This window comes from Leptopilina heterotoma, unplaced genomic scaffold (genome assembly GCF_015476425.1).
Source record: "Leptopilina heterotoma isolate Lh14 unplaced genomic scaffold, ASM1547642v1 Lhet_99, whole genome shotgun sequence".
NCBI lineage: Eukaryota > Metazoa > Arthropoda > Insecta > Hymenoptera > Figitidae > Leptopilina > Leptopilina heterotoma.
Genome location: NW_025111206.1, coordinates 1744028 through 1816116, shown reverse-complemented (window position 1 = coordinate 1816116; position 72089 = coordinate 1744028). Strand labels below are relative to the sequence as shown.

The following is a 72089-nucleotide window of genomic DNA, read 5'->3' as shown; positions in this document are numbered from 1 at the left end:
TTCTTTTAGCCGAATTTTAATTGACAGAATTTTTATAGTCGAATTTTATGGGATAGATTTTTCTTTTAACCGAATTTTAATTGATAGAATCTGTACAGCCGAATTTTATGTGATTAAATTTTTCTTTTAGCCGAATTTGATGTAATAGATTTTTTTTAAGCCGAACTTTAAAATGATAGAATTTTCTTTCAGCCGAATTTTAATTGATGGAATTTCTTTAACTGAATTTTATGTGATAAGTTTTTATTTTAGCCGAATTTTAATTGACAGAATTTTTTTACCTTAATTTTATGGTTATATATTATCTTTTAAGCCGAATTTTAATTGATAAGTTTTCTTTTTAGCCGAAAACTAGTGATTTTCATCGAATATTCATCCATCCCGTTTTGAGTCATCATAAGTATACAAGACTCGTCCCCAAGAATATTTTTACCGATAAATTTCAGTACACACAGCAATTTATTTTCCTAAAACAAACTTGATGTTTGTTCAAAGAAGAAAAATGAACAAGTAAAACAACAATATTTCAGATAATAATTATTCATTATAAATATTGTAAATACTTTGGAGTGTTTAGAAGTCAAATATGGTCGCTCCTATGCTTCGACGCTAGTTAAACAACCACATAGACAGTAGATCCTGTAATTTACGATCGAGACTGTGGCTTAGGTACAAATGTTCGTGTGCACATCGTAAACATTCGGAATACAAGCTGGTGCTAACAATTTCTCCAATGACATTCTCACTGTAGGACATTGGACCGAATTCTAAAAGGAAATCGTCGACGATACTGTAGTTGAAAATCCGTTGCCGCATGCTGTTCACAAGGACTCTCATGGGCTGTTAAGTGATTACGTGGGCGTATAATCACGCTTAAGTTAAGGCACTTTACGCGCGTGTTCATTCATACATATCCCTCTCCTTCATTCATTAGCGTACAACCACCCAACATTGTCACTAACAAAGTCAAGTATCCAATAAAATCAAAGCTTCAAATTCCATTGTAATTGCCACTTCTTACTCTTTAATTAAATCTACTTCACATTTTTTCAAAATATTTTTAAGTATTTCCAATTTTTCAAAATTAAAAGGGTTCGAACCAGTGAAAGTGTATTTCAAAATACGGACTTTACGGACCAAAAATGAAAAATTACGGACCAATTACTGAACAGTCAGAGTCAAGAAAAAGAACAGTTTACTTAAAACTATTTAGTAGAAATAACTATTTATTAGTAAAGTTTACTAGATCAAAAGCAAAAAATCAGAAATTTTCCCACTTCTTCAAATTCTTTAAAACTCATTCTAAATCATAGTTACTCTCAAATTCAGATTCAGAGAGTAAAGTTAGAAAAATTCAACAACTTCAATTTTTTTTTTAGAGTAATGTTTCAAAAATATAATCTTCAATTTTAAACATTTTAGTTTCTATAGGTGCCACCTTTTTTTTGCAACTTTTTAAAAACATTTTTTAAAAAAAGTATCCAATTTCAAAAAGGACAGGTCATTTTTTTCTCTATCCAATGTAAAAAGTAAAGTCGAGACAAAAAATATGGTGTAAAATGTTTTCTAAACAATTTCACTTTATTCTTTGTCACCTGTGCTTTCACGATACGAGAGGAAAAGAAAGTTTTGAAATAATTTACACGCGTGGCAAATTAATTTCACTCTTCATATACTAAAATATTTAAACAGAAAACAACTTTTGTAACTGCATTACATTTTTTAGAAATGTCAACATATAAATTATTACAAAATATTCCACAAATAGTTTCTCATTATGATGAGAATGCAAAAAAAAAAGAAGTACAGAAGTACACGAAACTAACGACGATTAAATTAACTCTCCGAGATAATTACATATATTTATATTAAATTAATTAAAAACTTTTCAAAAATTCTGTAGACTTTGTGTCGCAAAATATGAAAATTATGAGAAGTATTTCTAAACGTTAAATGTTAAAACATACTCCCTTTGCGTAACAAATATTTTTAAAATAATGATGCACAATTAATTGAAAATATACGAACTACTATATTAATAATTACTTTTTCACTTTCATTTGAAATTGCAATTAAATTAAAAGAAATATGCTCTCTAAAACTGAAATAGTAAAAATCGTTCCCAATTTTAAATTAATTAAAATTGTTACAATATCTCAAATGACAGATTTTTCCTTTAGCCGAATTGTAATTTAGAAAATTTTTTTAGCTACATTTTATTTGATACAATTTTTTTAATCAAATTTTAATCGTTAGAATTTTTCTGCCGAATTTTAAGTGATAAATATTTCTTTTAGTCGAATTTTAATTAAAAGTAAGTTTTTAGCCAAATTTTATTAGACAGATTTTGATTTAGCCGAATTTTAATTGATAGAATTTTGTTTTAGCCGAATTTTAATTCACAGAATTTTAATTTTAGCCGAACTTTAAATAATAGAATTTTGATTTAGCCAAATTTTAATTGATAGAATTTTGTTTTAGCTGAATTTTATTAAACAGATTTTAACTTTAGCCGAAGTTTAAATAATAGAAGTTTGTTTTAGCCTAATTTTAATTAATACAATTTTGCTTTAGCCGAATTTTAATTCACAGAATTTTTTTAGCTTAATTTTAATTGATAACATAGTTTTTTATCTAAATTTTATTAAAAGATTTTAATTTTAGCTGTACTATAAATGATAGAATTTTATTTTAGCCGAATATTAATTGATAGAATATTCTTTAAGTTAAATTTTGATTAATAAAAAATTTTTAGCCGAATTTTAAGTAAAAATTATTTCTTTTTGCCGAATTTTAATTATTGAAATTTTATTTTATCCGTTTTTTATGTCAAAGATTATTCTATTAACCGAATTTTGTGAGATTGATTTCTCTTTTCGCCGAATTGTAATTGATAAAATCTTTCTAGCCTAATTTTATGTGATAGATTATTGTTCTAACCGAATTTTAATTGATATAATCTTTTTAGCCGAAATTTAATGTTATAGATTTTTTATTTAGCCTAATTTTAATTGATGAAATTTTGTTTTAGCCGAATTTGAAGTGATAAATATTTCATTAAGCTGAATTTTATTTCATAGATTTTCTTTTCAGCCGAATTTTAATTGATAAAATGTGTACAAAATAAATTTTTATATTAGAAAAAGTAATATTTTTTAAAAATATCTGAGTAATAAAATATAAATAAAAAAAAAATAACGAAAATAACTCATTCGAATATTCAAAAATTGAAGGAAAATATGTACCATGAAAAAATTTTTTTTACATCTACAATTTTGCAACAAACCAAAAAATATCCCCCAAAAAAGTACGACGAATGTAAATTCTGAGTTACAAGTGGGATTTAGTCGATTTTATTGATCGGATTGTTTGAATTCCCATTTAAGTTTTCCATTTTACCAGATTTTTAATGGTTTTTAAAAGCAATAATAGTTCTTTTTTTTCCAATGAAAAACTCGATTTGCATATATCAGAAATGCCAACAATTTCACGAATTTTCTATCAGGGATAGAATATATAGATAGTATATAAATCCCTCTCTTTATTTCAGTCTATTTCTATCTTTCTCTCTCAAACAGTGTCTTTCTCTCTTTCTATTTTTTTTTCCTTTTTTTTTTGTCGTTTTAACTTTTCTCTATCGTTTTACTAATTCACTGCATCACTGCTACTTCTATTCTCTTCCCTTACCATCCTCTCTAACACAGCAAACGCACTCTTCATTCCATTCTCGAACGACATTTCTCGTCCTCGTTTTACCCTCAAACACGTCCCGGCGCACTCCTGATCCAATTCTAGTTTCTCAAGATATGCGGAGAATGCGCATTGCCACATGAAAATTCCCAGAAGACGGTTTTCTGACAAATTTATAATCGTCTAATTCGCGATAAACGCCCAACAAACGACATTTACGATTCTGATTACATTAGTAAAGAATTGTGAATTCAAATAAATTTTCTCCAATTTTCCCTCATACAGTAAAATTAACAAAGAAATTAATATGAAAACTAACAAAACCAAATTTTAATTATTAACCGCAAATATCTACATGAGAAATAAAAAATTTACCCTAAACAAAATTTAATTAAATTTTTGTAGTATTTTTTCCAGTAGGGTACAAATTGTCAGAATTGAAAAAATAGGTGTTCTCGAATAAATATAAAAAAACAAATTAATAAAAAATCAAAAAATTTATTTTACATATTATTTAAAAATAGAAAAAAGAAAATCGCGAATGATGAGCATTTAAAATTCTAATTCTCAATTTTGGAAGTTAGTGCAGCACATATATGAATTTGGAGTTTAGAATTCATTGACTAGAGCAATCTATTCAGCATAAATTTGAATTAAATTCACAAGTGCAATTTATGACTTTTAACAAAAAAAAAAAAAAAAATAACTGAAATATATGTGAATTTCAAAAACAAGTTAGAAAAAGAAAAGTAAAATTCTCAACATTAAATGTCAGAAATTATATAAAAATAAAACGTTATTAAAATGAGCGATAATAAATTTTGCGAGTTTTAACCTTTTGCATTCACGTAAATTTATCATTCATGCCAGAAATGGCTTTTAAAACGAACACATATTATTTTAATGTGTCTTTAATGCTTACAGATGATGTCAACCCGTATAACTTCCTCTATATTCTCCCCCACCAACACTTTTCCTCAACATTATTTTTAAACGCTTCTTAAAATAAATAGAATAAAAAAAATTCCTATACCCTTTCAAACAAAAATACAAAAAAAAAAAAATTTTTTTGTATACACAAAATTTGTAGACGTAGTATTATACAAAAGTTTTCTTCTAAAACAGACTTTCAATTTCAACTTCGTCTTAAAGAAAAAATTTATTTTCCCACGCACAATTTTCTGCCGGATGTTAAAATTTTGAAAATAAAACAAATCTCTGGAAATGCGATTGAAACGAAAACTATATAGTAAACGGTGCAAATTTGTACCAAAACTTGAAATACTGGCTTGAAATTCCCCCTCGTTACGAATCACCATAGGAAACCGTGTGTGTTAAACGAGACCACACGTGTCGCAAATGCGTTCCCAGTAACCACTCATAAATAAACCAAAGAATTAACAATCGTCTGTAAATATTCTTTAAAAAAAATTTCTTTCTACTAATTTAACTTCTGAAGACTATTTCCAAATAGTTCATTTTCAATATTATATAATTATAAATTATTATATTATATTTTTTTACCAATTCAATCAGTACATTCAGTTTTAACTAATAAATCAATAAATTTTTGCCGAATTAATTAGACGAATTTTAATAGACAGATTTTTATTTTAGACAAATTTTAAATGATAGAATTTTATTTTAGCCGAACTTTAAATAACAGAATTTTCTTTCAAACAAATTTTATGTGAAAGATATTTCTTTTAGCCGAATTTTAAGTTAATCTTTTTAGTCGAATTTTACATGATAGGATTTTCTTTTAGCTGAATTTTAAATAATAGAAATTTTTTTCGCCGAATTTTAAATGATAAATATTTCTTTTAGTCGAATTTCAATTAAAAAAATGTTTTTAGCCGAATTTTATTAATTTATTTTATGTGAAATAAATTTATGAATTTTATGTGATAGATTTTTATTTTAGCCGAATTTTAATTGATAGAATTTTGTTTTCGCCGAATTGTATTTGATGAAATTTTGTTTTAGCCGAATTTTAAGTGATAAATATTTCTTTCAGTCAAATTTTAATTAATAGAATGTTTTTAGCCAAATTTTATCAGACAGATTTTAATTTTAGCCGAACCTTAAATGACAGAATTTTATTTTAGCCGAATATTAATTGAAAAAACCTTTTTGCCGAATTTTATTAGACAGATTTTAATTTCAGCCGAACTTTAAATGATAGTATTTTGTTTTAGCCGAATTTTAATTGATGGAATTCTGTTTTAGCCGAATTTTAATTCACAGAATTTTTTTAGCCCAACTTTATTAGACAGATTTTAATTTTAGCCGAACTTTAAATGATAGCATTTTATTTTAGCCAAATTTTAATTAATAAAATTTGGTTTTAACCGAATTTTAATTGATTGAATTTTGTTTTAGCCGAATTTTAATTGTTATATATTTCTTTTATTTGAATTTTAATTAATAGAATGTTTCTCATGAATTTTATTGGACAGATTTTAATTTTAGCCGAACTTTAAATGATAGAATTTTGTTTTAGCCGAATTTTAATTGATGGAATCTTTTTAGCCGAATATTATGTAATAGATTTTTATTTTAGCCGAATTTTAATTGACAGAATTTTGTTTTAGCCGAATTTTAAGTGATAAATATTTCTTTTAGCCGAATTTTAATTAATACATCTTTCTTTCAACCGAATTCTATTTAAGACCATTTTTTAGCCGAATTTTTTTTTGAATAACAATTAAAATAGTAATTAAATTTAAAAAAATCTAGTGTAATAAAACACTTATTATAAATTTGTGATAGAATATTGATTGTTTTATACATATTCATTAGGCATCATCGATAGTTTCCTTTTGAATTTAATTAATTCCAATTTTTCCGAGTTTCATTCAAAAATATAATTGTAACAATTTATAGTCATGAAGTTATTCGTGCGAGATTTAATTTAAAGAAGAGGTTTCAGTGAAATGCATAGACAAATATATACATATATCAATTCTAACACTTCCCTTTTTCTCTCTCTCACTCTTTCTCTCTCCCTTTCTATTTTGCATTTTTCAATTTACGCACGAATCCAGGCGATGAAATTGTTTTCCAAGAGATGGCGACTTTTAGTAATTATTTTCGTTAACGACAATCTGGTTGGGAAAATTGCAAATAAAAGGACACACAGAAAATTCATAATGAAACTGTCCATCTATCGAGGCTATTCATTGAGTCGCTCAGCGAGAAATATAATTTAAGGGTATATAACTGCACTGCGTGGGGCGGGGGAGGGGGGGGGGGGTGAGTGGTGTATTAAATTTTCATTATTATCATATTGCCCTGACAAGTCCAGATGTTAATTAAGTTTGGGGAAATTCAAACAAACCTCAAGGGTGAAATTTTACAAATAATTGACTGTCAATCAATGTATATATACAAACTAATTAATTTTTTCTATTTTTTTTTTCTTTATTGCAACTATTATTTTATATTCATTCTTGTTTATTTATCAGAAAATGTAAAATGCTTTGTAAATTTATTGCTATCAGAAATTTATTAGCATTTATAATCAATCACCCGCGTTCGGAAATTATTCAATTTAAAATAATATATAATATTTCTAACAATATTTCAATTTTTATTTCCTTATTTTAAATATTTAACAATTGAAAATAATTTTTTTTGAGGGGGGGGGGAGTGAGTAGTCAAAATTAATATTAAATGAATAGTTCAATAGTTAATATAATTCTAAATAGTCAATGTCAATTTAATATTAATGTTAATTTCAATATTAATTTTAAAAAATACGTAAAGCTTTTTTTATGTTGCCCCCCCCCCTTATGTAACACACTGTTGCATTAGCGCCATTTTTACTGCTGACCGCAGCAAATAGCTGAACCACCCCCCCCCTCTCACCCCCTGTAGGCGCTGTGTATTTTTGAATTACCCCTCATATTAAAAATATTATAATTTGTTAATTTATAGGTAATTTTAATAGTTTTAGAAGACATAATTAATTAGTCAAAATTTTTGCTAATTTTTGTGTAGAATTTAATTACTTCATTTAGTTGTAGTTGAAAATTTTTTTTATTAAAATTTTAGTGTCAAATGACTAAAAATATTAGTGAAACACTCATATTAATAAAAATGTTTACTAATTTAAATTAGTGACTGACTTCTTTCTTTTGAATTAGTAAATTTTACTAATAAATAGTAATTTCTATTAAATTATTAGTAAATTGTACTAATTCAATGGCAAAAATCCACTAATTCAAATTACTAAACACTTTTACAAATTCAAATTTAGAGAGTAAATCAATTTCGTGAAATAGTAAAATAAAATTTTTATTTGAATAAAATAAAATTTATTTAAATCAAGTAAATAATTTAATAGACACTGAGTCAAATATATCTTTCTTGTGAGTGTGACTGTTTAAATAACGTTTTAGGTTATGTCAACTTCGTTAAACTATTTTACTAATTTATTGAAATTATAATTAATTTTATCCTCTTTATTTTTAATTAATTAAAATACTGTCTCGATATAAAATAACAAAAATATTTAATTAATTAAACTTTAAAAAAATGGTAGCCGACACTTTACTTATTAGTTTACAACTAATACCACTAACAATAATAATGATGATAATAATAATATTAAAATAAACAAATAATTAACAATATTAATAAAAAATAAAAAATGATTAAAAACACTTTTAATCAATTTAAAAAATTACTCTAAAATTGCAAATAAAATCTGAATTAAAAAACTAATTTTCTTTAGCAAAATAGGGATAACAACAAAGAAATCAAGTAAAAAAATAAAAGGCCTAAAAAATCCACTAATATTTAAAACCTATCTATACTTAATTACACTGTAAAAAATTTAGGGAGTTAACGGACTCGGGAGTGAAATTTTTCGAGTTAAAAATCAACTCCAAAAGAGAGTTAATTTCTAACAAACTTCATTCAACACCCGCGCGAGTTATTTTTTCCTTGGGGAGTTAGCATTTGGGTGTTAAATTTTAACTCTTTTTATTTAACTCCCCTGGCATTAACTCCCCAATGGGTGCGACTTTTATAGACCCCCCGGGGGAGTTAAAATTTAACTCCCTTTTTTTTACAGTGTACAAGTTTTCTAAACTAATTACCAGCTAATACGACAATTTAGCCTAATAAAAATTCTCAATAATAAATCAAACTAATCATCAATTAATCGATGTGTTTTTAACACATTTTCATATAAATACATTCAGAATAATTATTCAAATCCACCAAATGGATAATTAATCAAATCTGACTAATTTACTATATTTTCCCAACAATTAGTCAGTTTAAATTAATTATCAGAATGAAAAGTCAGCCATAATTTAGCAAGTAATTAGTTAGTTTTGACAAATTCAGAATTCGAGAGGTACATATATAAATATACAGATATACATATATATACATACATACATATATACATATATGTACATATACAAGTTGATATAGATATATACCCACATAAAAGTAAACAAAAGGCGCGAGCAATGGAATTTTTCTTACCTAGGCAACATATTGAGTCATTCCTTCGATATTACAGATGTTTACAATAAAACTACTTTTCAAAAAAAAAAACCAAAAAATCTTGCACTTCTAAAGTTTACAAATACACACCATATATATATATATATATATTCATCAAACTGACATATATATAAAAAAAGTAAAAATAGAATCATCAAAGTGTTTCTAAAATTTACCACAAAATCTTCACAATTTATTACAAAATCCTCTCTTTCTTTCTCTCTTTACTTCGCGACTCACCAACTATTAAAGATACTAAAATATAATAAAAAAATTCTCCCGCGCTAAGAACGATCTCCCCTCTCCATTTTTCTTGACATTCAATTTGATTCAGAGCAATTCTCTCCTTTCTCTCTCTCACACGCGTTTATTCGCCGCTTCAACTCTCTGGTGTGAAAAAAAAAAATTTCATTACTACCGCGTATTAAAAAAAAAAATAATCACTAATAGACACAATTGTATTACACGTGTAGAGTCGACAACTCCCTCAAACTTCCTGTACCGGCTTCTCTTTACATCAGAGAGGTCCTTGGTCCTGCGATCCGCAGGTGGCGCCTATTTCCAAGGTCAAACCCCCCAATGTCATCCCACAACCCCCCACGCCACGCGACGCAGAATTCAAAAACGTTTTCTTTCTCTAATTTCAAAATTCATATATATTTCAAATTTTTCCCATATAATAAAGTAATGAAGATATAAGAAACAGTTTACAAAAAAAGAACAAAAAAAAAACCGTCACTTCCGCACGTCACTTTATGATGAGAGATAAGAGAAAGAGAGAAATGAAACAAAAAAGAAAAAGAATTGAGATGTGCACTCTCAAAGGACTCAAGGATTTATTTCTTAATGTCTGATTCTTAAATGACGGGGACCCTCGTTGGTGGGCCTTTTTTTTGAAGGGCCTTTTCTTAATCGTTTATTTTTAATCCTTTTCTATTTTTTTGTTTTGGAAGCGATTGACTTTTTATTATTTCTCTTGCAATAATGCCTTGTTGTCACGAAATTGAAGATTGCTTCTTTTTTTTTTTTTTTGTTTTCGTATAATCTTTGGAGAACGAGCCTGCGTCGGCTCGCGTGGCAATCGTCCACGGCGGTGGATTCAAAATTCATTCGCACGTGGCGACGACCGTGTCGCGCTAGCGACTGCCGGCGACCCGACGCCCGGCACCGGGTCGGGCGTCTCCATCTCGCGGTTGTCCCACCAACTCTCTATATTCCCGACGATCACGACGACGATGGGATCCGGGATCCGGCTTAAAGAAATCTCTTAGGTGAAAACCAGCTCCAGGAATCACTGGTGCATATCAGTGGCGGAAATCTCCAGTCCAGAGAGAGAGAAAGAGAAAACGAAAGAGAGAGAGAGAGAGAGAAAGAGGAATAGAGGAGAATGAGAGATGAGACCATAGCTTCTGGCTAAAAGAGAGACGTTTAAGTTGCGGTCTTAAGGGTCTTTAGGAGATTTAAGGATGTGGGGGTGGCACGTAAATCAGAAGAAGGCCCAAGGGGCCTTTTGTTTCTCATGCTTTCAAACGTATGTTTAATTTGAAAAGAAAAAGGCAAATTTCATGAGAAATTCAGAACACACAGTTGTAAAAAAAGCTATATTTTCATTTTTGTATTTATGATTTATTTATAGCTGAAAAATGTATATTATTGGAATTTCAAACGCAACAGGTATAAAAGAAAAAGTTGTAGAAAGATCGAGAAGATAATTGCCACTTCTACATTTTCTGGGTGAATAAATTTCTAAATGAGAACTAATGAATGAAAAAAAAGGAGATTTAGTGAATCAGAAAATTTAATCTATACATGAAAGACCCCTGATACATCTAAATAAAAACTACATTCTTTAATTTCGTTATCTGAACTGCAAAAAAACATCTTTTTACAGTCCACTTTTGACAAAAAATATGCAAAATATCGAAACGTATTTTTAACTAAACTTAAGTCTTGAGAGTATGATTTGAAGTCTTATTTTAATCTATAGTTGTAAGATTCCAAATAAAATCCAGTCAAAAATGGTTCTAATGTAAACGCTCTTAGTCAAGTAAACATTTATTTGATAATAGTAATCGGTTATTTGAGTCAAATACGATTTAATAATAGCGATCGAGATCTAAAAATTGCCCAAAAACGAATAAAACAAAAAATTTAATTCGTACAGCCAAAGGGTCAATTAAGGGAGAGAGAGAGAGAGGATACAAAAAACTGTCGCTAAAAAGAGTGCATTATCGTTTTCTTGTCACATTCCAAAAGTTTTATCGCGATGACCATGTTAATGAATTAATTAACTGGAAATAAAACGGAAGATGCTAGATCGTACAATCAAAAGCGGATGTGAGCCGTTTGTTATGACGATGATGATAATAGTATAAGCCAATTACGCTCTTGTCTTTCTCAATACTACGTAATTCATAATTAGATTAAAGTTTGCAAATTTATATTTATTTACCAATTTTAAAATAATTGATCTAAAATTATCAACTAATTGCTTTCTATAAACTACTAACTATTAAATTTCACTTGCAAACGAGAATAAATAATTCTATTTGCGAACAATGAGTCTGCTATACGATTTCTAAAGAAACGATAAGAAACTATCTCAACAATACTTTATAAACACACTGATTAGAAAAAAATCACAACAACCATTAATATCTCTTCTCATTATAACAATGACACTATCAAACTTGGATGCTGTATCAAAATATGCTAACATTCTCCAATGTAAAAAGAAACAAAAAAATATGCCCTTGTTTGTTAATTTTAGGTCTCTTAATTTTATGTTATACCTTTTACATTCTCTGACTAAATTTAGCAATAAAAAAATAAATAAATGCCACAATTACTGCGGACAAAACTATAACCAGTCCAAGTCAAAAAAGAAAACATTTTACTTAAAAGTATAAATGAAATTTTTCATAACTATAAAACATGAAGATATCATTAAGATATTTCTTCATGTTTTATAATAATTAAAGATGCCCGAGTCATAAAATTATTATCAATTCAAGAATTTTTAACTAAAATTCTTTTTTAAATCGATTATTTTGAATAATAAAATAAAAACTTAAAATAATCTTTTTTTTTATCTCTATTTTTTTAGAGCAAATAGAACAAAATAAAGGAAACAAATAGAGCAATTTCAAACCGTCAATAATTGACAAATTTATGAAATTTTAATTAATCTCCGAAATACTAGGATGTAAATAACTTGAATATTGAAATAGCCTACATAATTTTCAAACAATGCTCTGAATCAAAACACTAGAGAGAAGCATGTCTATATATAAATCTAAATCTTTGCAATAATTATAACCGACTCTATTTACCATTAAATATTTAATTCAACAAATTTAAAAATTTCCTCCATTCCTTTTTGTACACATTTTTCTAAACAAAAAGAGAGCGGATGCAATTTAGGATAAAAAACAATCTGAACAAAAAGTACATAAATAAATCCTCGACTGATATAAAAACATCAGTTAATTAAAGAAGAATACAATAGATTTACAACAAAAAATATTTCCACCTTCAGCATTTTTTTAACTATTATTTTAACAAGGGATCATGTACGCAAAAAAAAAAAAATATTTCTCTATACTCTAACCGAATGATTTACGTTTGAATGGTTTGAATAATATCTTATTCAGATTTATAATAACTGGTTCAATTAGTATTCTTTCAACAAGTTAATTAAAAACATTAATAAAACTAATTTTCTCCACGTATCCGCGAATACTAAAGAATTAAAAATTATATAGCAATTAACACGATATGCACTTATTTTAAATGAGAAACGCTACTGAAGCAGGAGGAAAACATAAAATTGACTTCTACCTTTGATTCTATTTTTGTTTTCTTTTGAATTATGAATAAATATAAAAATTATATGCATATATATAGAAGAGCAGAACGATTTTCTTGAGATGTAAATCAGTGGCTAATTAAACAGGGGGGACCCTTTTAAAAACCAGTTTTCTCTGTTGGGACATAGTTACATTTAGACACCGCGGACTGTCGACCATGTGCACACAGCCTTCATTAGTGCCGGCTTATATTAGCTCTACGTGCGGTAACATTTAACAGTGACAAGAGGAAATTAAATGTAATTACAAAATCATACCTTTGAATGAAATTCCACGTCTTGGGCGAAATGGAATTTAAAACCGTTCTCTCGACGATGTCCCTCCATTTAAAGAATGCTTTGTGTTATCCTGAAAAAGAAAAACATTCAAAAATATTAGATATTTACTATTATCATCATCTTTCTTTAATATTTCTTTCTTTCCTTTTTTGTATAATAAAAAAAAAAACATTTTCATCACTAAAATATATTTTCAAGATAAAATATGCAAACTGATCATCTACTCAACATTTTATTATCCTTCAAAAAGAACGAAATGATTTTTTTATATCAATTACATGTTCAAATTAAAAGAAACCGGATTTAAAAATAAAATATTTATCATCCCATAATTTACATATTTAACCATTAATTAAATTTGTTTTTAAAAAAGTTAACGAAACACATTTTTATATCATTTTTTATCATTCTGTTTGAATATAAATATAAAATAATACTAGAGATGAAAAATTTCGAGAAAGAGTTTTCTCTTGTAACAATTGTATGACAAGCGTATATATGATTTTTTTTTTTTTTTGCACAGAATTGGTATTTTTACGGTGCAAGTTGCGAATAGAAGGGGGGGGGGGGCTTTTCATGTTATAGTGTGAAGAAACATCGGTGGAGAATGTCGACTTTAATTGAAATTGTAGAATGGCCAAGCGAATACCTGCAACGTACAACGGTTGCTGTTCGCGAGTTTACGTCCCCCCGGTAATTTAACTTTGCGTTAAGCGAAGCGACAAAATGTTTGTTGTTTTGTGTTGCCATCGCGAGAACCTTCTGTGCAAGCTCATAAATGACGCCATCACGAATTCAGATGAACTACGGAATTCGTAACTTCACAAAATTCCAAATTCTATAGAAATGAGTATACACCCCCCCCCCTTCCCCCTCTCCCATCCCCTCTTTTTCGCACATCCATATACAAAACAATTTTCACTCTCATATAAAATATATCTTTTCAAGACAAAGTAATAATAACTATACCCCTTTTGCATCAAAAAAATTTATCAAAATATTTTTAAAAACTAAAAGTTTTTTAAGTCTAGAATATTTTATAGACCATAAATTATTTAAATTAGCTCAGGGTTGCTATAAGTCAAAAAACTGGTCAATAAATTTTATCAAAAGTTAAAAAAATTAAAAACATCAGCAATTTCCAAATACAATTAAGTTACAAAAAATAAAAAAGAATTCATTGCGTTTTTATATTTCAAAAAAGAAACAATTCCCGCAATTATACTCCTACAGAAAATTTTATCAAGTTTCGTCACAGATTAGCACCGTACAGATTGAATAATAAAACGGAAATAAATTCTTGTAAAAGAATATTTCTTAGAAGACGGGATAGTAACATTTTCTTTCTTTTTTTTTTGTACAAATAAAATTAGTCACGAATATAATTCAAACTCATGTACATATGCGATATCTTAAACACGTTCATAAGAACATATTTATAGAGTAATTTTTTTAATCTATTATTACATTATTGTATTCAAGTTGAATGCAAAGGCAAACAATGACAAATTGACTCCTTCATTGAGAAAATTATATATGTAAGAATTTAATAGGTCTAGGTCATTCAATGAATTTTTAACCATTTATTTGTTCCTATTTCTGACACTTATGTATATGAATATATAAATAATACCTCTCATGAATACTTCAAGGGATTATTATAAACAAAAACGATTCATGGAATATATTACGAATACAAAATAACATATAAATATATATGTGTAATGTGTGTTTATTATTAAAGTACAATCACTTTTCTAAGGTTAGAAGGTTATCTAACAGTGAGAACAATTTTTTTGACCTATATCAAATAGACCTTTGATGCAGACAACATTTTTCTTCACACTAAATAGATATGAACATTGAAAACGCGATTATTTTTAACACAAGCATTAATAATTTTATAATAAAAAAAGACGTATTTATGTTCCAATCGAATATTCTACAAATGTGAATACTTTAAAATAATGAAAAAAACAATTGTTGTCTATTATCAAATAAATATTTACTTGAAGCAAATAATTAAATCTGAATCAGTGAAATTCCACTGAAAATCAGTGAAATTTGACTGAGAATCAGTGACTCTATTCTCGCGATTTGAATCAGTGAAATTTCACAATCAGTTAAAAATAACTGAAATGTCAGTCTTTTATGGCATTTAGCTTCACTATTTTTGGGCTCTTCAAAAACACTTTACTTATTTAATAGTCTCCACTCTTTGGCAAAAAAATTAAATTTATTAAAAATTATCAAAATTTCGTAAAACCGAATTTCTTAAAATTCAACATTTTTTCCTCTCTTTTATGGCATTTAGCTTCACTATTTTTGGGCTCTTCAAAAACACTTTACTTATTTAATAGTCTCCACTCTTTGGTAAAAAATCAAAAATTATCGAAAATTATCAAAAATTCAAAAATCCAAATTTCTTAAAATTCAATATTTTTCCCTCTCTTTTATGGGATTTAGCTTCATTATTTTTGTGCTTTTGGAAAATATTTTACTTATTTAATAGTCTCGACTCTTTGGTAAAAAATCAAAAATTATCGAAAATTATCAAAAATTCAAAAATCCAAATTTCTTAAAATTCAATATTTTTTCCTCTCTTTTATGGGATTCAGCTTTATTATTTTTGTGCCTTTGGAAAATATTTTACTTATTTAATAGTCTCGACTCTTTGGTAAAAAATAAAAAATTATCGAAAATTATCAAAAATTCAAAAATACAAATTTCTTAAAATTCAATATTTTTTCCTCTCTTTTATGGGATTTAGCTTTATTATTTTTGTGCTTTTGGAAAATATTTTACTTATTTAATAGTCTCGACTCTTTGGTAAAAAATCAAAAATTATCGAAAATTATCAAAAATTCAAAAATCCAAATTTCTTAAAATTCAATATTTTTTCCTCTCTTTTATGGGATTTAGCTTCATTATTTTTGTGCTTTTGGAAAATATTTTACTTATTTAACAGTCTCGACTCTTTGGTAAAAAATCAAAAATTATCGAAAATTATCAAAATATTCAAAAATCCAAATTTCTTAAAATTCAATATTTTTTCCTCTCTTTTATGGGATTTAGCTTTATTATTTTTGTGCTTTTGGAAAATACTTTACTTATTTAATAGTCTCGACTCTTTGGTAAAAAATCAAAAATTATCGAAAATTATCAAAAATTCAAAAATCCGAATTTCTTAAAATTCAACATTTTTTCCTTTCTTTTATAGGATTTAGCTTCATTATTTTTGTGCTTTTGGAAAATACTTTACTTATTTAATAGTCTCCACCCTTTGGTTAAAAATTTTATTTTATTAAAAATTATCAAAATTTCGATAAACCGAATTTCTTAAAATTCAACATTTTTTCCCCTCTTTTATGGGATTTAGCCTCATTATTTTTGTGCTCTTTAAAAACACTTTACTTATTTAAAAGTCTCTAGCCTTTGGTTAAAAATTTTATTTTATTAAAAATTATCAAAAATTATCAAAACCCAATTTCTTAAAATTCAACATTTTTCCTTCTCTTTCATGGCATTTTTGAAAAAGTTCTTTAAGAATTTTCAAATTTATTTGTTAACAATTCAATTTTACAAAATTTCAATTATTTGTAAATTCTTTAATTAAATATAAATTAGAAAATAAAAACTTTAAATAATTTGAAAAAAAATCCACAATTATAGTTTCTCAAAAAAATTAATTCCACAGAATTGTTAGTTAAAAATATGAAAAATTCAAATTTTTAAAGATTTTAATCTGAAACTTTTTCAAAATTCAATTATTTCTAAAAATATACGCTCTAATGCTTTTAAAATTAAATTATAATCTAAAATTTTTACTGAAATTCATTTTTAAATTAATGTTTATTGAAAAATTTTACTAGAATTTAATTGTTTAAATACAAAAAATAACAATTTATTGAATAATTGCATGTTTCTTAAAAATGAATTCTCATAAAGAATTTTATTTATAAATTTTTAAATAACTGAATTCTTTTGACAAATATTTTTTCAAGGAATTCTATAAAAATTGTATTAAAAATAATTGAAATTCTGCAATGTGTTTTATTATTTATCAAAATAATTGAATTCTTAAGAAAAAATTTATTATTTACGAAAATAATTGAATCCCCGTAAAAATTTTATTATTTATGAAAATAATTGAATCCCCGTAAAAATTTTATTATTTATGAAAATAATTGAATGATTGCGAAATAATTTATAAAAAAAATGTGTGAATAATTAAATTCCTGTGAAATTTTTATTATTTTTTAAAAATAATTAAAAGTTTGTGTAGAATTTTATTAAATTTTTTTTTGAATAATTGAATTCTTTTTGAAAATTTTATTAAAATAGTAGATATTAAAAATCATTGAATTGGGAAAAATTTTTGAAAATAATTGAATTTCGGAGAAGAATTTAATTATTTCTAAAGATAATTGAAATGTTTATGAGAATTTTTAAATATTTTTGAACTTAATAACAACACATTTGAGTTATTTTTCATTTAATATCAACACTTTTTACAGATTAGTATTAATATTAAAATAAGGTAGAATATACATATTATTGCTCATTTTTCAAAAATAATATAAAAAAAATCAGACAATTCAAATATATGAACAATTTGCGAAATGTAAACATGCATGTCACAGAAGCGCTATGTATTTATAAAGATCTCATGATGAAGATATCCACCTTCATTATTTTCTTGGGATGAAGTAAGGTCTTATTTAGTAAAGAGAAATCAATTTAGATTGTGTTTGTAACACTCAGAAAGATTTAGTGTTCTTTGTAAAACATTGAGGTGCGGTTTTAATGCATTCAAAGTGTTTATTCATCGCTTTGTGTTCACATTAAACAAGATTTGTCTCAGGCAGAATTACTTGTTTGCTTATTAAATATTTATTCACCATGGAAATTATCTTTTATTATTTTCATGATTACTTTATGTCTATGTATATTAAGTTGTATTAACTTGTTTGTTAATTACTTTCAAATATGTAATTATTTTCCTTTCATTTAGAATCATTTTGTAAATAATGATTTTGATTGTTAGTTATTCATTTTGTTATTTAATTGTTAGTTGTTCATTTAATTCTAATCTGTAATTTTTTAAAAAAAGAAAATTTTTCCTTCATAAAAAATTCTCTTTTTTCTCTAATATTTTCTTCAAAAATAATATTTAATTTAATAAAATTTTTCCAAAGTTTGCAAAAAGTCAACAATTTTTTCTTTAAGCAAAATTAAAAGTTTTTCTAATTTACAGCAAATTACAATAAATTATTTTTTAGTTTTTCTTTAAAATGATAAGGGGAAAAAGGGAGAAAACATTTGATTTTAGATGTTTTAGGAAATTTTATAAAAAGGGGAAAAAGACTAACTGTGATCCCTGACAGACTTTTAGTAAAATTTTTGCTAACTTTTTACCTCGCAAAAATTCTTTCTTCTGTTCAAATTCACAAACATTTAAAATATAATGCGCATTCTAACGGACTTTCAACAAAGTTTGTTGACAAAAACTATTAATTAAAAGAGAACTGCAATATCGACTTCAATGTCTCCTCGCAACGAAAATCGAATAATTTTAACAAGAAATCTACTTCACCAGTAGTTGTTAACTCAAAAATAAATAAATATTTCGTTCAAACTTTTAGTATACAAAATATCTGAAATTTTACTTCTGTACTTAGTAAAACTTCATGTATACAATAAAAAGAATTTATACTTTAAAATAAACTCTAAATTACATGAATTAGAAAAAAAAATCATTTTCAGAAACTGGAACATTTTTTAAAAGAATTGCAACATTTTTAAACATACAGAAATAAATTATTTAAACAAAAATTAAAATGAAGTTTACACTAAAAAAAATTAATTTTATTCAAACAACCGATTAATTAATCGGTTACATTTAATCGGTTACCATTATCAAATAAATATTTACTTGAATTAAATATTATTTTGACACAAACAAATAAATTGTATTTGAACCAATAATTTCAGTATTTGAAGCAAATAAAATTCAATTGATTTAAAAAAATTATTTGATTCAAGTAAATATTTATTTGATAACAAACAAGGAATCGATCATTTGAATCAAGTAAATTTTTTTTCAGTGTAATATTTCATTTAATAGTTTTAAAAAAAATTAATTAATTTAAAAAAAATATTTAGAAATAGATTTAATAGATATATAGATATAGATTACTGAAAAAATAATTTTATTCTATAAATTACTGCTGTTCCCTTCTAATTTAATATAAATTTTTTATTTTAATATTTTAAAAATTAGTTCAATTTTTTCAAATATTAGTTTTATATTAGTGTATTCATTAGTTTTATAAATTGAAAATTCGTTGTGTGACAGGAAAGTAACAATACATTTGTTAATGGTTCAGTAATTAATATTGTGCGACATTTTTTTATAAAAAGGAGATTGCGGTCTAATACTACTCAATATATGTGTCGATAAGCCATTTCGTATTCTATCTTCCTGATTTCTCAGTAGAGCTCTCGTATGTGGATAATCAGTCAAAAAAAGTTCTCCACGTCCGTAAAGAAACATTACTGCTCGTTTCGCTTGTTCACCAGTTAAAAGATAAGGATCAGGATATTCTGAAAGTAAAAAAAAATAATTGTATTAGGGTCAAAATAAGTGAAACCGGCCACTTGAAAAATTTTTGTCCCCGAATTGAAAGTTATCTATGGTTTTTGATAGATATATGAGTAAACTTTTACCCGCTAAAATATTTTTCAAAAATTTTATTTATTTTGAAAGTTATCAGGTGTTAAACTTTTAGGTTACTTTTTATTCTTTTCATTATTACTCCGAAACGAATGAAGATAATTTCAATTTTTTTTTTGGAAATTAAAGCTAAAAGTCTGTAGTTTAAAGTGCAACTGAAAAAATTGCTGTATAATAAAAATTTTTAATTGTTATTAACAATTATTTTAAACAATTGCGATTTAAAGTATGTTCTCAATGTCGGAAAAAAATCAAACTATACTCATGTGATGCGCAAAACTCTAACGAGTAAATTAAAAAAAAAAAAAGTGAGTAACCTCTAAAATTACAGAAGTTATGCATATTTTTCTGACGACGCGCGGGAATTAACTGATTCGCAAACTCTCGAGCGCGCGGGAATACGCCCGCGCCCGCGCCCGCCGCACTGCTCACACTTGTGTTTTCAAACAATTTATGTTTACAGAGAAGGAGAAGTAATTAAAATATTATTTTCTTACTGAATAGTTTATTAATATTTTTACTTTTGGAGTAATTATATACATAAAAACCATTTTGTATGTACTCATAAACTGCTTTGCAGTTTTTATGCTTTGATAAAAAACTTTTTTCGTGGGTCTGATATTCTTGAATCGTACAAAAATCGAAATCGATATTGTTTGTGTAGAATTTCATCAAAAAATTTTTTAAATAATTGGATTTCTAAATAAAATAATTGAATCATTTGTCACTTCTCCAAAATTCAATTTTTATTAGTGTTTTAACTGAAATTTCTTCTATAAATTCGCTATTTTTAATAATTTATTATTTCTTAAAATTGTATTCCCATAAAGAATTTTATTAACAAATTTTTAAATAATTGAATTCTTTGAACGAGTTTTAATAAAATGTTTAAGAATAATTATTATTCTTAAACATTTTATTTATTTATTTATTATTATTATTATTATTATTATTATTATTATTTATTATTATTATTTTTTTTTATTTATTATTTTATTTATTTATTTATTTTTTATTTTTATTTTTTGTTTTATTTTTTTTTAATAATAATTATTCTTAAACATTTTATTAAAACTCGTTCAAAGAATTCAATTATTTAAAAATTTGTTAATAAAATTCTTTATGGGAATACAGTTTTAAGAAATAATAAATTATTAAAAATAGCGAATTTATAGAAGAAATTTCAGTTAAAACACTAATAAAAATTGAATTTTGGAGAAGTGACAAATGATTCAATTATTTTATTTAGAAATCCAATTATTTAAAAAATTTTTTGATGAAATTCTACACAAACAATATCGATTTCGATTTTTGTACGATTCAAGAATATCAGACCCACGAAAAAAGTTTTTTATCAAAGCATAAAAACTGCAAAGCAGTTTATGAGTACATACAAAATGGTTTTTATGTATATAATTACTCCAAAAGTAAAAATATTAATAAACTATTCAGTAAGAAAATAATATTTTAATTACTTCTCCTTCTCTGTAAACATAAATTGTTTGAAAACACAAGTGTGAGCAGTGCGGCGGGCGCGGGCGCGGGCGTATTCCCGCGCGCTCGAGAGTTTGCGAATCAGTTAATTCCCGCGCGTCGTCAGAAAAATATGCATAACTTCTGTAATTTTAGAGGTTACTCACTTTTTTTTTTTTAATTTACTCGTTAGAGTTTTGCGCATCACATGAGTATAGTTTGATTTTTTTCCGACATTGAGAACATACTTTAAATCGCAATTGTTTAAAATAATTGTTAATAACAATTAAAAATTTTTATTATACAGCAATTTTTTCAGTTGCACTTTAAACTACAGACTTTTAGCTTTAATTTCCAAAAAAAAAATTGAAATTATCTTCATTCGTTTCGGAGTAATAATGAAAAGAATAAAAAGTAACCTAAAAGTTTAACACCTGATAACTTTCAAAATAAATAAAATTTTTGAAAAATATTTTAGCGGGTAAAAGTTTACTCATATATCTATCAAAAACCATAGATAACTTTCAATTCGGGGACAAAAATTTTTCAAGTGGCCGGTTTCACTTATTTTGACCCATTAAATACTTTTTTCGTTACTATTTAAATAATTTAGTAGTGCAAAAATATTTTTAAAATATTTAATAATTTTAATATTAATAATAAATCTATTAGAAATAAAAATAATTACGAGTTCCATCTGAGAAATCAGGCGTTCTATGTCCAGACTCTTGTGAACTGTATCCAAGATCATTTATATTAGTTGGAGCTTGAAAAACTCCTTGTGGCCACAAAAATTCAGCACTCTCGGGTTTTATATTATTGGGACGTTCTTCCACATAAAGACGATTGCTGTGTATTCCATTAGTTTGAATTCGTTCTCCTAAAAATGTGAAATATTTTACTACAGTACCGGCCAAAATATTGTCAGTCCACTCATTTTTGAAGGAATGAAAAAAAGTTTTTTATAAAAAATTTATGAAAACTCAAATTTTTTTTGTTTTATATTTTGAAAGACGATAAAATTTTGAAAAGAATAAGACTTCACAGAAGTCATTTGGCCAAAAATTGTAGAATATTATTCTTAAAAATCGTCATTTTCAATGTTTTACAAAAATTTGAATAACTTCTAAAATAATGAACGCTTTTTAATAATCTTAGGCTTATTTTAAAGGTCATTTTCTACGGAATAAGAATTACTTATAGGCATTAACCTGTAATTTTTTATTTGGAATAAGCATGACGTCAAAGTTAGACAAAAATATTCAAAAAATTTGAAATAATATTATTAAAAGAAAAATAATTTTTGAAATTCAAACATATTTTTTTATTAAATTTTCTTGAAAAATCTACACCATATCATGTTTTATATATGTTCTAGAGTAGTTTTTAGTACAAAAAATTTATTTCAAATTTTTCCAATATTTTTGTCCAACTTTGACGTCATGCTTATTCCAAATAAAAAATTACAGGTTAATGCCTATAAGTAATTTTTATTCCGTAGAAAATGACCTTTAAAATAAGCCTAAGATTATTAAAAAGCGTTCATATATTAAAAAGCGTTCATTAGAAGTTATTCAAATTTTTGTAAAACATTGAAAATGACGATTTTTAAGAATATATTCTACAAATTTTGGCCAAATGACTTCTGTGAGGTCTTATTCTTTTCAAAATTTTATCGTCTTTCAAAATATAAACCAAAAAAAATTTGAGTTTTCATAAATTTTATGTTAAAAAATTTTTTTCATTCCTTCAAAAATGGGTGGACTGACAATTTTGGCCGGTACTGTATTTGCCATTTTTTTCTGCTAATTATTACATAAATAAATAATTTTGTTTTTGCAAATTATTCTACTCTTTTTTCAAATTACAATCGAGCCTGTCGGAATGAAACTCTATTTTAAAAATTTTATTTGTATTCAAAAATATCCAATAACAATTATTTTCACTTAGATTCAGAATATTGTAAAAATATTACAAAGTTAAATTATAAAACAATTTTTTAAGGATTGTTTACAGTAATAAAATTTAAGAAATCGAGTTTCATTCCGACAGGTTTCACTGTATTATAAATGGATATTTTTTTTGCAAATTATCGTAAATGAATAATTTACCATATTCTAATCAATCAATGATTCTAATTTCTCATTTTAATTAATCAATCTAATTATGGAATTTACAAAAAATATATAAATTAGTTCAAACCGAATTTTCTTGGACTTCTTCTGCCAATCGATAGAAATGACTTTTGCATTAAGGTGGTTCCTCCTAAAAACAAAATTAAGCAATTTATTCGTCTTTTTATAAATTTAAAAAATAACGATTCTTAGTAATTATTGGATAATTTTTGTATAAGTAGAACATACCGTCAGTTACATATCCATGTTCAAATGTGTGAGGAGGTGAGACAAATTTTAAGTGAACACTTGCGAGTGAAGCTGCATTAATGGCTGTTATTGTCAAAATAAGTATTGTTAGCCTTAGCTGCAAAATATTATAAATTAGAACATTTTTTATATAATATTATAGTACTGTAAAATTTCATATTAAATACTAAATACCAATTACTAATTAATATTAAATACTAATTGCTAATTGCTTTTAAGTACTAATTACTAATTAATATTAAACACTGACTACTAATTAATATTAAGTACTAATTACTAATTGATTTTAAGTACTAATTAATGTTAAGTACTATTTGATATTAAATACTAATTACTAATTAATATTAAATTCTAATTACTAATTAGAACTAATTCATATAAAATACTAATCACTATTTAATGCTAACTACTTAAAAAATAGTGTTCGATCAAATTGAAGTTTATTCGTTTTAAAAAAAATTGTTACATGTACTTTAAAAATGTATTTAATATTGTTTCTTTCTATTTAAATTGCGGTCGATTTTTTACTCGATTAATTTATTTAGATTAGATTTGAAGAGATAAACTCTTTTTGCTTCAGTTTTTTTTAAATCTAGGTGAAGGTGGACACAATATGCATAAACTTAACCCTTTATCTAAAAAAACGTATCTTAAACTATTAAGATCCGGTTGTCGCAGTGACTCTACATTTTAAAAACAATCAAAAAAATTTAGCTGAGAAATCTGACAAGGTTAAAGGTAAATTTGACTGTCATTGTATTTTTAAAAGCAACTAAAAAAAGTGAAAGTATTAAAAAAATACAATTTGCTACGTTTATTTCCATAATTAACATTTATATATTTCTTTATGTATTTATTTAATTGAATTGAATTTTAATAATTACACTCTAGATGTAAATCAGACAAAAATTTAGTTACTAATTATTAAACTGTAATTAAACATAGCCTTTTATTATTATTATTATTATTATTATTATTATTAATAATTTTCTATAATTAATAATTAAATATTAATAATAATAATTAAGTAATAATAATAATAATTAGTGCAAAATCTCACTAATTCTTATTAATCTCATTAATTAAAATTTATAGAAAATTATGAATAATTTAGGCAGAATGATTGAATAGAAAACAATTGAGAAAACTATTCTTTACTCCATTCATCTACATTCTATATCCATAATGTAAACAAAATGCTCATATAACTTAGTTTCCATTTCGAAATATACAAAACTCCCTTTATACGAGTGGTGTACTTGTATATCGTAAGTGAAAATAACAGCAACACTGATTTAAGATAAAAGTTAAACAGTAAATTTCTCTCAAGGTGTAAAGCATTGAGTAGGTTATAAAAAGCGACAATAATTGTCCGCAAAAACTTTATTGTTAAACATTTTATAGTTTCACACTTTTATTATTATTATTGAAAGTGCCAATAAACTAATTCAACATTTAATAAAAAATAAATAAAATAAAAACTATAATATATTTTTTTAAGAATATAAATTAACTCTCTAAATTTTAATCAGTCAAAAATAACTGATTTGGAAGCAACAAGTAAGTCACTAAATCGAATAGTAATATTTCTACTAACAATTAGTTAAAAATAACTAATGTTTCAGTAAATTTTTTTTTTGACTGATTCAATTATTAGTCAAGTTTGACTAATTTTTCAGTTATTTTTGACTGAAAATCAGTTATTTTTAACTGATTCAGAAGCAAAAAGTCAGTCACTGATTGTCAGTTAAAACCATGATTTTTAAGTGATTCAAATTAAGAGAGAGAATTTTTTTAAATAATTCTTTTCTCCACAATTTTAATAATAATTCTAAAATATTGTATTTAAAAAAAATGGAATCTAATTATTTGCTGCAGATATTCAAAAAATTATAAAATTATATTCAAAAAATTCTAGGAATTACTCTTTTAAAAGATATTGTAACTTTTGAGAGCAAATTTTCAAAAATTTATATTTTCAAATTTTCATTTGAAGATTTCTCCTTGAAATTTTTAAGAAATTAATTATTTTTTTAAAATCTCTTATTAAAATTATTCAAAATTTTAATTTCAAAAATTTCAGTAAAATTTCTCAAATCTCAAATGAAATTCTTTAACAAATATAATTTTTTTCAATTCCATTTCACAAAACTTTAATTAATTTGATAATTAATTGATAAAATTTGTTTTAAAAATTGGAATATTTTTAAAAATTGAATTAAAATTTCTTAAAAAAATAATCTATTGCAGACTTTTAAATAAAATTATTTAAAACTTAAATAATTTTAAACATAAAAATTTAATTATATGCTATTAATTTCTTCGCAGAAATTAAAATCTTAAAAAATTTTAGTTTAAAACCTTTCGAAATTCAATTATTTTTAAAAATTGTAACAGTTTTCAACTAAAATTCTTTATTATACATAAAAATCAAATTTACACGAATTAAAATTATTAAAAGTTTTAGTTTAAAACTTTTTGAAATTCAATTATTTCTGAAAATTGCAACATTTTATAACTAAAATCTTTTCTAAGTTAATTATAATTCATAAATTTATAAAAAGTTATTTTAGAATTTAATTGTAACGATCCCCAGAAAGGTATTTAAGAAGCAAACGAATTATAGGTTATATTTCTGCCAGATTTATCTTTGATTACAAGTTTCTTTTTAATTATATGAATTTTAAACCAAGTCTTTATTAAATATTTTATATGTAATGAAGTCTGGAAGTTCAATAATTTTTAATAATAATTGATTCTCTTTCTGTATTTTTAATTCGAAAATTATAAACATAACCTCAAATTTTTTTCTTAAGTATCTTTCTTTGGAGCGCGTCACAGTTATTTAAAATAACTTTAATTATTTACAAAAATAAGAAAAATATAGGTATTACTATTTTCAAATTAATTGTGATTCAAAAGTTTTTAAGTTGAAAAAAAATTTAACGAGAATTCAAGGTTTTTAAGTTTTTTAAAACTGATTTTAAACAACAAAAACTAGAATTATTATAGAATTTCCTGAAATTTGATATTTTTTCCAAGTATTTTTTACAAAATTCCCTGACATTTTCCTGACCAATTTTATTATCCCTGACTATATTGTTATTTTTCACTCTATAAAAATCGGAAAAGTTGCATTTTAAACCAAAAAAGTGGTATTTTCTTCCAAAGAAAATAAAAAAGAAGAAAAGTCGGAAAACTCTTATTCTTTGAAAATAAGTAAAAAAAATCGCCTTTTTTTAAAATAGACGGAAAAAGTCCCACTATCCAAAGCCTGTTATTCTTTCACGAAAAGCAAATAAAAGAAAATCAGAATTGTCGAAATTAATAAATTCGTTTAAATAAATGTATAATTTTCACGAATAAAAAGGGTTGAAACGAATGGCGTAAAGAAAGAAAGAAAGAAAGAAAAAAACTGCCTCAACGGTCAATGAACCATGAAATGGAGTGATTTTTTCTAATTGAGTCATTGATATAGAATCCAACGTTCCAACACGAGAGAGATATATATCTATATATACACATATACACAGAAAAACAAACAAAAGCTCTCGTTAGATTGAGCTCTTGGAAGTATAATGAAGATAAATAGGATTTTACATGCGTGCCCATAAACTGGAGTCCCGTGGGTAAAATTGGATCACATGAACTGTGTGTGGATCGAAGTGGTTTGTGCTCCAAAGCAAAACTAAATTCTAGTGCTGCTAGAGGTCTTGTTTTGTATATGTATATACACGCGATTTTCTGTCCAGGTTGCACCAACACGCTGTGTATAAATTTATTGAAGTTAGAAGTGAGGCAACAGAGTCACGGGTTTTAAACTGACTATAAACCGCACAAGAATCATGTGACTGCATCTCCCCATCGTGAAACTCGATCATACATATGAGGACGTGTGCACATAAAACTAATGTCGTACTTCAAACAACACATGCAAATGCAAAAACCAACTTTCATTCGTACATACAATATTGAGTTTAATTTATACTCAACTTCTCTCTTGTTCAAATGTGCGTTGTCAATTTATTAAAAGCTTTCATTTATCTCACACCTCCGAATCACAATCAGTCGTCTGATTATTGATCAATTTCCCATTGCGAATAAATTGCTAAATACATTTTCAAAAATTAAACCAAAATAAAAAATTTTTAATCGAAATATGTATAACGAGAAGAATAGAAAAAGAAGAATTAAAGAACACATTGACTAAACAATTGCTAAATCTATCTTGATATATATAATTAATATAACGATTTAATAAATCTCCACGATGTATTCTTTTGGGAATAAAGTTAAATTCTGTATTTCAAACTGATTTCATAATGATTCGTCCGTAATAACCGCAAATGCATTTCATAACTAACAAATCACTCCCTTCATGGCAACGAGTACAAAATGATGAAATAATTGCATTAAATGTTAAAAAAAAAGAAAATTAAGTGACGATGTGGATTTTCTAACTCCTACTCACACTCTATTTCCTCTTTTATTCGCCAATTTAAAGCAAACACTTATCCTTAGTTAGCACACACAATAAGTAAATATATATATCTTATGCTTTTCTCCCAGCGAATCTGGATTATCATCAAGTCCAGTTAGAGTATATACACATACAAATACTCATCGTATTCTTGAGTATCTGATTGCATATATATGCGAGCAAACAGTTTACCAAACGCTTTCATCATCCTTAACGATATCGAAAATAATTTTAAATAATTGCCAAAATTACGAAATTTTTTAAATTTCCAAAATTATTAAAATTACTAAAATTATCAAAATTACTAAAATTATCAAATTTACAAAAAATACACGGAAAAAACCTGGAAAAAATCACCTAGAATAGCGTTAGTTTCTCTGGAATAGCTAAAGTCTTAACTGAAACAACTAAAAATAAAATTATTCGGAAGAAAAAAATTATTTTTATAAATAACAAAATTCTTTGAAGAATTTCAATTATTTTCAAAAATTGGAAACAAATTCTTAGCAAAAATTTAATTGAAAGATAAAAAGTCTTTGGAAAAATTTAATTATTTAAAAATTTGCAAGAATTCAATTATTTTCAATACAATTTTAATAAAATTTTTCACAAGAATTCAATTATTTTCATAAATTGTAAATCCTTCGCAGAAATTCAATGATTTTCAAAAATCTTAATAAAATCTTTAGCTTAAAAAATCCAATTACAAATTTTCAAAATTTTTAATGAAAGTTTCGCTAAAATTTAATTATCTTCACAAAATTTTTCTAAAATTATTGTCAAGAATCCGATTATATTCGAATTTTCGTCAGAAATTCAATTTTCTTTTTTAAAATTGTAACCAAATTCTTATCAAAAATTAAATTTTTGATAAGAATTTGTAATCAAAGTCTAAGCAAGAATTCAATTATCTTTATAAATAAGAAAATTCTTCGCAAAAATTGAATTATAAAAAAATTCTAAAATTTGAATAAAATTCTTCTATAAAGAATTCAATTATTCTCAAAAATCTTAATAAAATCCTTCACAAAAAATGAATTATCTTCAAAAATTTTTTAAAAATTCTTGTCAAGTATTCTGTTATAATCGAATTTTCTTCAGAAATTCAATTATTTTCAAAAATTGTAATCAAATTCTTAGCAAAAATCCAATTATATTTATAAATAATAAAATTCTTCGCAGAAATTCAATTATTTAATGAATTTTAATAAAATTATTTCCAAGAAGTTTATTCTTCCTACATTCAATACACAGTTTGAATAAAATTTCTCTAAAGAATTCAATTTTTTTTTATAAATAACAAAATTCTTCGCAGAAATTAAATCATTTTTAGAATTGGTAATCAAAGTCTTAGCAAGAATTCAATTATCTTCATAAATAAAAAAATTCTTCGCGAAAATTGAATTATTTTCTAAAATTTGAATAGAATACTTCTAAAGAATTCAATTATTCTCAAAAATCTTAATAAAATCCTTTGCAAAAAATGAATTATCTTCAAAAATTTTAATAAAATTCTTGACAAAAATTCAATTATTTTCCAAAGTCTTAATAAAATCTTTCTCAAAAATTTTAATAAAATTCTTCGCACGAATTCAATTATTTTCAAAACTTTTAATAACATTCTTGTTTAGAACTCAATTATGTCAATTCAAGTAAATATTTAATTGATAGTAGTAAAGTAATCGGTTATTTTAATCATATATACATTTTTTTTCAGTATCAATTGATTTGGAAATTAATTAAAATTTATATTGTTTTAAGTTTGGAAAAATTGTAATTCAGATCAACTGAATTGGAGCTTAATTAAAAATAAGATGAATTACAGAGTTCAAAAGATTGAAAATTTTGACGATTTAAATTCAGAGTTAATTAAGATTTTAATCGACGAAACTTTCAACTATTTTTGATTGAAAATATTATAAGTGACGAATGAGTTTGTAATCTCCGTATATAATTACGAAAAAGTAATACGACTATATTCATAACTTTTTCTCAACAGTTTTGTTCCCTAAACAAAAAATCAGTCGAGAATATAAAAAACATTTCCCCTAGGGATTTAAAATCAAAAAAGTAAAAGAGCCAATAATATAATTTTCCCAACATTGCAAACTCACAAAAGGGAAATATTTTTCCAAGAACAAAATTACTGCACATAGAAGTATTTGGCAATAGAAATTTTACGATTGACATTAAGGAATAATGCGAGGAGAATATATACATTACACCAAACAGATAACATGCGTGTCATATAATTTTCATACAAGTGTTATAAAAAAAGTTCAAGGGTCAAATTGCCCATTTTATACTTGGCACTCTATACCTCGACATTTTCTCGACACAAAGAACTTCTTTTATTGCGTACAATGAAAATGCATTCATGCTCGTGATGTTCACATTTATACACTCAGGAATGCATTTATTACATGTATCAACCTTACAAGTGTATATGTAACTCCTCAAGATTAAGTATGTAATACCTTTCTTTTCAACTCGACACAGTAATTTATCTGACAACAACAAAGTAAAACCAAAGTGGAAAATATCTTTTTCAAATATCTAAATCAATTATTTACTTTCAATTCACTAATTCAACTAGAGTCGAATAAATATCGATGGCAAATAAAACGCAAAACTGAAGAAACACTCTCTAAATTTGAATTAGTAACAATGTTTACTAATTTGAACTAGTGGCTCACTTTTTGCTATGAATTAGTAAATTTTACTAATAAATAGTAATTTCTACTAATTTATTAGTAACTTTCACTAACTCAAAAGCAAATCGTCACTAATTGAAATTAGTAAACATTTTTACTCTCTAAATCTGAATTAGTACAATTCTACTAATAGTAAAATTTTACTAATTGTTAGTAGTTTTCATGGACTTTTCACCTTTTCTTAGAAAGATTTTTTTTCTTAAACTTAGAATATTACTAATTGGTAATAAAATTTTAATAATTTTTTTAGTAGAATTTCAATAATTGCTAGTCATCTATTTCACTAAGAATTAGTGCGAAAATATTTTATCGACTATTAATAAAACAATTCTACTAACAAATAGTCAATTTCGCTAATTGTTAGTAAAATTATTACTAAATCCTTTTTTCGTCATTTCATTAGTAACTTTTTACTAATTCAGGTTTAGAGAATACTAATACAAAAGAGAACAATACTGAAAACTAAAAACAATACTAAAAGTACTAAAAACACCGAAAAACGAAAAACAATAATAAAACTACATAGCTGCCACAAAAATTTAATTTTTTTCCCTAACATTAGAATTTTTAATCAAAATCATTAAAAATTCAACTTTTCCAAAATATCAATCTGATTTCTTCTGAAATTTCATAATTTATGCAAAAACTACTACTGTCAAAAGCAAAAAAAAATTAAATGGAAATTTTTCTCGAAGCAAAAAGAGAATAAATATAAAAACTAGAATAGAGAATCGAAAACATTTCGATAAATTCATAAATAATTTTGTAAAGCGACACAATTGGACAAATTTAATATAACATTTTCATATAAAGCAACAAACTGATTATAATATTTTGACAGTTTTGTTTCAATGGGATAATTTATATTTTCATTCGATTAATACCTATTCGCGTGGAACGTGAATCTCCCGATTGTAACAGATATTTATGGTTCACTACTCTCGTTTGTCTGCGATTAGCTAATTGCTCCAGAGGAAGATTACTGATGGCATTCCTGTACTGTTATTATAGTTCGTTTATAAATATGCAACTTTACAAGTAAATTATCCAAGATATTAATTTCATAAATAATTAACAACATCAGTGAAAAAATCAACTATACTCAAAATTAAACATCAGAAACATTTTCCTAAACAATTTAATAATATTGTATTAATAAATTTAAATATAAAACTACTTTTTTACTAGCAAGAATATAATTATGATATTGTAAAAATAAAATTAAAATCTAAAATAAAAATAAAAAATTTTAATTTTTATCGTTTTTTATTTTTAATTTTTTATGTTTAAAATAGAATTAAAATTAATAAAAGAATCGATGAAAATCAGTTTAAAAAGTAGAGAAAGCAATACTGAAATAGTATATTCACTATACTGAAAATGTTTTCTTTTTTTGTTGCAAATTGATAATATGACATTGTTTGGAGTGTATTTTAAAACTTTTATCACAGTTCTTAAAACACTAGTTTGGACTTTTATGAGGTGAAGCTTTAAGAAGATATTACCCTCGGTACTTTCGTCACGAACAACTACCAGCGAAATGCACGACAAAGTAAGCGTTCAGAAGCGAAAGGACTTAATGCAAGTACTATGCGGCAGTGATCTATAAATCTCACGTGCTTCTGACATAACGTGTGCCATGTCGGCTGTCGTTTATTTCGTGATGCTTCTAATTAGCCTTTTCCAATTTTGTTTCAAATTTCACAATATTTTAGGGCAATTTTTTTCTTTTTATGAAAAGAATCCTTCAAAATGATTAGAAAATTTATAACTCGAAAAATTTCCAAACTTTAAATCATTTCTTTCCTTCTTTGGGTATATCATAGAAAAAAAAATGTAATACAAGTTAATATTTATCACACAGAAAAATAATTTTACCTAAAACAGCGATAATTTTCTCTAGAATAACGAAAGTCTTAATTGAAGCAACTAAAAATTTCGCTTATATAGTAAAATATGTAGTTGTTTCAGGTGAAATATTTTTTCCAAGCACTAAATTAATATTACACTCTCAAAATTTGAATTAATAAAAATGTTTACTAATTCGAATTAGTGACTGACTTTTCCCTTTTAAATTAGTGAGTTTTACTAATAAATTAGTAGAAATGACTATTTATTAGTAAAATTTACTAATTTAAACTCAAAAACTCAGTCACTAATTCGAATTTAGAGAGTAACTGTTATTATTTTAAATTATTAAAATTATTATAATTATTATAATTACAATTATTATAATAACAATTATTATTATAATAAAAATAAAGAAATAAAAAATAATAAGTATTATTGTAATTATAATTATTAGATATACGAATTATTATAATTATTAATTATCAATTATTATCAATTATTACTATTATTATTATAAATTCATTTAAATTTTAATAATAAATTTTGTAACTTTTTGAAACCTTTTTATCGACATCAAAATACTAAAAGTAAATTAAAAATTACTAAAGATAATTTTCTTTTTCCCATGAAAATTACGCAAAAAAAAAAAATTTATGAATAAAACAAGACATCGGTATGATTAAGGATTACATATGAAATTCATTGCTTTGTTGCAAGACAGAAACTAGAATTAGTGGGAGTAGTTAAATGTTGCAAATATTGTATATTCTTTGGTCATTTCTCTCTCATTCCCTTCACCATATTATATATCCTTCTAATTGTATCATTTCAATTCAAGTAATTTTTTATATGGATCAAATTACTTCTAGAAGGGACAATAATTTAAAAGTTCACTATATAATTTCACTTTCAAAAAGTTTATCGACAAAATTTAATGTGTGAAAAGAGAACATTCAAAAAGAAATTTAATATACCTAAACAATAATAATAATAAAAATATAATAAGAATAATAATAATGAGAATAGTAATTATAATAAAAATGATAATAATTAGAATATTTGCTTTTTGTTAGAACCGTTTTTTGTAATTACTTTGTAATAATAATTATAAAATCATAATAATAATAATAAAAATAATGATAATGATAATAGTAATAAGAATAAAAAAAATAATAATAATAATAATAATAATAATAATAATAATAATAATAATAATAAATTTTCCAATGAGGCACAATTAATTATAAGACAAAAATATAAACTACATTCCACAAAGTCCTATCTTTTTCACGATTTCATTGTTTCTATATAGTAAAATCGCAATGAAATTTATTTAATTCCAATATCTTAGGAAACAATTTATAATTGAGAAATCGATTAATTAAGAATGAAAATTAGTTCATTGTTGATTATGATTCTAAATGAGTGAATAAATTAAAAAAAAAATTTTAACCAATTTACGCGAATATATATAAAGATAGAATATAAAGAAAATTATAAATAATTACATAGATAAAGTTCATACGATATAAACTATATATACAAAACGTTCTAAATTTATACGATTAATAACTAAAATGAGCAATAAGTAGTAAATCATTAAGCGAATATCCAACGCCAATTAGCTACTCTTGCGCATCTTATAATAATCGCGTGTCGATTAACGGTGTAATTATATCTAATTTCTCAATGCATTATTACTGACACAAAAAATAAGCAATATTGGAATTCCACAAATACGCTTCAATCAAAAAGATATCTGATCAAATTGTCTCAAAATAGAAGAAAATTTTCGTTACACAATTACACACGACTTTTTTTTAGATTTATGGAAAAAAAAGAAAACTAATTATAACAAATTATCTTTAGTATTCAATTAAGAATAATTAATTTACTAATTTTTTTTGGAAGAAATTAATTAATATAATTAATTTGGTAATTAATGTAATTTAAGTTTCTTTAAAAGAAAATGAAAAAATAAAAAAATTATACATAATGTTACGAAATAATTGATTTAATTTGAATTAGATTTATATTAATTAATTAATTAATTTGCAAATTAATTTTGTTACAGTATTGTACCGTATTAAATTTCTTTGAAAGTTATTTTTCATTTTTTCTCTTAATTATGGCTTTTTTAAATCAGATTTTTTTGTTAAATTTTTTCTGTTTATTTTTTTTTATCTTTTTCAGTAGTCTCTAATTTTTATAAATTTTGAATCAAAATTTTTCTTACAAACTCTATTTTTGTTTTAAAATTTCATAAATTTTACTATATCTGAAGTAAAATGCAGTAAAAAATTAATAAAATTTACCTCGAACTCGGTAAAATTTCCTTCAAAAATAATAAAATTTAATATTAAAGTTATTTCCAGAACAACTTTTACTATTTTTAAAGACAATTTTTTATTAAAATTAATAAAAATTTACTTCAGAAATAGTAAAATTTAGTTTAAGAATAAGAATTTTTAATAGCTAAGTTTACTATGTTAAAAGAAAATTTGAATAATTTTTATACAAAAATTAACATTAAAAACAGTAAATTTGGCTTTTAAAATTCTTTATTTCCAGAGTAAATTTTATAATATCAGTAAATTTTATTGAAAAAAGAGAAGTTCTTACTGTGATTATTAATTAGAGTTATAATATTATTAATAATTATTAAATTATTAAATTATTAAAAATTATTAATTAATTAGAGTAATTACTAAATTAATTATAGACAGAAAAAAAATTTATTTGATTCAAATGCACCCAGAGAAAAATTTTATTTTTAAACCAAATATAATATATTTGAATTAAATAAAATTATATTTGTCTCAGAGCAAATCTAGGTTATTTACTTGTTTCAAATAAAATTTATTTTAAAATAAATAAAACTACTATTTTAACTAAATATAATTTATTTAAACAAAATAAAATTTATTTGAAATAAAGAAAACTTACTGGAAACAAATAAAAAGTCAAGTTGGCCATTTAATTAATTTAATTAAAAATTATTTGATTCAAGTAAATACATAATTGATAATAGACAAGTAATTAGTTGTTTGAATCGAATACATTTTTTCAAATGTGTTAATTAATTTCTCACAAAGAAAATTACTTAATTAAATAATAAATTTACTAATTAGCATAATTAGACTAGTAATTAATTGGCCAATAAAATTAATTTAGCAATTAATTAATTACTAGAAATTTAATTCAAATGAAATAAATTATTTCGTAATTTCATGTACATACATGATTCTTTTTTTTTCATTTTCTTTTGAAGAAACTTAAATGATATTATTTACAACAAGTTTTTCCTGAGAAACTAGGATCTGAAGTAACATATCACGAGTTTATTGTCTGAACCTGAGGGTAAATGAGTACTGCATTTAGTGTAACGATAAAGTATAGATCACCACGCATGTATTACGGGGCTGAGCCGATGAGAATTATATTGTAATACCTAACTTGCTATCGGGCAATTGTACCGAGACGATCAATCACTGAGTGAAAGTACATAAAGTCACGAGGTACATCAGTATTTACTGATATGTTTACGAATGAATGAGCAATTAATAATTAGGTTAATTTCCAATCATTTCTTAATGAATATACTCGTGATGTTTATAATATTTTCAAATTCATAATTGTTATTCAATGTACTATTGTAAAAAAATATTTTATTATGTTCACTTTTACTTTTAATTAACGTAAAAAATTAAATCGTAAAATTTGTAAAAAATAATTTAAATAAATAAACAAATAAATAATAATGTAATGTAAATAAATAATAATCAATAATAAAAACATTGTATTTATTATAATTATTATTAATAATATTAAAATATTATGCAAATAAAAAATTATAAATTAATTTTTTAGAATTTAGTTTTTATTAATATAAATAATTCTAAATTCAAATAAAAGATATTAAAAATAATCAACAAGTAAATATACTTGTATTATGTATATAAATTTAAAAAATTAATTTTTATTTGAAAATATTTAAAATTTAATTAATTTATTATTTTTTTAATTTGTTTACTTAAAGTATACTTCATGTAACTCAGTTCTTGATTCTTAAATTATTTTTAAGAAATTTTAACTCTTTTTTAACTGTTAAAACAGAATTTAAAATTTCGAAAATTGATAATAAAATTTATGAGACGAATAAACTTCATTGAACCAAACACGACTTGCATAATTAAAAAAAAATTATTATTTTTATACTCCTAAATACATTTTAACGTTTCTCTATTGTACTTACAATATTTTAATATTCTTAACCTCATCATGTTAAATGTTTACTTACCATAAACATTCTGGAGTCTTAAAATCTCTGGGCAATTTTGGCACATACACACTTTGCTTTTGTGATAAATCCAGTCACGTGATTAAAATATTTTTTACTCCATGGCAAAGAAAAAAAAAACTTCAACTTATTTTAAATATTATATTTGAATTTTAACCGATGAGGTTCAGTCTCGAAAGGGATCTGATCTAGTTAGGATGTCTTAGGAGAATGTCATGATGCATGGGACCTAACAACTCCCTTCTTAAAGTACCCCACTTGAATCTTTCAAAACTTCAAGGAGGTTTCAAGGAGAATTTGGCAAAAAAATACCTTTCTTCCGGAAGTAGGGAAAAATTAGTGTTCAAGTAAATTTTTCTTCTTTCAATTAAATCTCAAAAAATTGAGAATTATGCATTGATAGAAAAAAAAAATATTTGCTGTAAACAATTTCAATTAAATTGAAATAATTTAGGTTTGTAATTTAAAAAATTGAATTACCAAGGCAGTGTTGCTCTTGGTAAAAAAATATTCGCATCGAGATATAATTATTTTTTGAAATATATAAAAAAAAACCTTGACTCAATACTGTAAATTGAATCATTAATTTAAATATTGTGATTGCTATTTTAATTTTTTGAGTGACTCTTGCAAACTTCAACTACTTGTCAAATTTTTTTTAAGTCAAAATTAACTAAAATATAAGCGAAGTATTTTGTTATTATTATTAATTAATTAATTAATATTATTAACTTTTGTTGTTTTTTATAAGTAGAAGTTTTCTAATTATTCAATAACTATTTCCTAATCTATTTAAAAATTAATTGAATGATTTATCCAAACTTCAACTGTCAAATTTTTTCTAACAAGTCAAAAATAATCTAAAAATTCAGCAAAGTATTTTATACTTTTTAGTTCGAATATTTAGTAGAATTAATTATTAAATTATTTCAATTTAATTAATTAATCTTAATTAGTATAATTTTTCTAGTTATTACTAAATAACTAGAAAAATTCTACTAATTAAAATTAATTAATTAAAGTGAAATAATTTAATAATTAATTCTACTAAATATGAATAACTAGAAAAATTCTACTAATTAAAATTAATTAATTAAATTGAAATAATTTAATAATTAATTCAACTAAATATTCGAACTAAAAAGTATAAAATACTTTGCTGAATTTTTTTTTATAGATTTCGTAATCTATAATAAAATTGTATTCAATAATTTATCCAAATTGTAACAACCTGTAAAATTTTTTCTAATAAGTCAAAAATAACCTAAAAATTAGGCAAAGTATTTTATATTTTTCTAACTGGAATTTTTACTAGAATTAATTAATTTTAATTAGTAAAATTTTTCTAGTTATTCAATAATTTTTTCGTAATCTATTAAAAAATAAATTCAATGATTTATCCAAACTTTAAACTACCTGTCAAATTTTTTTCTAATAAGTCAAAAACAACCTAAAAAAATTAGGCAAAATTTATCATAATTTTGTTACTTTACCAATAAAATTTCTCTAATTATTTCGTAATCTATTTCAAAATTAATTGAAAGATTTATCCAAACTTCAACTTCCTGTCAAATTTTTTCTTATAAGTCAAAAATAACCTAAAAATAATGATGCGTTTCATACTTTTGTTACTTTTCAAGTAACATTTTTCTAATTATTTTGTAATCTTTTTAAAAAAATTAATCTTATGTTTCAAGAGGAATTAATATTTGACTCAGAATTTAATTATACTATTCGTAATTTTAATAATGTAAACAAAACTTGTTTAAATTTCGTTTGAATTATTTTCAATATTTTTTAAATTTATAGCTAAATTTTATTAGCAATCACAAAATTTAAATTTCTCGACGTTATTTATTCATCGTCTCTAGTAAAGAATAATAAATTTTACCTTTTTTTACCCTGGGTCAATGGAATTTTGGTCGAAAATTGATTGGAAAAACACCACACTCAACAACCCTTTGAATTTCTCACAAAGAAGGCACTTTTTCCAAATCGCTGTTTGTCTGGAAAAAAACAAAAAATGATATCTTTTCTAGTCTTATTCACCCATTTTTAATGATTGCTACGTTTATAATTAAATTAGACTCAAAAATATTTGCAAAATTTTCTGTTTTCTATTTTAGGTAAACATAACCTAAAAACAAATTATATTTTTCTACTTAAATTATTACTTATTCTGAAAAAAAATTAAGTAATTCAAGTAAAAAATAGCTCAAAAAATGTTTGAAACAGAATTACTTTGTAAACAAACAAAAAAATTGCAACATCATTCAAGTCATTTTTCAAGCTGCATTTAAATGGAAATTTCTATCAGCAACCAAGAAAAATATTTATTCAGAGTATAATTTATTCATTATTCTAGTAGAAACTACTAAAATATACCTTTTTTTGATGAAAACGGAGTAGATGTGAGGAGATTTACTGCAGAAAACACTGAATCGTAAACACAAGTGTCAATGACAAGAAAACAAAATGGCGGACGCTGACTTTTGTGGACAAAGTTCATCCTTCTGCCGCTAGATGGCACTGGTTTCAAATTTGTTAAAAACCTGCAAATGTAAAATTTACAAAAAATAACATTTTTTTACTCAAAATAGTAATATTTTTGTAAAATAATAAATATTGCTAACTAATTTGCATAAATAGTTAACTCAAATAGTATTTTTAATAAAATTAGAATGCAGATGGCAAAATGTCGGAACATTGTTGACGTGATTTTTCACATTGCATATTTGTATAAATTCTGGTTTGAAATCAAGAAATATTTGCATTTTAACATTAGAAATTAGTAGAATTCATATAAAAATAACAATTTATACCATTTTTAGCCATATTCTACATGGATGTCAGCGGATGCAGTAAAAAAACACGGAGCTCCAAACGACAAGCGACACTGACGTCAGAATCTATGATTCAAAATGGCGGACGTCGCTTTTGTGGACAAGCTTCCACATATCCCCGCTAGATGGCGCTGCCTTCGATTTTCTAAGTTGTAAATGTAAAATAACAAAAATTAATTATTTTTACTCAAATTAAGTAACATTTTAGTAAAATAATAAATTATTACTAACTAATTTACATAAATAGTTAGCTGAAATGATATTTTTAATGGAATTATAAATGCAATGTCAAAATGTCGCAACATTGTTGGCGTAATTTTTCACATTGCATATTTGCCTAAATTATGGTTCGAAATCAAGAAATATTTGCTTTTTAACATTATAAATTATTAGAATTCATATAAAAATAACAATTTATACCATTTTTAGCCATATTCTACACGGATGTCAGCAGATTCAATGAAGAAATACGGAGCTGCAAACGACAAGCGTCACTGACGTCAGCATCTATGATTCAAAATGGCGGACGTCGTTTTTGTGGACAAGTTTCCACTTTTTACCACCAGATGGCAGTGGAAAAAATTTACTGAAAAATTAATAAATATACATTAAAAGTTATAAAATAAATTAACTAAATCTTTCTTTCTTTATTTTTTTGAATAAAAATTTGCTATTGTTTTTTAAATAACTGAATATATTATTTTCTATTAATACCGGTAAACATAACCTTCAAATGTATTGTTCACAGAATAAACCTTTTTCACTTCTATTATGCTAATATTTTAGAGAAATAGTCAAAAATTAATTAATTAAAAATAAAAGTAAATAATAGTATATAATTTTTTTAGTAAAATTATAATCAAAACACAAATGACAAGCAATTCTATTATTGTTGACATTTACGACGTTTGTATCATAAAAATGCAAATTCTGATTATCTAACTTAAACTTTCTTTATTTTCACAATATTTATTCGTCGTATTTAATAAAAATTCAAAAACTATACCTGTTTTAGCAGGATAATCACCCAATGAATGTTAATTAACAAAACAGCACTCCACTACAAACAATAACAAACGAATGCTGTTTACGGCGACAAGAGCGACAGGATAATAAAGTTTAGCGCCAAAAAAGTTGAAATATTTTGAAATTTCCATTACATAGTTGCACTTCCGTCCAACAGGTACCACTAGTGACTTCCGTACCGCTCAACCTGGGTTCCACGACCAAAGTTCGCGGGCGTACAAGTTTGTTTATAATTGTTATTATATAAATTACGATTGAAATATTATTTTATACAATAAATCCCTACTTAATTAAACATCGTTTTTTACAAGTATTTGGATATAAATAATGTAACACGTGACTGACACATGGCGTTTCGTTAAACAAGATTGATTTGCCGTCAAAGAAAATGGCGAATTTAGAATGTAAAATAATATTTACGTATTGAATTTGCAATATTAAATCTATACAGGTCAGTAAACAATTTATAATTAATAATTTCTTTCTGTTTAATTAAAAGATTTATAATACTCAAATAATAAACTTGGCTTTGTTTTGTTTTAAACCGAAATGAAAACTAACCTTAAAATGTGTTTTTATATCAATTCCGTATTGTTATTAAAATTGAAAGACAGAGCTTAGAGACTAATTTAGACTTATTTTATACATAAATTTACTATTTAATTGTTCTAGATAGAACCTAGGTATATTATATTGATAAATTTGCTATATTAGATTAAATAATTTCGTTAGAATTTTACACTCAATTGCGACAATAATTAACAAGATATATTTTTCGAATATCGAAATTAACTAATTTTAAATATTTTTACAGCAATAAAAATTATGTCATCACTTATCAATACGAAATCAGTAGATAATCTAAGGGTTAAACAAGGCGATTTTACTCTTTTACAAGGATTAGAGGTATGTTTTTATTTTTTCCACATATTTTTAAAACACAATGATTTTTTAAAAATAAATGCTGAGCAATTGTCAAATAAAAATATGTTAATTTAATTCTAAATTACAAGTTTGTCTTTAAACTTAAATTTTTTTTATTAAGGAATTTCCTGGCGACTCTTTGGAATGTTTTTCAGTCTTTGTCAGCGAAGATAGTTCTAATAATGCCGATGTTCAAGAATTGGTACTTGGAGATCAAATTTTGGGAACCACATTAACTTCTATAACATTACCCGATGGAAGTCAGGCATTCATTGCTGAAAATCTTCAAGAAAATGGTATTAACAAAAGCAAAATACTTTTTTGGTTACTTTTTTTCTATTACACGGAAAAAAAATCATTACCTGGAACAATGGAAAGAACATTACCTGGAGAAATTTTTAGTTGTTTCAATAAATACTTTCGCTATTCTAGAGAAACTTATCGCTGTTCCAGGGGAAATTTTTTTCCGTGTAATATTTGCAAAAACTGAAATTATACAATAAAATGTTATAAGGATTATTGTTATTTAAGAACTCGATTTACTTTACAGAATCCGAATCGAAAGATTCGCAAGAAGCGGAGACAAGAGGGGCTATTTATCTAAAAGATGGAGAATTGTTGCAAGTACAAGTGGATCCAATGACATATCTTCAAACCCAGACGGATAATACGAAAGAATCATATCCTCAGGTTCAAGTAATTAATGGCGCAACCTATGTGCTCGCTAGTCAATTTGATGAAGAAGTTTGGCAAATTGAAGATGGAAAATTGACAAAAAAAGACGAAGTTCTTTTAAATAAACGCGTAGTTCATAAATTTAGAGCGCAACATCCTTGTCCTAGGGAAGGATGCACCAAAGTCTACAGTACTCTTCATCATTTAAAGGTATCTTCAATTTTTGGTCCATTTCATTTAAATATTAAAAAAATTCTTCTTATCGAATATCTATTCATTTTCGTTGGAAAATTCTTTTTCGACCCTTTATTTCACGTTTAATTTAATTTCTCTGCTTCTAAATATAAAATCTTTTTCGCAGGTCCACGAACGCTCACACACTGGATACAAGCCGTATAGATGTAATTATTCAAAGTGTTCAAAGACTTTTTCGACTGGTTACAGTCTAAAGGCTCACATACGAACACACACTGGGGAGAAACCCTACGTTTGTGGATTTGATTCTTGTAACAAGAAATTTAAAACATCGGGCGATTTATTAAAACACGGAAGGACTCATACTGGCGAACGTCCATTCGTCTGTCCTGTTGAAGGTTGCGGAAGGTCTTTTACTACCAGCAATATTCGTAAGGTGAGAAAAATCCAATTTATTTCAGAGGAAAATTTTTTTTTTAAAAGGTATTTTATTTTGAAAAAAAAATGTTGTAATTAATTAGTTAATTAATTAATTAATTATCTAATTAATCTTTTACAGGTACACGTGAGAACACACACTGGCGAACGTCCGTACAAATGTCCTGAACCCGAGTGCGATAAAGCTTTCGCAAGTGCCACAAATTACAAGAATCATTTACGCATTCATTCTGGAGAGAAACCCTACGTTTGTTCAATGAAAGATTGCGGAAGACGTTTTACGGAGTATTCTAGTCTTTATAAACATCATTTGGTAAGACTTTGGGATAAAATCATTTCCTTACAATTTTTCTCTTGCTATTTAAATATCTTTAAATATTTTGTTAAATATAAAATTCTTTGAATATTTTTGAATATTAAACAATATTTTCAAATGTTAAAATAAATAAATATTTTCTTAAATATTAATTTTGATTCATCTTTTCTTCAGGTTCATACACAACAGAGGCCTTTCGAATGTAAAATTTGCTACAGAAGATATCGTCAAAATAGCACTTTAATTATGCATAAAAGAACTGCTCACTCGTTAGTAGAAACTGAGAATGGAACCGATATTTATTTAGAAACTACCTCAGACTTGAATGATTCCACAAAGCAAAGTGTAAGTTTTTTAAATATTTAAAATCTTACCTTAAAACCTTCCAGAAAAAAGTTACATTTCAAATCTTAATTTCAATTTTTCAATTTTAATCAAAAAGAAAAAATAATTTTTTCAAATGATTATCAGAATCTGATGTTAAGCAAAGCCGGACAATTTCAATATTCAGACGATTCCTCAGACAATGAGACACAAATTCTTTTTGTTGGAGATCCAACGCAAATCGCTGCCTTACAGGTACAAAAACAATAATTTAAGTTAAAAGAGATTAAAATAGAAAGAAGAAGCTTTATAATAACTTTAAATAATTATAAATTATAGCAAATGGGAATGGAAGGGGGCTTCGGTGATTCTTCCATCGATACTTCCTTGGATTCTTCCTTAAACATAAAAATCGAGGACATTGGACTCGAATGGAACTAGGATTTGAAGCCATTTTTGTAAAAAAAAAAGAGAAAATATTGTGCATTATTAATTCCTAGTAATGTAAGGAAAAAAGGCTGTATTAACTTTTATTAACGAAACTGCGTAGCGGTATATATAATTTCAGTAGATTTTAAATATCAATTCTACAAAGCATAAGGATTTTTAATCCAAATATCATTTTTAAATTTTCATTTTAATTACGCAGTACTTCTAGTTTTCTATGTAAACTAGCGAAACTTTAAAGAAAAATAAATTTGACAAAATTAATGTTTCATATCAAATTCTTTTATTGAAATTTCAGTTAATTTTATTTATGAATAACAATCGAATAATGAGAATTCATTCGATTTATACACTATACTAATGATGAATAATTATTTAACATTTATAATTTAAATTTTTTCTTATTTAACATTTATTATTTAAATTTCTACTTATTTAACTTTTCTAATTTAAAATTTATTACTCAACTTTTTTCTTATTTAAAATTTAATATTTTAATTTCTCACTTTAAATTTAATTACATATTTTAACTGTCTTATTTAGTAATAATTGTTTTTTTAAAAATTGTTAGTTGATAAATTTATTAGTTAAAAAGCCTATTTTTTACAATTTTCAGGAATATTATAAATTAATTAATTATTAATAATTTTCAGGCACGTGAAAAAGTTTAAAAAGAAATCTTCATATTTTTTGCAAACTTTATTAAAATTTCTTTTATTTTTAATTCTTACATTTCAGAGCAAAAAAAAGCTTATTCGCAATTCCTTGAACCACATTTGCTATGGACCGAAGAAACTTTAATAATAATTAAAACGGTATTGTTGTATTACCGCTATGCGTCAGATACGTGATAAAATAATTCATTATTTTATAGAAATTCAATGATTTAATTTGTGGAGAGCAAAAAAAAAGCTCGATTGACAGGAACTAGAATCACAAGGTCACTATAATTTCTTAACGAAAGCTTATTAAATAGGTATCGGAAAAAAAATTTTCAATTTTTAATAGACAATACATTTTTTTTCTATTTTCAAAGTGTTTGAAAATTTAGAAACAATATTGCCAAAAATATTTTATTATTGTCAATAATTTATGATAAATCAAATAATTTGATTTTTCATATTTTTTTATAAGAAAATTAATAATTTGATTTTAATTCACAATAAATAATGGAATAATTTTCATTTTTTTCAGAAAAAGAAAAATTAAATTAAAGTTAAAAAAAATTCCTATTGAAATAACGAATTTTTTTTAACAAATTCGATTTAATTTGATTAACACCTTTAGATAAAATCGAAGAATAGTGAAAGATTAGATTTAAATTCATCAGATTTGAAGTATAATTTAGAAGTATAGATAATAAAAGTAGTTTTTCTTTGATAAAAAAAAGGAATATTTATTTTTATTGGAAAAATGCGTTTTTTTCGAATCAATTAGAAATAAATTTTCATTTTTATTGTGTTAGCTTGAATGAAAAATGAAATCAGCTTCTAAGGACCAATTTTTTATTCAGGAGATGTGCCAGAAGTTGAAAGAAGTTCCGGTTTCCCATTCTCCCACCATCCGGAAGACCTTCCTCGATGGGAATAATAATCGGAGCTCGACGTCGCAAAATAGTCTTCGTTCGGCTAAGTGCGGTATGCCTTCGATGTTGGACGCCCCGAAAAATGTTCGACAACATCGTATCCTTTCGAATATATTTTATTATAAATATTTCGAAGACGTGCGCTTCTGACCGAAAGTAAAGATGTCACACATTGTTATCGTATCGCCGATCATCATCGTTGCGACCACGTGTACCATTCCCACGAGGCTCTGTGTCTTAAATTTTCACTTTGATATCCGATCGAGAGTGAAAGATCTTGACAGAAAGATCGATAGAGCGCACCTGCCGAGATTTACAGTCGTTTCATGATTATTCCTGATGCACATTATATACACAGGGAGTCAGGTAAGAGTAAAACAAATTCAATTGTAATGGACCATTCATAAATTTACCAAATTTATTTAAATTTTTTTTTTTGCAATTTATTGCTAATACTCTTTTTTTTCTTTCTATTGTTTGTTGCGATTAAATTCTCTCTACTTTGTTTCATTCGTTACCAACGATTGAAAGTAATTCAATCCTGAATTATTTTGTCAATCACTGTCGATTTTAAATCTTTAAAGTAGTTTCAAATTTATCGTTTTTTAACCTTTTTTCCGATTATTAATAATTACATTTTTTTTGTCTAGATATTTAACATAAAAATTCCGAATTGAGAAGCGAAATATTTAGTGGATCATCACAGTTAATTTATTGACAAAATAATTCCCAATCATGAAAATATTTAAAACGGAATAAAAATTTGATAATGAACTTGTTAGAAGAATTTGTTTTATTAGTTTAGAAAAAAAAAAATTCAACTCTGAGATATATCTCAAAAGTCAAACTCGCAATGTATGAGGATGATAAGCCTCGGTATAAACCGCGTATTAAATGCCCACTGATTTCTGTACACACTAACAAACTGGGTCGTCTTATAAACGAGATAGAAAAAGTATATCACTTTAATGAACCATCCAATTATAAAATTACGAGAGATTAAATCTTAAACTCTTCCAAAAAAAATTTTTTTATCACTAATATCGAGTGTTCATAAAGAAAAGGATTTTTATTGAAAAATAATTAATTTTAATTAACAAAAGAAAAATCAAGAATTTAAACAGTACCGAAACTTATTCGACATCGTGTATATTTAAATTCCCTTACGACGATTAATTAATTATCAGCGATGTTGACCTTCATAATCTCAAGTTTGTTTATAACTTATTTTTCTCTAAAAGCAACCTAGAATCAAAATTCGTAAACTGATACAATTTTAGTTAAATTAAATTTTAATATTACTGAAAATCGTGATTTTGGATTTTATTTTTTTTTTGCAAAAACTTTATTTCTATTTTCTGGCGAAAAAAAAAATTAAAATTGTTTCGCTAACATAGTTATTAACTACCATTTCTAGAAAGATAAGCAATTTGTTTTCTTCCTAAAGTTCTGAACGTTCAAATGAACGAAAATTTTTTTCTATTTAAATATTTTCAAAAATTACTTTAACAAAATGAAATATAAAATGAATTTTAGAATTCTTTGGCGAAGATTTACTTTAATAAAATGAAATATAAAATAAATTTAAGAATTATTTTAATAAAATGAAATGTAAAATAAATTTAAGAATTATTTGGTGAAAAAATACTTTTTTTATTTCTAAAAAAATATAATTATTTTTAATGAAATTCAAATGTAAACGAGGAATCAAAATTATTGTTGCTGATTTGAACGTTCGGAACTTTAAAAACATTCGTTGACAATTCTGGACTAATTTCCTTAAAACTAAAATTTTTAATTTTAAATAAAAGTAAAAAATATTATTTTCATTATCATTATTTTTTTTTATTATCGATATTATTATTCTATTTTATTCTATTTTATTTTTATTCTATTTATTCTATTTTACATTATTATCTTTTTTAATTAATAAATTTATTAAATCTTAGAATAATTCCAAAATAATTAAACATTTAGAAAAAAAAAATGAGAAAAACGAGTTCAAATTCAATGTGCGAACATTTACGCTCACGTGATGATTAATTAATATTAATTTTCTTGCATGCTTCATGCGTTGCAATAAATAAGAAAAATAACGATTGTCTGAGAAAAATTTTATTTTATTTAAAAGCCACGAGACTAAAATTATTTCTTTCTTCAAATAGAATATGTTTTTTTATTAAAATTTATCATCTCTCTGTCTATGATTTATCGGACATAATTGTTTCATAATAATCGACCGTGACGATTTCTAAAGTGATTTCCTTTTTCGAAATGTTAGGACATTGATTCGCCTCATGTTAATAAATAATAATGTGCGCTATGCCACGAATTATTCAATGAGAATCCTAATCATTCTTTTATAACAAATATTTAATTTTTATATTAAGAAAATTATATCAAGTATTTAATTTAATTTTGTTCAATAAATGGGTTTACAAAATTTTTAATGTTTATATTAAGAAAATTATAGAAGAATTAAATAATTAGCAATTACCTGGAATTTAATTAATGAAGTGTGGATTTTTATTCAATTCTTATTTCTTTCTGACGAAAATTGAGAATGGTTTGGTTAATTAATTTCATTCTTTATTATTAACTAGATAAAGTTTATTTATCCGTATTTATTTTAAATATTAAAATAATAATATTAAAATTTAATATCTCTTATTTATTTTTATTATTCTAATTAATAATCTTTTTAATAATTAGTATTTATATTTTTTGATTTATAATTTATAAAATTGTAAAAAAGATAATAAAAATAATGTTATTACTTATTAAATAAGTAGATACGGTAAATTTATTTTAATTATTGTAATTAATAATTAATACTCTTTGAGCCAAAATCGAGTTTTATCGTCACATACATTTTGCAGTTTAGTTTTTTATTTTAATGCGGGTCATCGCAATTTCAGTGATCAGAAATCAGAATTTTTACATGAAATGATTTTTCATGGTCGTCTGATATTAGACATATTATGTATTTCTAGCTATCTCGTGGTTTGCTTAACAAACAATTAGGTGAATTAGTGTAAATGAGACTAATAGAACCACCAACGCTATCGAGTTCTCTAACAGGAACTATAGTATTAAAAATTATAAACACACATTTTATAAAATTATTAAATTCTTCTACTTCTTCTTTTATACATTTTTAAAAATTCTTATCTCTTTTCTTACAAAAACAAAAATAATACACCTATTCCAATTCACCTAATTAACTTCAACCACATAAATCCTTGGTAATATGTAATAAAAAAAAATTAATTACCAGTTAAAATGATTCAGAATCTCTGTCATAAAAAATAAACGTTTCATTTAGTGTAAATCTTCTTCTCTAAAATAAAATTAAAAAACCATTAGTTAAAAAAGCAATTATGCTCTCAAATCGAAATTATTTCTCTGCAAAAAATTGAAAATTTTGAATATAAAATGCAAAATTAAAAAAAAAACTCTAAAAATAAAATTCTTTTTAGTAAAAAAACAATTGGTCTTCGTTTCTATAATTTTCTGTCGAAAAATAACTAAAATTCACCAAGTGAAGGAGCTAAAAATTAATTTTGCAAATAATTTTTTTTTACTTTTCTTGAACTAAAATTAAAAATCGAAAAAATTGATGAGTGTAGAAAAAAAATATTTAATCTCTTTGTTGAAGTTCTTAGATAGCTTGTCAAAATCTGTTTGTGGAACTAATCTTTACTGAAAAATATTTGGGATAATGATTAAGGAAAAAAAACGATTTTTTGTTTTATAATAGAGAACAAAAAGGCTGTTAAAGAGAATTTTTTGATGTTAAATTTGTCAATGAAGTGCAAATAAGTAAAATACTCAAAAAAAAAGAAAGAAAGAAAAATATAGTTCACGAGCGTCAAATATAGAATTGGAATGACTCGTATTGTCAAACAAGATCATCTTTACTCATCGTCATCTCATAAATCACCTAGTTTTGACGTTTTCACTAGAAATCAATTGATTCACTTTATATATTCACACACACACACAAGTTTTATTTATTCTATCGATCGTTTTTCACTTTGGATCGACAGAATATTTCTGCATTTGTCTCTAAACATGCAAATTTACAGTGTATATATAAATGCAAATTAGAATAGAATAAAAACAAAAAGTCAAGTCATAACTTGAACCTGTTATTCAATTAGGCAAAAGGTAGATGTATTGTTTTAATTCGCGTTAAACTAGAAAGTTATTTTTTTTTATCTTAGAAATTTTTTTCTTTATTTTGATTGTACCAATTTTTTTGTATTTGATAAAAATATTTTCCTTTTTAAGTAATTTTGTAATTTCTTGTAATTAAAAAGTAATTTTTTTTTCATTAAATTACAATTTTTCGGTAAAAATTAAATTTTCTGAATTTTAATGCGAAAGAGTTGAGACGAACAGTAAAAAATTTTTTTTTTCGAAAAATGGTAATTTTAGTAATTGGGAAAGCAAAGTTAAGGATTATTCTTTATTCTTGTCCCTCAAGAGGTCAGTTAGCGAATGAGTTTAAATATTCTCTAAGGTAACAATCTGTAACAAGGTCGAGACTCGAAGACGAATCGGGAGACGAGAAATAAATTTTTTTTTGAGAATCGTCTACCAATCCGGTGTCGAAATTTCTTTTGCACAAATTTGCGCACATACCCTGCAATGCTTCATATTCTCATCATTTACGAATTTTATTATTACAAGTGTCTTAAAGCTGAAAGTAAAAGTATCTCTACTTCTCCGAGTGTAGTTACCAATTTTTTTCGCCTTAAAGAATGGAAATTCATTTTTTAAAACTATTTTAGAAAAATTATTTTTTTTAATAAATTAATTGATAATTAATTAATTTTTTTTAAATTTCAGTAACGAATTGAAAGCTGCCAGGGTGGAAGTGAATGAGAATAGTAAACGAGGAAGAAAAGGACTGATCTCGAGTAATCCTGTTTTATTGTTAATCGAAAAAGAAAACCCTGGGTTATTGATAACTGTATATATACAGGAGACTATCGAAGAAGATAACGAGTTCTCATTAAAAGACCATCGTCAGAGATAAAAGGTTTTTTTTTCCTACGAAAACTCTTGAGAAATCTGAGTGTCCAGGAGTGTCAGTGAGAAATATAGTTACGTTTGAAACTAATGAGTTTCTAATCAATCTGCGATGATGATTTCGTGACGAAGGTTTTTATCGGCCTCGAGGAAGAGCCGCTTTAAAGGATTATTACCAAAAGGATTTTATAAATTTTATATAGTTTATATTAGATTGTTTTCACCTTCCGGAGGAACATGTCCAAGAAACAATGGATGGTCCTGTTGATGCTATTCTTGACCTACCTTCTTGTGGGGGCTTCAATTTTTTACCATATCGAAAGTCGCATTGAGGTCGAAAATATCAAAAAGGCCCGAGAAGAACGCATCGAAATTCACGGTGAATTTTATATTTTTTATTTTATAATTTTTCTTTTATTCATTAATCAATTTTTATTTATTAATATTTTTATTTTCAATTTTTATTTTTAAAATTTAATCTCTTCTTATTTTGAAGAAGAGAAATCTCTTCTTATTTCTGTTCTCACTTTTTATTTCTACCAAAAAATAGGCTAAAAAATAAATAATTGTGAAATATAGAAAAAAATAACTATTACAATCAAAAGTTGTTTTTAAATTAATAATTTAACTCGTAAATTTTTAATCTTTCTCGCTTAATCTATTTAGACATTTATATTGATAAAATTTTTAATTTCATTCGGTGTTAAATGATTAGTAAATATAGTTATGATATAAACAAAAAATCATTTTTATTCGAATTTATTTTCATTTCATTTGAAATCAAAATTTATAATTTTATTTTTCTATAAACAAAATGTTATTTTTACTATAGAAAATTTTCTCTAAAAAAGGGACGAAATCCCTTTTCGGTTTCAATTTACATACGTCCTGGTATTCATCATCAGAATAAGACCTTTCACGGAAAATAGAACAGAGAATACACGATGTAAAATATACGAGCGGTTTTAAATCAAAAGAATTACATTACAAATATATCAGAATTACAGATGATGTCTAATCCAGGACATTTTTCCTCTCTTCTTTTGTAAACTATAGAATATTCTTCATAATTTTAATAATTCAGAAAAATTCTGTTTTTTAAAAGAGTTAAAATAGAATTGAAAAAGAAGAACAGTTTTAATATTTATTTCTTCAATTAACGTGCTGGAAGTATTTTAAAATGGAAATTCTTTTTTTTTCAATTAATTGCGTAAACACGAAAAGTGTTTAAAAACAATATTTTAAAAAACTACTTATTCACATAAAGAATTTAACTTTCGACGTTTTAAGAATTGTAAATTTAAAATTATTCTTCTTCCTTGATTGGGTCATAATTTTCATTCTTCTCGCGTAGAAGTGCAAAATTGCGAGGAATCAAAAAAAAGAATAAATATTACTATTCTTAAATCACTTTTATCACTTCTTTGGCATATTCTTAAAAAATAATTTTTATTTTTATTTTTATTTTTTTATCAATTAGAAATTTTTTTTATTATCTTTTTTTCTCTCTTTGATATTTGGGGAATTTTCATTAATTTTGAAAACAATCAATTACGCAAATGATATTTATTATTGTCAAAAATATAAATGATAATTTCTATAATTGAGATGTGAGTAAACAAGCTAATGAGTCATTTTCTCGAATAATTATACTTTATAATTAATATACTATTGGGCTTATATACTCTCGAATAGTAAAATTATTCTTCGATTTTAATATGTATGGCATATGTCTTTAGTATTTCAAAGAATGGAAGGCTATGGTGACAGTTTCACAATGTCATTTGGTACAACAGATAACCAGTGTCAGTGTCATTATGACTCTTTGATGAAAGAGTGAACAATGTCACCACTCCCTTAATTCACAACAATTTATGGCATTGAATGTCTCACAGACTTTTATTCACTTTGATCAGAATCAATTGTCAGGACCATGAACCCATCCAATTCGTCAATAGGAAAAAACTTCCTGATTAGAAATCTATACACACCTATTTTTTTACAACTTCCTTTTTGTTCGATTCTACAAAAAAATTCTATTTTTACTGGTTTATTTCAATTTTTTGCAAAAATTTTACGCCTTGCTGATTTAAATTACAATGAGGATAATTTATTTTCTTTGTTAATTTTTTATTTGTAAATTAAAAAATATTTTCTTTCTGTATATAAAAAAAGTTAGATTCCTAATTAAGGGGATTAAAGTTTTTGTAGTTTATTTCAATGATCAATTGACATGTAACTTACATAAGTGTAATGCTTCCATAAGCGAAAGATAAATAATTTCTCTATCAAAATCAAAAGATCTAAGTGAACAATCAATAATAATAAAAATTTTCCGTATCTGGGACTTAACGATTAATTTCTCACATCTGTTTAATTAGCTTTATTTAAAAAGCCAATGCATTATGTAATACGAAGCACTTTGTGTATGTAAAAATTAGTATTAATTTTGCACTTAGAAAATAGTTAATTATACAAATCTTCATTAATAATCGTTGTATTTTGGTAAAATATTCGCAGTTTGAAGCTAGTTGTTCACTTTTTGTTTCAAAACATTTTAAATAATTTTTCTCTTGAAAGTTTTCAATTTTTAAATTAATGTATTCAAAATAATTAAATTCCTGCAAAAAATTATTTTAATATAATTGAATTCCTTCAAAAAATGTTATTATTTATGAAAATAATTAAATTCTTAAGAAGAATTCTATTAGTTTTTAATTATTAATTAATTTTAAAAAACCTAATTAAATGACTTTGAAGAATTTTTCTGAATTTTTTTAAAGAATGGAGTTTCTGTAAATAATTTTCAGAATTTCTTTCAAGTTTTTAAAATAATCGTATTTGTTAGTAATTGAAATTAAATATATACGATTATTGAATTTTATTAATACTTTTAGAAAATAATTAAATTCTTCTTAGAATTTTATTACAATTTTTTAAAACAATTTAATTCTTTCAAAGAATTTTATTAAAATATTGAAAATAATTGAATACTTTTCAAGAATATATTCTATTAAAGGTTTTAACAATAATTCAATTCTTTCAAAAAATTTCTTTAATTTTTTAAATTTATAATCGAATTTATTAATAATTGTATTTAGTACCTAATTTTACTATTAAATTTTATTAAAATAATTGATAAATTAAATTTTTAATAATTTTAATTGAAAGTTTTGAAAGTAATTAAATTCAATATTAAACAAATAATTTTTTTTCATCTTTTTAAAATAATTGTGGCTGTTAATAATTATAGTTAAAAATTTGATTACTGAATTTTATTAAAATTTGTATTGAAAATAATAAAATTCCTGAGAAGAATTTTATTATTCATAAAGTAATTTAATTCTTGCGAAGAATTTTATTATTTATAAAAATAATTAAACTGTTTCAAAGAATTTATTAAAATTGTAGAAAATAATTGAATTCTTTTCAAAAATTTTTAAATTACTTGAATTCTTTAATTAAATTTTATTAAAATTGTATCGAAAATAATGGAATTCTGGCAAAGAATTTTACTATTTATAAAAATAATTGAATTTCTCCGAAGAATTTTATTAAAGTTTTTAAAAAATAATAAACAATAATCTGTAATTAATTATGTTCTTAATAAGTGGATTTTTTAAATTTTTAATCTGAAATTATTCAAAAATTGAAGTTTATATTTGAAAATAAAAAATTAATAATTTGCATAATAATAATAATAATAATAATAATAATAAATGGAATATCATGTTTCGCGTGCGTAACATTTGCCAGTTAGTTTATAAACTAATTTACAAACTAATATTGATTCAAACGGAAAATAAAAATAGCAAAAAAATAGAAAACTTATTAAAATAATAATAATTGTGAATAAAATGCAATTTTTTATGAATTAGAGAATTAAATTTTCTCCCTTGTAGAGAATTATCTTGAATACATTCTGAAATATGTTAAGAAATTATTTTCAAGGCAAACACATTTCGAAATTTCTTAATCCTCATTTTTATTCTCTAAAAATTGTAAATTTTTTTCATTTCGTAGAAATGCCGAATTGCTTTACATTTTCAAGATTAATTACAGCGATAAACGAGAAATTATTATATATTTCTCAGCACGTGCAAAAATAAATTTTTCTCTCTCTCAACGATTATAAACAATGTATATGAACATTGACATTATTTCTTAAATTGATTTATATGTTAACACGTCTGTTATTATCCAATTATGTAAATGCAGGAAGTGAAAATTATACTATTAATCATTTATAAAAAATAGTTTGTACAATCGTCTTTTGAAACTCTTGTTTTCGTTTTATTTTTTTTAATGTGTTCATTTTTTCTAACACTTGCACTTGCTTAGCTCTTTTTTAACTGACCAATTGAACAAACTGACAATGAAGTTAGTAAATAACAACCTGATAAGATAATGACTATGTAATTGTCTAGAAGATAGCCTTCTTAAAAAAAAAATAAAACTAATGACACAGGATCAAAATTTAACGAAATTGCCAAATATTAAATTGTAAACTTTATGTAAAAATTTATTACACATGCGTGTGATATTTTTATTGAGGATATTTGAGTCATAGACTAAAAAGAATTTATAAATTTTTGACGTCAACAATTTATAATCATAATTCATATGAATGATTTTCTGATTCAGAAAAAAGTCCCTTCTATATAATGATTATAATCTTTAATTCTTAATATTCAGAGGTTTATCCTTATTGATATTTTGTTTCAATAACAGGAAAACAAACAACAAAAATCCCTTTTTTATAATTTCTCATATATTTTACTAATTCTTTAAAAAAAAATGTTTATACAATTTTTTTTTAAATTCTTATTTCTATGAGGATTTTTATCTTAGAAATTTCCAAGTGTCAGCTAACAAGTTTCTCATTTTAAATGTATTCAAAAAAATTTGCAATTAGAACTCGTATAAAACCAGAAATAAATGGAATTCATTTTTGAATCGTAGTTAAAGTAGATTGGAATGTTGTTTTAGAATTTATTTTTTAATTCAAAGACGTTTAACATACTATAACAAAAAAATATTAATATTTGCAAATTTTTTCGCAGCTTTGCTGAATCAACATTATATGCCAAATAATCCAGCTGATGATCATCGAGTGATTTTGGAGAAGTTGAGCAGCTATTGTGGAAAATCATTTCACAATTATTCGGATGGCGAGACAGATCAATCGAAATGGGATTTTTACAACAGTTTTTATTTTGCTTACACAGTTGTCAGCACAATTGGTAAGTTATATTATTTTTTTAAGGCAAAAAGAATTTTATTATTATTTAGAAATAAGAAAAAAATTTTACATTTAAAATAAAACGCAAAGTTCACCTTTTACTATTAAGAAAGAAAAAAGTAGTTTTTTAATTAAACAAATTGAAAAATAATTATTTATAATTAAAAAATTAAAGGATAAATTGATGAAAAATATTTTTCGATACATAGGTATTGTTTTTAATTTAAGGATATGGAAATTTGGCACCAACCAATATGCTGGGTCGTGTTTTAATGATTTTTTACGCTCTTATTGGAATACCGATGAATGGAATTTTATTAACACAATTGGGCGAATTTTTTGGTCAGGTCTTTGTTAAGGCGCACAAAAAATACAAATCATATCAACATGATCAAGCTGTTTGCGAGAAGAAAGTTAAAAAACCCTTGGAAACTAGACGAGCAGGACTTGCTATGCAAATTTTTATGTACCTGATACCTGGCTTTGTTATGTTTATATTTTTCCCAGCATTTTTATTTTCTCACTACGAGGGTTGGACATATGACGAAGCTGTTTACTATGCATTTGTCACACTAACGACTATAGGTTTTGGCGATTATGTCGCAGGTGAGAAATAATTTCTATTTTTAATTTTCCAATAATAAATCATCTCATTTTAAACACTTCTATTTTATTCATGTCTATTTAATGTTCTTTTTTTGAATTTTTTTTCAATTCTTTCAAATTATTCATCAATTTAATTTCAAATTTAGAAATTTTAGAAAATTTTAATTTCAACAATTCAGAGTTAATGGTATTTTAACATATTAAGTGCCGATGGCAAATATTTTTGCAGTCAAATTATCTTTACCATGGCACTTAAGCACTAAAATTTGAATCAAAATAGATTCAAATAATTCATTAAAAATAAATTTTAAAGTAGTTGAAAAATTTTTTTTTCTATTAATGAGTTATTAAATTTTTGAATTTGATTTATGCTTGTCAGGGAAAACTTGTCTCAAGTAAGTAAAAAAAGGAACCTCTGAAGACAAAAAATATTCGCTAAGAAAAAAATTTATGAACGTTAATTTTATTGATGAAATTTTTTAGGTCAAGACAATACGAAGGGAAGTGGTGTATTTTTCATTTTATATAAGATCTTTTTAATTTTTTGGATCTCATTTGGATTGGGTTACATTGCTATGATCATGACCTTCATTGCTCGGGGAATGCGGAGCAAAAAAATTGCAAGAATTGAGCACAAACTGGCCATGAATTTCAAGCATACACAAAACAAAATCTGGAACGAATTCAATAAAGAAGTCAATTATCTCCGAAGGGTTTTCAATGAATTACAATTATCAAAAGTGAAGGTAATTACTTTTTCTTCGTTATTATAATTATGTTAAATTAATTCTTTTAATTTAGGATTTTATTTCTCTAAGATTTATCTCTTTCTTAATAAAGAAATTATTTGCTAATTTATTTACATTTTTTTGAAGATTTGAAAATAAAAACATTTTTATAAATATTTTTTACACAGAGAGTCTACGTGGATGAGTATGATTACGATTTACCAACTCCCAAATTTCCAAGAAGTATTAGCTTTCCTGATTTGAGAGAACTTATCTATGGAGGATTTGAGATTCCTGAACCTCCTCATCCTAGAAGGAGAGCAAATAGTGAAATTACGTCTATGGTGAGATTTCTTCTTTTTTTAACCATGTAAAAAAGGGGAAAGAAATGTAAAAAAAATTTGAAATTTTCCAGGTTCGAGTGGCGAGAGTCGTTTCGGAAACGGATCTTCAGCGAATCGACAAGAAGGCAACATTCGCAGCTCACGCAATGGTCCAACCGGCGGAGCTTTTAGCGCGTTTAGTAAATATTTTAGGCTACATTCCACCATCGGATGATGAGGAGGAATCAAAGATTAAAGAAGGAGTTCAGGGTTTCAGTGAGAAGGAAATTCTCGCCAGTGAACAACCATGGTTGAATAACGATTGGAGAATTGGAAATGATAAAATACCATTTTCAAAACCAAGATCGCGAGCCTGCAGTGAAGTGAGATTAGAAAAACCAGACACGAGTTATCTTCAGGAAAATGAAGAGTGGACATGGTCAGGTCCAGCGGCTTCGAGAAAAATTCAAGAAATTATGAAAACACGTCGATCGGGAGTTCCGATAGTCAAAGATCTCAAATCCAAATTACCATCTCTGGCATTGCCCAAGTCCGTTCCAAAAAGTTTCCTTCCACGATGGATGAGAAGTTTATCAGTGAAGAAATCCTCCGATGCTTGCTCTAGAAGTACAGTTTCTGTGGGAGAAATCGACGATAACGATCGTGATGTTCTGCAACAGCAAATGAATCAACAGGATTCGACAAATTTTCAGAATCGTGCGTATTTTACTCACACTGGAGCTGGAAATACGGGTCTAGGGGGTTTGTTGGAAGAGACTTCGTTGGCTGATTTTCTCCGGGTGCTATCCAGAGTAGGCGCTGATGATTACTCCAGAAAACCTCCAGCAGAGACAGGGGAACCACCAAAACTTCCAAGTCTCTTCACACTTTTCTCACAACAATCGGATCTTGCTTCTGCTAGTCAAAGTCAACAGAATACAATCACTGCCGCTCATAATGCAGCTTCCAGAAGGTATTCCTTGAGAACTGTTGACAATTCCAGTACGTCGACTCCACTTTATGCGAGAAGGAGTTACGCTCAACCACCGGTGACAAAAACAAGAAGGTTCTCCCTAAGACCTGTTGTCACGCCGCCTCTGTATTCATCCACCTATCTGGTAAGATTTATCTTAACCTTTTCATCATTTTCAAAATTATTTAAGTTCAAATTTCAGGGTTGCTACAAAATTTTAATTTTGTTCTTCCCCGATTTCCAGACAAAATTTTTACTTTCTCCCTGACCCTGAAGAACATCAATAACTTCTTTTTAAAATAAATATTTATCTAATCATTATTATTTTTCTATATAGGAATTAAGATAAAACTATAAATTAAAATTTTCAAAGATTTTAATTTTTTTTCAAAATTCAATTATTTCTAAAAATTCAAGCTATAATGCTTTTAATATTCAATTATTATCATAAATTTCAACTAAAATTCATTTTTAAATCAACTTTTATTAGAAAATTCTATGAGAATTCAATTATTTAAATACAAAAATAAATAATTTATTGAATAATTGAATATTTCTTAAAACTGAATTCTCGTGAAGAATTTTGTTAACAAATATTTAAATAATTGAATTCCTTCGACGAATTTTAATAAAATTTTTACGAATAATTACATTTTTCAATGAATTCGATCAAAATTGTATTAAAAGTCATTGAAATTCTGCGATAAGTTTTATTATTTATAAAAATAATTGAATCTGTACAAAAAAATATGATTATTTTTTTAAGAAAATAATAGAATCTGTATAAAAAATATGATTATTTATGAAAATAATAGAATTATTGCGAAGAAATTTATAAATAATTAAATTCCAGTGAAATTTTTATTATTTATGAAAATAATTAAATGTTTGCGTAGAATTTTATTCAAATTTCTTTTAAATAATTGAATTCTTCTGGAAAAATTTATTAAAATATATTTTAGTAGATATTGAAAATCATTGAACTGAGGACAATAATTGAAATTTTGCTAAGAATTTTATTAAGATTTTTGAAAATAATTGAATTTTAAAGAAGAATTTTATTATTTATAAAGATAATTGAAATTTGGACGAGTATTTTTCTATTTGAAATTTAATTTCTGCGAAGAATTTTGCTATTTATGAAAATAATTGAATTTTTGAAAATAACTGAATTTCGACAAGAATTTTGTTATTTATGAAAATAATTAAGTTTTTGCGAAGAAGTTTATTAACATTTTTGAAAATAATTGAATTTCTGCGAAGAATTTTGTTATTTATAAAAATAATATAATTCTTAATAATAATAATTGAATTCTTTGGGCGAATTTTGAAAAAAATTGTAAGAATAAATGCAATTTTCTAGCATTTTATTTAAAATTGTATAAAAAATAATTGAAATTCTGCGATAAATTTTGTTATTTAGGAAAATAATTAAAATCTTGCAACGAATTTTATTAAAAATTTGTTTAAAGAATTGAATTTCTGTGAAGAATTTTATTTGTGAAAATAATTGAATTCTGCAGAAAAATATTATTATTTATGAAAATAATTAATTTCTTGTGAAGAATTTTATTTAAATTTATTTTAAATAATTGAATTTTTTAAAACTTTCTAAAGATAATTAAATTCTATCTAGAAATTTCATTAAAAAATTGAAAATAATTGAAATCTGACAAAGAATTAAAAATAATTTTTTTTTAATTAATTGAATTCCTGTGAAAAATGTTTAATTTTGAAAAGAATTGAATTTTTGGGAAGAATTTTATTAAAGTTTATTAAATAATTGAATTGCTTCAAAGAATTTTATTTTTTACGAAAATAATTGAATTATTTCGAATATTTTTACAAACATTTTTGCCAATAATTGTATCCCTAGAAAGAATGATGTATTTTACGAAAATAATTGTATTCTATGACCAATTTTTTAATAATTTTTCAAATTTATAAAGCATTTTATCAAAACTTTGTAGAATAATTGAATTTTCAAAAAAAATTTTATTATTTATGAAAATAATTGATTTCTAACAAAAAATTTTATTCAAATTTTTTTAATTGATTGAATTCTCATAAAAAATGTATTATTTGTAAAAATAATTGTATTCTTAAGAAGAATTGTATTGAAAATAATTGAATTATATAGGAAAATTTTATTAAAATTGCAACTTTATTAAATAAATCTTGCAAAGAATTTTGGCAACATTTTTTTAAATAATAGAACTTTTAAAATAATTTTATTTAAATTTTTCGAAATAATTGAATTTCTCAGAATTATCTTTCTTAATTCTTTGAATATATTTGAATTCTTTGGAGAAACTTCATTAAAAATTGATATTTTCTAAAATTTTAAATTGAAACCATTGAAGTTTATCTATTTATGAATATTAGTATTAGATTTATTCTTATAAATTCTAAAAACTTAATTTTTCTAGTACTTTTAATAAAAAATCCCTGGCTTTTCCCTAACTTCTCTGACGAATTTTAATTTCCTTGACTTTTCCTGAATTCCGTGACTTGTGGCAACCTTGAATCTAAATTAATTTTTCTAAATACATTTCTCAAACAATTCTTTTCATATTTGTAAATTTTTAGAACGATCCTGCGGGACCGCCGCCATACACCAATGAGTCATTCAATGTCGAATGTCCCAAGGAGCCTCTGATGCAATTGGAAGGCGCTCTCGGTATTTCAGCACCTATAAAACCGCATCGTCGCTTCTCGATAAGACCCGCTTATCCTGATAATCCAACAATTCCCCCAGCACCACCAGCATTAACTGCACAACAAACGCGAGCAATTCCTCGCTGGCGAGCTGGAATGCTTCAACGTCAGATCAGCAAAAAGAATCTCCAGCGGCGAGTTCGTGCCTTCAGTCTCACAGACGTTCACTCCGATCCATTAGACAAACCCACCGAATCCTCAAGTAACGAAAGAAAACCATTTAATCCCCGAACTAGAGAAATACCCCCAAAATTCACCGGTCGTCAATCATTCCAAAAATCCGTCACAATCGTTTCACCGGCCCGTCAAGCATTAATTTCCCGTCTACCCGAACATTTCTACAAACGCGGTTACTCCGAGAGTGAAGTTGACTCGACAATAAACTATTCAAACAAAAATCAAGACACCGAATCAACTTCCCTATTCCCACGGGAAGATTTTCCAAAAAGGACATCCGACGATTTTTCCCAATCGTTTACAATTGGATCCGATTTTTCGGATAGTGGTGCCTTCGATACGACACGTGAAGGCGCAGTTAATCCCCGATTCGCTGGATTAAAACCCTATCCAAGTTATCAAGGTGTCACAAAACTCGCGACAGTCTATTCCGATGATCGTCTCTCTTCCCACGATCCAGACAAAAGTGACAGTTCATTCACCTCCGAGTGTGTTATTTCATTCAAGAGAAAATCAACGAGTGATATTCACGAGGGTGTAAATATGCCTAGTTCTTCGCTACAAAAACGTACTGCCGACAGAAAGTCGCACGACTCCGGTAAAAGTGAATCGTGGTCCGAATCAACGACAAGCGGTGATTTAAAGTCCAGTGAAAGGAAAATCTCAATTGTATCAATTGAGCCCTGGTCAGATTCCAGTCGAAAATCATCGACAATTTCACAAGTTCACAGTACTGAAAGTCCATTATTGTCGGAAGTCAGAATAGACGATTCTGATCAATTTAGAACAACAATGGATATTTCATTGGATGATGAAGGTTCACTTATGGAAGTTACGGTTGAGAGACCACATTCGGGACTAAGTTTTGAACCTCGACCTAGTACAAGTTCGAGTTTTGAACCTCAAGCTAGTACCAGTTCTGAACAACAGTCAAGTATTCATTCTGAACGTCGATCGAGTGCAAGTTCAGAACCCGAGACGAGTACTGAAGAAGCTAAAAAATCAAAAACAGCCAGAAAATCTTGTCCAAACTAAATGTGAGAATTTTATTTTAAGTGTTTGAATTTTTTTTATATTATTTTAAATTATTACCCATTGTATGAATGAATTAATTTTTAAATAGAAAGACTAGTTTGTTATAGACGCTGATTTCATTTCGAAACTGACTAGTGTATAGCACTTTAAATATTGAAATATCTTTAATTTCAATGCGGAGCTTCTTCGAAAAAAATTGTGATAAAATCGCCTTTAATTATTTATCTGATTCTCAGGTATTTATATATTGATATCTTAAAATGTAAATATAGAAATTCAAAAGAAGAAAAATTAAATTTTGAATATCATTTTTTTCCATCAGATGGTTTTTATTTTAATAAATGCAATAAATAAGGTTTGGTTTGCTTGTTGATAAGAATATAAAACAGTTGAACTATGTGATTTGCAATCAGAATTATTTCCGGTAGTCTAATTCTGGCATAATTGATACGCTATTCTTTTTTTGTACAAAAAAATTCTAGAGGTAAAAAAAGATATTTTACGTATCAAAAGAGTCAGAGAGTAGAAAATGCAAAGGTAATTAACAAATTAAATTATTCTTCTATCGATCATTAGAGCCAGGAAATGATCGTGTAACATGGAAGTGTAAAATTATAAACAGACTAAGGATTTGTTCGTGAATTTTCTAGCCATTTGCGTATTTCGGAGACAAGTTGATTTCTGGGAACAGATTTTTCAACTCTCGTTTGCACTTCACGAAATGTAACTTCACCTCTTTGTAATTCACCCTCGCCGATGATGATAGCCAATGGAATTTTATTTTCCTCGCAATGTTGCAATTGTGCCAGTATTTTTGGATTCTTTTTGTATGAATGTTCAGCTTTTATTCCTGCTTCCCACAATTCGATAATTACTCGCATTCTCTCGTCGCATAGATTTTTCTGAGCAACAGCAACGTAGACTTCAACTTCTGTTGTTCGTGTTCGTTGACCTTTATTCTCGAGTTTCGATTCCAAAACACTGAAGATCCTCTCAACACCAAGTGATAATCCCACGCAGGGCACATTTTTCTTTTTAGAGTCAAACATTCCCACGAGATTGTCATAACGTCCTCCACCAGCTATACTTCCAACTTCAACGTCATCTCCTGCAGACAAATTTTTATTTTTTATTAGTTTAATTATTTCATTAAATGTATTTAAATTTATATTTATTTTTCTCGATTTTATTTCTAAAACTTTCTTTCTGGTTTCTCACCTGTTAATACTGCTTCGTAAATGACTCCAGTGTAATAATCGAGCCCTCTCGCTAGACTCAAATCGAATTTCACATTGTCGCTGATATTGAAAATATCGCAGTATTTCAGGAGCGTTTCAATGGCATCGACACCTTGCACGGCATTAGACGATTTCATGAGTTCTGAATTATTTCTCAATTGCTGGACAAGTTCAATTTTACCCGACAGTGAAACGTAAGTACCAATTTTATCAGCTATCGCTCCGTCTAAATTTTTTTCCTCCACCATTTCCTTGCGCACCTCATCCCAAGGACTCTTGTCCAATTTATCCACGGACGAACAAATACTGCGAAATTGCGCTTTTGGAACGCCACACGTTTCGAATATGCCGTCCAAGATACATCGATGATTTACTTTCATTACAAATGGTCCTAAGTCTAATGACGATAAAGCCTCGTAAATTATGCGTAGACATTCAACGTCAGGTAACATTGGATCGTATTGACCGGCTATGTCAAAATCCTAAAAAAGAAAATAAGAAAAAGTTAGTTTTATACCAGAGATAAAATTAATAATTGAAAAAAGATAAAAAAGAAATAAAATAATAAAAAGAATACAAAGAAAAAGGAAAATTGCTATTTTCCTTTCTCTTTATTATAAAAAAAAGTCAGATGAATAAAAAAGAGAAATACGGAAAAATTACTCACGCATTGATAAAATTCGCGATAACGACCCTTCGTCATTGCGGGATTATCTCTTCTGTATACTTTGGCAATGTGGTACCTTTTTATATTAGTGATCTTGTTCATGGCCAAGTATCTCGCGAAAGGCACAGTCAAATCATATCTAAGTGCAAGAATTTCTCCTCCCTGATCTTTTAAATCGTAAATCAGTTTCGAATCCTCTCCATATTTCCCCGTTAAAACTTCCTGTGAAAAAAAGAAATTTATTAAAAAATATCAATTCTTCCTTAATTCTTTATTTGTTTATTTAAATAAATTTTCCTTATGCAGGATTGCCACAAACATTTAATTTTTTTCCTCTGATTTCCAGAGATAATTTTGACTTTTCCCCTCAACCTAAAAAATGTCCCCTCAACTCTAAAAATGATCAAATACTCAAAAAGATATTCTAATACAATTTTATTTGCAAATTTCTGTAAATGTAAAATTATTGAAAAACATCAATAACTTCTTTTTTAAATAAATATTTGATCGTTATTATTTTTTACAGGATTTTGAAAAAAAAATTATTTTTTTGAGTTCAATTCAATTTTTTGGAATTTTTAACTAAAATTCTTCTCTGAATCAATTATTTTTAATAGTTTTATACAAAGATCTTTGAGAATTCAATTATTTGAAAGATAAAGAAACTTCTTCTAAATTTATTTTGAAGTCCGCTTGTTAACAATTCAAATTTAAGATATTTCAGTTATTTCAAAATTTTTCAATTAAATATGTATCAAAAAATTTAAATAATTCCAAAGAATTTGAATTAAAATTATAAAAAATTAGTTCTACACAATTGTTAATTAAAAGTATTAAAAATACAGATTTTCAAAGATTTGAATTTAAATCCTTCTTAAAATTAAATTACTTTTTAGTTTTTAATTAAAATTCTCCTCTAAATCAATTATTTTTAATAATAAAATACATATTAGAAAATTTAACAAATTTCAAAATAAGTGAATTAAAATTTCTCAAAAAACAAAGTTTAACAAAATTTATAATTAAATTCCTAAAAATTCAAATTTTTTAAAGTTTTAAATTGAAACTTTTTTAAAATTCAATTAATTTTTAGTTCTTTACTAAAATTCTTCTCTAAATCAATTCTTTTTAATAACTTTTAGAAAGTTCATCTTCAAATCAATTTTTTAAAATAATATTCAGAGAATTCTTTTCTAAATCAATTATTTTTAGTAATTAAATATATATAAGAAAATTCAAGTAATTTCAAAAGAATTTGAATTCAAATTTCTGAAAAAACAAACTTCAACAATTTATTAATTAAATTTATTAAAAATTCCAATTTTCTAATTTTAAATTTAAACGTTTTGAAATTCAATTATTTATAAAGATTGTAAATACAACTCTTATGAAATCCAATTATGTTTGAAATTCCTAATAAGATTATTTACTAAATAATTTATAAGTAATAATTTTACAGTAGTCTTTCAAGAATTAAATTATTTTAAATAAATTCAATTTTCTATTCTGTAAAATTCAAATATTGTCAACCCTGCTATGAATACAAACCTTGAGTTCAAAAATAGGAGTGTCGATCGTTTCTGCCCCATGACGTTTGAAAATTGCGATAATTTTTTCCAGAACTCCAAGTCTTAAGGCCATTTGTTCTGGATTATAATCTCTCGTCCCTTTGGGAGTTTTAAGAGTAAATTTTTGTTTATCAACATTATCGTCGCCCAATTGTGCTTTTAGACTGAGTAATTTTGCAACTTCATCGACTATCTAGTACGAGAAAACAAAAATAAATAACAAGATAATTATTATTTTGCAATAAATAATATGTAGTTCGAATATCAACTTTTCTTTTTTCGGACAAAATTGAAAATCATTTAATCGTACCTTTGGTGCCATTTTTGTTGACACGTTGCGAAATTGACGTGTGGTGAGGATTAAATTCGTTCGCATTAAACTCAACATGTTTGTGCGAAGCAAAAATATCGTAACCAGAATGAAAGAGAAAAGGCTTCAATGTTGATTATCGAACTACTTAAAACATTAGACATTATTTTCAGTTAAAAAAAATACCACAAAAAAATTTCTTACATTTTTATCCATTTAAATGAAATTTCTTGAACTAATTGTTTAATTACTTCTTTATTTTTTGCAACTGATCAAAGATATCTTTTAAACTTGGATAAAAATTAAAAGAAATATTTTTGAAAAAAATTGTTTAGAAAAAAAAATGCTCGTCTTTATAAAAAGAAAGTGTAATCTAGTTTTCAGAAAGGTTGGTAAGAATTTCAAGAATAATTATAATTTTGAAATTATTCTTCTATGGCAGTACTGCAAGTAGACAACTGCCTCACCTTTTTATTGAGGTTTTTGTCAGAGCAAGTAACAGGATTGATTAGGCGATCGACTTTAATTGAAAGAGATGAATTTTCTCCTTTTGGAGCAGCGAACGCTAAACGTTCCATGGGAGTGTAACTTTTCATATTATCGAACCATCGTTTCAAATTAGGCCAACTTGTTAATTCACCGTTTATATGTTTACTACATAAATCAAAAAGTTGAGCATCCTTATTTGATGGGGTCCAACCACAAACATAACTGACATCAATCAAATCATTATTTATAATGGCAAATTCGAGTTTTATATCTGTCGATGATTTTTGATCCTAAAATGAAACAAAAGTCGAGAATATGAAATTTTTCAATGCAGATTACAATAAAATTTATCAAAGTTAAATGAATTCACACTTTTGACATATTTTTTTTTAAATGATATACGTTTTATTTGTTTGTGCTGATTATTTGAAATAAAACTGATATTGTCCACATGAGAAAAAAATGGAGAAATTACTTTTTTGATATTATTATTATTATTGTGCAACATCGGATTGCGATAATGATTGTCAAATTAAAAAATATTTGTTTAATTTTTTTTTAGTATTTATTGCACAACTATTACATGAATCATAAATAATAGTTACGTACTGAACTTTCCAATATGCACTTGATTACACTTTACACATTTCTTTTTAAAAGTAGAGCAAAAAATTTATTTAAATATTGCTAAAACAAAAAGATGATAAATATAAAAATTGTTTATATTTAGAAGAAAATTCTCGAACAACGAAAGGCGATAGAATTTAAATAATTACATATATTTATAGAGAAAGTTTTTAATTAATTCTTGAAAATCATAACCTATAATCAAGTTTCACTTTAAAAATGTTATTTTTCTTTATTTTTATATGAAAATTACTTATTGTTAATTTAAAAAATAAAGTTTTGGATTTTTATTTTATTATTGTTATTAAATATTAAAAAGATGTTTTAATAAAGAGAATAATTAATAGTTAATTGTAATTTATACAATTATGAAATCATGACCCAGAAATGAAATTTTAAATAGAAATAGAATAAAATAATCCCCACAAGAAAAAATTGATAACAATAAAAAATTTACAAATTCATTTAATTAACAATTAATTATTAAACAAAAGATGTTAATTATCGATTAAAATAATAAAAAAATAAAAGAAAACTAATAGTGTGTGCTCCATATGTAGTTGAAAGAAAGTTGTCAAGAATATACGCAGTGAATATTAAATGTATTGAATAAATACCTTAACGGGATTTGTTTTCTCAGCTTTTAATTTTCGCACAAGTTCACCTTGTTGTTTTATTTCTTCAATAAGTTTTATCTTATTTTCATCAGCCATAATGTTCCACGAGGTTACTTTTTCGGAGATGCACTTTAGTTCAATTCCTCGGTGCCATGCACACAGTTTCAGAATGAACGGAACAGAAGGAATGTGGACTTGGACGCAATGGAACGGGTGGTACTGTGGAACGAGCTGAACGACGGAGCGCATGACCCTCCTGCAGAAGCGGGCTTGTTGGCGAGTTTAAGAAGGAAAATTTACATTCAAGCTGATATTAAAGTGAACTATTCTATTTAATTGAGTGAAAATGACAAAAAGTTGGGAAAAAATCGACAAATTGTAGTCGGATTGAGAAGATGTGGAAGATGCCAATCAACAAGGGCAACTTTGCAATAGGTATATTCATTTTTGTAATTTTTTTACTATTTCTTCAGCCCCAGTCTTATTTTTCTCATCGTTTGATGTTATTATCGCTAAAGCAGTGTTTAATTTTTGTATTATGTACAGAATTTGTGAAAATTTACGAAATTTACCATCTGAACTTTTTAGATGCGATGGTCGCCATTTTTTTTTCGGTGCATTTTTAGTACTTTGTTACCAACTTAACAATTTTGTTTTTTAACGTAGAAAAAAGGGGTGAGGGCAAAATTTAACTAATTTTAGTGTTTTTTACTTGATATTCTAGCATTCTTCTTATAATTTCATGATTTTTTTTCTTTCTTTGTTGATAAAAGTGTACTTATTTATTGCTTTATGTCTGTTTGAAAAATTTACCACGTGGAAATCTGTTTACTAGTTTATTGTTATTGTTTTGTTAGGTGGGGGTGGTAGCCATTCTTTTTGGCGCGTTTTTAGTGTTTTTTTACCGCCAATTGTTTAGTTATTGTCCATCCACACAGCGAAATATGTGTGCGGGTGTAATTTCATTAGTTATAAAGTGTTTTTTTATTAATATTTTACCATTTCTCAGTGAAATAGACGAGATATTCGTAAATCTTAGGTGGTTTATTTACTTTACAAAAGGGCTCATCATTTAATCTGTTGACGATCAATAAAAAATCGACAAGGTAACGTCTTTAATATTGAGGTTAATTTTGTTGCTATTTCTTCAAGATTTTGCTTTATTTTTCTGATAGTTTCATACTCTTGTGCCTAAAAATGTCTTTATTTGCTATATTATATAAATTTTTGGCAAAATTTTATCATTTAAACAATTTAAGGTTATGGTTTAATAAATTTATTCGATTTATTCGCAATTGTTGACACTTTTAATGTGTTTTGTTCCGTCTTTGAAAAAAGTGTTCGGGTGTAAAATTTTTTGTGTTTTAACGTTTTTTTTTACTAAGTGTTTTACCATTTTTTAGTGAAATTGATAAGTTTTTCGTATATTTCAGGTTCTTTGGTGACGAGGACAAAAAGATTAATTATTTATGAGGACAAATTTATTACTCAATCCACTTAATCTGATGGCGATCAACAGAAAATTTACAACAACAAAGGTATTGTTCCTGAATTTCGAGGTTAATTTTCATTTATTATTTTACATTTTTATAAATTTTATTTATTATCTTTTTGAAAATCAAAGATATTTTCACAAATTTTTCGAAAGGATTCTTTTTAAATGAAAAATTTAGAATTTTGATAATTAAAATTCTAAAAAAAATTCTAAAATTCTAAAAATTGAAATTAATGGTTTAAATTTTTTTCAAAAAACTAATTTTTTATTCTGATTAAAATTAAATAAATATTTTTTTTTTACATTTTTAAACTATAATAACTTAAAAAAAAGTTTTTAGTATGTATTTTTTAAAGAAAGATAGAAGGTTTTCCACAATGATGAATAATTTTAGTACACTTAAAAATTTTTGTTTAAAATTTTTGCACTTTTGCAAATAATTAAATTTGAACAAAATTTGATAAAATCAACTATATTACAAATAGTCAGAGAGTAAATTCAAGCCTGTAAGTTTAGATGGTTTCGACTGGGGGCTCGACTATTGCTTTACTTTCATTTATTCGCGACATCGACAAGAGTTTTGCAATTTTCCGCTCTTTTTAGCGGAATTGCAATATTTACAAGTTCCCACTAAACTATTATTGACACGTGCAAACCACCTTCTACTTGCAATTTATGCAAGAATTTTCTTTTGATTTGATGATTATATACTCATACTGTAGACCAAACGTTTTTACAAACTATTGAAATTTTATTTTTTTTCACTTTCCCTTTTCATTTCATTTTAAAAATTACTTTAACAAAAAATGAACAGTCAAAAATAAATTGAAAAATAATTATAATTTATTATTGTTGATAAATTATTTTCTCATTGAAAAATGTAATTAAAATTAAACTTTTAACATAATTTCGGAATCAATTGAAAAGAAATTGCAATTTAATTAATAATTAATTCATAATTACAATTGAACTAATAATTAATTCATAATTACAATTGAATTAATAATTAATTCATAACTACAATTGAATTAATAATTAATTCATCATTACATTTGAAATAATAATTAATTATTAATTACAATTTACAATAATTAAAATTTGTAAAATATTACTAAAGAATTAAATGAAATTAAAAATAATAAAAACAATTAAATTTTTAAATAAACTTAGAACTTTATAATAAAAAATTAAAAACAAATTTTGAAGCAAATATAAAATTAATTTAAAAGTGACAATTGAAATTTACTTCGTTTTTTTTATTATTGAAAAAATTGTCATCAATTATTTTATTTTCAACTTTGTTTCTAGTTTTACTATTTTTGTTCACTTGTACATTAATTTGATTTAAATAATTATTCAAAATTATTAAGTTTGATAATTATTTAATAATTATTTTACAAGTTTTTTTCAAATACATTTTATTATTTCAATAAGAAAATAATTTATGGGCAATTATTATTTTTTAAAATTATTTTTTATCTTCCTAAAGATTTTAAGGTTCAAATGAACGAAGTACTTTTTTGTGCTCCAGATGTTAGCACTGCTGCATTTAAAAATAATTTATTTAGAAAAAGAGTAATAGTAGATGATGAATTTCAGTAGGAAATGATTAAATATTTTATTAAATAAAAATAATAGATGATTTTTGATAGGAAATGATTAAATATTTTATTAAACAAAAAGAGTATTAGATGATGAATTCCATTCGAAAATGATTAAATATTTTATTCACGATTTTATTAAACGAAAAGAATAATAGATGATGAATTTCTAAGTAAAAATTAAGGGTTGAAATAACTCCAAAAAACAAGGAACATATGTACATCTAGATAACTTTTATTAACCAAATAATCATTATCATTACAAATTACGCGGATGAGACATGCGCGTACGTGCCATTCAACGGATACAATGAAACGTTAACATTACAATCAATGATTTTTTTTTTTTGCGAATGAATGAATTAAAAGTTCTTTTCACTATTTGGATTAAGAACTGCTTACTTGACAACATGTATGCATTTTTTTTTTAATTATCTTGTTCATTTACATTAATGTTCAGTTGTGTTTTTTTGTATAGTTGTAAGTATGAGTCACTTGTGCGCGTGTGTGTACAAACTTTGATAATTATAGTCGAAGACATCAAAAACTTGCTACGTAATATTAAAT

The 72089-nt window shown here is 25.1% G+C and overlaps 4 protein-coding genes and 1 long non-coding RNA gene across 11 annotated transcripts; 2 read left to right on the top strand and 3 right to left on the bottom strand.

The window, feature by feature from the left end:
* Positions 1 to 19601: 19601 nt before the first annotated feature.
* LOC122512480 lies at positions 19602 to 37517 on the bottom strand. 3 transcript variants are annotated; one of them, XM_043628330.1, is made up of 5 exons: positions 37299 to 37517; positions 23933 to 24050; positions 23772 to 23834; positions 22258 to 22449; positions 19602 to 19966 (listed from the first exon to the last, which is right to left on the bottom strand). In XM_043628330.1, exons 1-5 carry the CDS (start codon positions 37305 to 37307, stop codon positions 19746 to 19748), a joined length of 603 nt encoding a protein of 200 aa, XP_043484265.1. In that variant the 5' UTR covers positions 37308 to 37517; the 3' UTR covers positions 19602 to 19745. The 3 variants fall into 3 exon arrangements, with proteins under 3 accessions (XP_043484265.1, XP_043484262.1, XP_043484264.1); XM_043628327.1 differs by lacking the exon at positions 37299 to 37517 and adding an exon at positions 36292 to 36358; XM_043628329.1 differs by lacking the exon at positions 37299 to 37517 and adding an exon at positions 27554 to 27814.
* Positions 37518 to 39188: 1671 nt separating this feature from the next.
* Positions 39189 to 41238, bottom strand: LOC122512481. The gene is made up of 5 exons (XR_006302638.1): positions 41148 to 41238; positions 40562 to 40727; positions 40121 to 40286; positions 39684 to 39850; positions 39189 to 39304 (listed from the first exon to the last, which is right to left on the bottom strand). It is a non-coding gene; the product is annotated as an uncharacterized LOC122512481 (long non-coding RNA).
* An 87-nt stretch (positions 41239 to 41325) lies between these two features.
* Positions 41326 to 44757, top strand: LOC122512479 (zinc finger protein 76-like). The gene is made up of 9 exons (XM_043628326.1): positions 41326 to 41618; positions 41982 to 42073; positions 42213 to 42387; positions 42642 to 42976; positions 43128 to 43397; positions 43521 to 43712; positions 43890 to 44060; positions 44187 to 44294; positions 44379 to 44757. Exons 2-9 carry the CDS (start codon positions 41993 to 41995, stop codon positions 44478 to 44480), a joined length of 1434 nt encoding a protein of 477 aa, XP_043484261.1. The 5' UTR covers positions 41326 to 41618; positions 41982 to 41992; the 3' UTR covers positions 44481 to 44757.
* A 1353-nt stretch (positions 44758 to 46110) lies between these two features.
* On the top strand, positions 46111 to 63187 carry LOC122512477 (open rectifier potassium channel protein 1). 2 transcript variants are annotated; one of them, XM_043628320.1, is made up of 8 exons: positions 46111 to 46437; positions 50926 to 51487; positions 56172 to 56351; positions 56579 to 56956; positions 57440 to 57702; positions 57873 to 58028; positions 58100 to 59125; positions 61570 to 63187. In XM_043628320.1, exons 2-8 carry the CDS (start codon positions 51346 to 51348, stop codon positions 62908 to 62910), a joined length of 3486 nt encoding a protein of 1161 aa, XP_043484255.1. In that variant the 5' UTR covers positions 46111 to 46437; positions 50926 to 51345; the 3' UTR covers positions 62911 to 63187. The 2 variants fall into 2 exon arrangements, with proteins under 2 accessions (XP_043484255.1, XP_043484256.1); XM_043628321.1 differs by lacking the exons at positions 46111 to 46437; positions 50926 to 51487 and having other exon boundaries at positions 56216 to 56351; positions 56560 to 56956.
* A 31-nt stretch (positions 63188 to 63218) lies between these two features.
* Positions 63219 to 68601, bottom strand: LOC122512478 (histidine--tRNA ligase). Of its 4 annotated transcripts, none has more exons than XM_043628322.1 (6): positions 68427 to 68601; positions 67161 to 67472; positions 66364 to 66576; positions 64816 to 65037; positions 64129 to 64630; positions 63219 to 64018 (listed from the first exon to the last, which is right to left on the bottom strand). In XM_043628322.1, exons 1-6 carry the CDS (start codon positions 68520 to 68522, stop codon positions 63534 to 63536), a joined length of 1830 nt encoding a protein of 609 aa, XP_043484257.1. In that variant the 5' UTR covers positions 68523 to 68601; the 3' UTR covers positions 63219 to 63533. The 4 variants fall into 4 exon arrangements, with proteins under 4 accessions (XP_043484257.1, XP_043484259.1, XP_043484260.1 ...); XM_043628324.1 differs by lacking the exon at positions 67161 to 67472 and adding an exon at positions 66694 to 66837 and having other exon boundaries at positions 68427 to 68564; XM_043628325.1 differs by lacking the exon at positions 67161 to 67472 and adding an exon at positions 66694 to 66840 and having other exon boundaries at positions 68427 to 68561.
* Positions 68602 to 72089: the final 3488 nt, after the last annotated feature.

What these genes read in the sequence shown, in the direction of transcription:
- LOC122512479 (XM_043628326.1), top strand. Translation starts at nt 41,993, where the DNA reads ATGTCATCACTTATCAATACGAAATCAGTAGATAATCTAAGGGTTAAA. An exon ending in CTACCAGCAATATTCGTAAG is followed by an intron (nt 43,398 to 43,520) that starts GTGAGAAAAATC and finishes AATCTTTTACAG; the next exon opens with GTACACGTGAGAACACACAC. An exon ending in CGCAAATCGCTGCCTTACAG is followed by an intron (nt 44,295 to 44,378) that starts GTACAAAAACAA and finishes TATAAATTATAG; the next exon opens with CAAATGGGAATGGAAGGGGG.
- LOC122512477 (XM_043628320.1), top strand. Translation starts at nt 51,346, where the DNA reads ATGTCCAAGAAACAATGGATGGTCCTGTTGATGCTATTCTTGACCTAC. An exon ending in CACAGTTGTCAGCACAATTG is followed by an intron (nt 56,352 to 56,578) that starts GTAAGTTATATT and finishes TTTTAATTTAAG; the next exon opens with GATATGGAAATTTGGCACCA. An exon ending in TTTTGGCGATTATGTCGCAG is followed by an intron (nt 56,957 to 57,439) that starts GTGAGAAATAAT and finishes GAAATTTTTTAG; the next exon opens with GTCAAGACAATACGAAGGGA.
- LOC122512480 (XM_043628327.1), bottom strand. Translation starts at nt 36,330, where the DNA reads ATGTTACTTCAGATCCTAGTTTCTCAGGAAAAACTTGTT. An exon ending in TTTCTCAGGAAAAACTTGTT is followed by an intron (nt 24,051 to 36,291) that starts GTAAATAATATC and finishes AATATTTTGCAG; the next exon opens with CTAAGGCTAACAATACTTAT. An exon ending in ACATGGATATGTAACTGACG is followed by an intron (nt 23,835 to 23,932) that starts GTATGTTCTACT and finishes TTTTGTTTTTAG; the next exon opens with GAGGAACCACCTTAATGCAA.
- LOC122512478 (XM_043628322.1), bottom strand. Translation starts at nt 68,522, where the DNA reads ATGGCTGATGAAAATAAGATAAAACTTATTGAAGAAATAAAACAACAA. An exon ending in ACAAAAACCTCAATAAAAAG is followed by an intron (nt 66,577 to 67,160) that starts GTGAGGCAGTTG and finishes TTCTCGTACTAG; the next exon opens with ATAGTCGATGAAGTTGCAAA. An exon ending in CTCCTATTTTTGAACTCAAG is followed by an intron (nt 65,038 to 66,363) that starts GTTTGTATTCAT and finishes TTTTTTTCACAG; the next exon opens with GAAGTTTTAACGGGGAAATA.